Source organism: Lissotriton helveticus, chromosome 1_1 (genome assembly GCF_964261635.1).
Source record: "Lissotriton helveticus chromosome 1_1, aLisHel1.1, whole genome shotgun sequence".
NCBI classification, from domain to species: Eukaryota; Metazoa; Chordata; class Amphibia; order Caudata; family Salamandridae; genus Lissotriton; species Lissotriton helveticus.
This window is the reverse complement of record NC_136057.1, coordinates 132,667,141-132,717,775: the sequence shown is the minus strand read 5'-3', so window position 1 is coordinate 132,717,775 and position 50,635 is coordinate 132,667,141. Positions and strand designations below refer to the sequence as shown.

General features: G+C 45.2%; 1 protein-coding gene across 1 annotated transcript; it reads right to left on the bottom strand.

Annotated features, from left to right (window-relative positions):
• Window positions 1-1,011: 1,011 nt before the first annotated feature.
• Window positions 1,012-39,936, bottom strand: LOC144770158 (N-acyl-aromatic-L-amino acid amidohydrolase (carboxylate-forming)-like). The gene is made up of 7 exons (XM_078654497.1): window positions 39,855-39,936; window positions 32,510-32,762; window positions 27,434-27,629; window positions 19,120-19,210; window positions 18,424-18,531; window positions 8,617-8,726; window positions 1,012-2,506 (listed from the first exon to the last, which is right to left on the bottom strand). The coding sequence occupies exons 2-7, from the start codon at window positions 32,740-32,742 to the stop codon at window positions 2,309-2,311; spliced, it is 936 nt and encodes a 311-aa protein (XP_078510623.1). The 5' UTR covers window positions 32,743-32,762; window positions 39,855-39,936; the 3' UTR covers window positions 1,012-2,308.
• Between the last annotated feature and the right edge of the window lie 10,699 nt (window positions 39,937-50,635).

Below are 50,635 nucleotides of genomic sequence, written 5' to 3'. Positions count from 1 at the left end.
ATTCATTTTCACGGATCATTTCTGTGACGCAAAAACAGAAACACTAGCCTAAAATGAATAAAAATACCATTATTTATTTAAAAGTGTAATACATTGAAACATGATTGTCTGGTTTTCATGACGTCACCTCAGATACGGAAGGTCACTTCTTCATTCATCAAAGCAGTGGAAGGTTAGTGTGTGTCATTGCAAGGCTTGGGTATTGGGACGATGGAGTTGCACAAATCCTCCTACATCGTCTACTGCCTTGAATGCACACTGGTGCCCAGATTTACAAGGGCTGCATTGCCCTTACGCCACGCAAGATGTGCACCCCCTTAAATGGGATTTACTATGCCACGCGGTGCCACCGTGCGTGGCTCTGCATTCATAGTAAATCTGGAGTAACGCAAGGTTCTCCCTTGCGTTGCTCTGCCCTGGGAAGGAGTCATATGGGTGCAGCGAGGGTGTTACCATGCACCCACCTGTGGTTTATGGCACATTCCCTGATCGACTAACAAGAGTAAACCTGGGGCTGAGTCAAAATGCCATGCCTCCCAGGGGAGGGGTACCAAGGATAAACATGTTTATTGCTCCTCGTTGTTCCCTCTTTCTACCTTTGCTGCACAAATAGAAAGAGATAGCCGGCACAGGTGATAGGTTTTGTGCAGGAAGTGTTCCTTCCTGCATAAAACCAATCCTGCCTGCGTTGGTGCTCGGCAGCCACTAGTGCGCCAGCGCAGAGAGAGCAGAAACGGGCCATATCCTAGTAGATATTGCCCATTCCTCTCCATCGCTCATATATATATATATATATATATATATATATATATATATATATATATATATGTGTGTGTGTGTGTGTATGGATGTATTTTACCTGCAGAAGCGATGCAATAAAATCTTTGGTTAACCAGGCATCCTGTTACCTGCAGGGTAATATTTGAAAATGGTTGACGTGACCATTCCGACCTGTAAACTATTTTGGAATGGCTGACCTGCGACCACTCGTCCCTGGAATACATTTTAGAATTGTCTGACCTGTGAACTGTTTATTGCCATGATTATCTCTGAGAACAAGACTGTCCAGTGTCTTTGCATCAACTGGAGAAAAAGCACCTTATAAAGTAATACCAACAAAGATGGCTGATGCCAGCAGAAATAGCTTTTCATCATTGAGGTGCCCATCATGAAGTTCTGAGGAGTCAGAAGAGCCGCATCTCACAAAATATTTGCATAGATAACTGCAGTTTGGTGAGTACCCAATACGAGAACCATCAGAGAAGGGCAGATTTCACTTATTTTTACTTGTTCGTGGGGATTTCTAAGTGGATTTCTGAAAGATGCTCAAACAATACTTCATGGTAGCTCTCCATGTGTTCCTTACCTAGCCTTCTGTTTACTATTGCTCCGTTTCTTTTTTCCATTCCTCTCAACCATGTATGCACTTTGTTAGGACCCCTCAGTTTAGTTCTTGCTCTTCTCATGTTCTGCTTCCTCTTGCTCACAGTAGAGTACTCGTTCTTCCTTTAGTCAGTGGATGTCATCTCATCCATGCGTCTCATATATTCCCCTTACTAAAGTTTGCTTGGTCTCCCTTGTTCTCATCTACTTGATTGCCTTCGTCATCTCTGTTTTCACAGTATTATTTTCTGATCTAGGAGTCTACCTATTCTTCCTTTCACTTCCTACATGGCTTCTCCCCATTACATTTCCTTCTGTTTCAAGCCCTCTCCTGTCTCCATTATTCTCCATGCATCTTTCATTTTGTGTGCACATTCCCTTTCTTGTGTCTCCAAGTCCTTCTTTTCCTGAGGGACATAGCCTCTCCTCTTTTGTCCACCTCTTCTTCCTTTATTGTGACTCCCTTGCTACCTGTTCTCTCTTCTTAGATTATGCTTCTATCTGTGTGCCTACTCATCTGGTGGTTTATTATATTGTGGTTGGGGGTGAGGGAAGCATTCTTCAAGGTCCCTACTGTACATCCTAGGTTGCCCAAGCAGCTCTAGACCTGAATGGACAACTGCCCACCCCAAGAGTATCTTGCGGGACAGTAAGTTTTTAGCTCAGTCTTTCTTTTGCTTGGCCATCCCCTTGTTCTCATTCTGCATTTAGTTTGAATCTTTTGAGAACTCTCTTGTAGATCTCCTGGTATTTCTTGTCTCAGGCTCCCTTCATGTGCATATTAGCAGCGGTTTGTTACTGTGGTTCTGCTCTAGTTCTCTTCATTAGGTTTGTATCTGTGCCCAAAAAAAGTCCATATGTATTGCACCCCCAGCAATGTTTTATGAAGGGCCACAGGCCTCTCCCCTTTGCAGTGTTTCCCAGATTAGTCCAGCTGGGCTTGAAGAGCGGGGACCGAAAACACTTTCTTCTCCATCTTGGCAAAGGCGATGTTCTTCTCATAGTACGCAGCCTCATTGATGAAGGCAGGGTAGATGGTTGAGTCGCCTTCGTAGACCACCTCTGTCCCATCCAAGGTCTGGAAAATGGGGTCACCGGGGTTCAGGGGAAGAAAGTCCTTGTCCTGAAAACCAAACATAAAGAGGAGGTTATTTCTTGACAAATCTTCGGCTTAAGGTCAGCCCAAAGAGATTCATAATTGGTGTGGCCAGGAATGCAGCCACTAGATAAGCAAGTAACAGGAACTGACGTCATGCACCAGTTCTAGTATGATTATGATTTCCTGCTTCTATGAAACCATGCACATTACCTATTCTTACATCACTAATTTATTTAGGGCAGCCAGAGGCTGCTGAGAGACATACTGCATTCAGTTTTTGTGTCTGAAAGCAGCCTGTGCTCTCTGAGCTGTCATTCACTCATGGCACTGCGGGAGACATCCATTACAATGTGGGCTTTACACCGCGATACGTTTACAACGTGGTCATTACAGCACAAGTAGTTACAACGAGTATAGCTGGCGCTATACACTAAGGAATAGTATGATTTACTATTCCAACACCTACCCTGTTTACGTAGGCTGGAGTTGGAATAGTAAATCATACTATTGCTAAGTCCAGCGCCTCTAGCGCAAGTTGTTGTAACGACTTGAGTTGTAATGACGCGTTGTAAGCGTATCGCAGTGTAAATACCAAGTTGTAACGTCACACATTCGGCACTGCACATGGACATTATGGTAAAGACAAGTTCCACTGTGGGTGGAGCCCAATCTCCTAAAGAGACAACATTTCTGAGGAGTAACATATCCCAGAAACTTTGCAGAGCACCTGACTGGACTTGTGAAACAAGTTCTATTTGAAGGAAAAATACCTGGATGTTCAAGTGGTGACTTCAGGAGCTTCCCTGCACAGGGTTGCTGCATTCAAGACTTTCACCCTTACAGTTCAGCTAAGAACTATGAGCTACTGCCTCAAATACAGTCATGTGTTCCAATAAATTATTCTGAAATGTTGGCCATGTGGGTTATGGGCTGCATGGATACTATACAATAGTATTTGGACTAAATATCGAGTTGTTTATATCGGGAGACAGAAATGTCAGGAAAAGCATGTAATACCAACGATAGCAAAGCAGAAATATCGTCAAATATTCCAGGAAAGTAATACCATTTTCAATAAAATAGTGGTCAAAAATATTGTCCTTTAATTATATATTTTTTAGTTCATATCTTAATTTTGTTACAGTTTGTATAACTGTTATTCATTTTTTAATGCAGTTTGTAAGGTTAAGTGATGTCAATTTTTTTTTACATTTAATTCCTAATAGTCATTTATAGTGTTATACCGGGTTGTTGGGTTAGTATGAGGATAGGTTGGGAAGTTAATGAGGTAATTTTTAATTGAGTAATTTTTCAGTAATTACGTGATTGATATTTATAATGTACATTATGTAATACTGATTTATTTAACTTTTATTTTAGTTTGCTGGTTGTTATGTTTGTAGGGGTATGGGGGACGCTAATTAGGAAATTATTAAATAATTATTTTTTAATTGAAAATGTATAATTACATTGTTTATGAATTGTTTTTAAATGGTTAATGTTTTTCTTTTTGTAATAGATATATATATTTTTGTCATGTAATGTTTATATTACCATTTTTTATATATTTTTCTAAATTATCGGGCTATTGTAATATGTAATGTTTTGAAAGTGGAGTAGTTTCCCTACTGTTGCATAGATTGGGGTGGGAATATACAATCTTAACCTGCCGAAGTACAATGTTTTCCCTGCTGTTGCACAGACTGGAGTTGGAATAGAAACTCTTACTCTGCCGAAGTACAATTTTTGCCCTACTGTTGCACAAATTGGAGTAGGAATAGTAAATTTAAGCCCGCTGATGTCCACAGCTTTCCCTACTGTTGCATATACTGCGGTAGGAATAGACAATCATACCCTGCCGAAGTACAATGTTTGTCGTACTGTTGCACAGACTGGACTTGTGAATAGTAAATGTAACCCCTCCAGAGTCTCAACACTTTCCCTACTGTTGCACAGACTGGGATTAGTAAATATTACCTCTCCAAAATTCTAATTTTTTCCTATTATTGTGCTGGTCGGAATGAGAATAGTAAATCTAACCCTGCCAAAGTTCAACCATTTCCTACAGTTGCCCTGGTTGCAGTGGGAACGGTACATCTAATCCCTGAGAAATCCAACAGGTTCACTTCAGTTGAGTTGTTTGAAGCTGGAATAATATATTTAATCCCCTGCGAAGACCCACACTTTCTCTATGGTTGCCTATTGGGAATAGTATACCTATTTTACCTAGCCTCCAATACTTTTCCTAATATTGGTTAAATATGATTTTTATTAATATGTTTGTATAATTCTACTTTTACATCATTTGCTTACATTTGTGTTTACATTTTTATATACATTTTTGTAAATGTCTTGCTTTTTTTTATTTCTTATATTGTATTTGTTTTGCAATTTATGTAATGTTTGGAATTGAATTGGTATTACATTTGTATGTATCATGTGAAAAAAATATATATATACACATATATATATGATGTATTACTCACAGTTGTAAATTTAATGAAAACATGAATGCAATGTAAGATATATATTTTTAATTATTTTGTTACATATATACATATATATATATATATATATATATATATATACACACATATACATACACACATGAAATGTGTGTTTATATAAGTATATATCGATCAAATAGTATTTGTAAAGTGCAGCTGCTTCACAAGTGAGGGTCTCGAGGCGCTGTGGGATCATGTTGCCTTTACTTCTTGGTTGAACATCCAGGTCTTGCGGTCCTTCCTGAACTGCTGGAGCGATGGTGAGGCTCTGAGGTGCTGGGGGAGGGTGTTCATGGTCTTAGCCACCAGGTAGTAGAAAGAGGGGCCTCCGCTGTTCGCTTGGCGGATGCATTGGATGGCTGCCAAAGAAAGGGATCTGGAACAATGCTTCCTGGTGGGTTGGTGAAAGTTCACTCGTTTGTTGGGGTACTTCGGTCCTTCGTTGTATAGTGCTTTGTTAGCATGAGTGAGCAGTTTGAACCGGCGTCTCTATGCGACTGGTCGCCTATTATTACCTGAGGTGAGGGGTGATGTGCCTCTGTCTGGGGAGGTCAAGGAAGAGTCTGGCTGCTGTGTACTGGATGCTCTGGAGTTTCCTCATAACTTGAGCAGTGATTCCAACGTAGAGCTAGGTGCCGTAGGCGAGTCTGGTGGTGATGAAAGCTTGTGTGCTAGTTCGCCTGGTGTTGGGTGGGTCGGAGGGTGAGGAAGCAAGCCTAGGGAGACTGCGGTGACCTGTTTATTCATGAATAGCTGGCTGTTGAGGATGATGCAGAGGTAGCGGGAGTGTTTCGTGGGTTTGAGGGTAGGGTCCAGCTCGGGTGGCCACCATTTGTTGTTCCATAAGGTGTCCTTGCTTTTTCTGCAGATGAGTACTTCTGCCTTGTCTGTGTTGAGTTTGAGACCATTGTTTATCCAGATGGCCTCATACTTCATGCATCTTTGGAAATTGTCTTTGATGGTTGTTTGTTAGAGAGACGATGAGTTTGGTGTCGTTGGTAAGATTATGTTGAGTCTGTGGCCCCTAATGATGTTAGCTAGTGGTGTCATGTATATGTTGAAGAGGGTTGAGCTGAGGGAAGAGCCTTGAGGTACCCCGCAGGTGATGTTCTTAGGGAACATGGAGTAGGGTGGAGGATGATTTTCTGTATTCTTCCTGTGTGGTAGGATGCGACCACTTGAGGGCTGCTCCTTGGATTTTGATGTGGTGGAGTCTTTTGATCAGTGTGGGGTGGAATATGGTGTTGAAGGCTGCTGAAAGGTCGAGAAGGATGAGGGCTGCTGTTTTTCCGTGGTTTAGCAGTATTCTGATGCCATCGTGGCTGGGACTAGAGCTATCTCAGTGTCTGGTTAGCTCGGAAGCTGGCTTGGGAGGGGTCCAGCAGGTGTGGTTCTCCAGATGACTGGTTAGCTGGATATTGATAGCTTTTCGATTACCTTAGCTGGGAAGGAGGGCAGGGAGTTGGGTTGGTAGTTCTTGAGATCTCCTGGGTTGACGAGTGGGTTCTTCAGCAACGGATTCACGTCTGCATGTTTCCATTTCTTGTGGAAGTGGGCCTTGGTAATCGAGGAGTTGAGGACCTTGGTCAGTTTTTTGCTGATGGATTGGTTGCCGAGGTTGAAAATGTGTTGGGGGCAGGGGTCTACTGGGGCTCCGTAGTGGATGGATCTCATGATGGATGCCGTTTTATTCTAGGTAAGAGTATTCCACGAGATGAGCTGGTGATAGTGGACGTTGGTTGATGCGAGGAGGTTGATGTTTTCCTCGTCGGGAGTTGGAGTGAGAAGACTTGGTAGATGGTGCAGATTTTGTTGTGAAAAAAGTCTAATAGGGTGTCGCAGATTGCTTGTGAGTGTATGATGTGGTTTTCGGTTGCCGAGGGGTTATAAAGTATTTGTGTAGTATTGAATATTAATGAGTTTTGTTTAATTAACATATTAATTGTATGTTTTAAAATATTTAAATGTACTACTTTAAACTATCTATATTAAGAAACTCTATTTTTTTATGTTTTTGAACAATATTAGCGTGAAAAGATATTTTTTTCCATATTTGTGTACTTACCATTATAGGAATAGATATACCATTTTTTCGCAAGCAATTTTTTTGACACTATATTTCTGTTCCATGATATTTTTGATTTCAAGATTGGGTCAGCGATCCTATGCAACTAGACTGGATCGCTCTGGGATCTAGTTGGCTCCCTCAAATGTTCTAGTGGTGCACAAGATTCAAATTTCTACGTTGCCGGCTACAAACTGCCACTAAATTTAGATGCAGGTTGTCGCTATGAGACAGAATGTCAATTCACCTTTCCAGTTGGACCTAGCTCGAACCGCCTGGATAAACTGATTGTACTAGAGACAAAACCTTATTGCTACAAGTCAGTCTGCTTTGTGAATCTCAAGAAATGTCAAGGCGTAGCTACTCGCATGCCTCCAGGGTGAGCCAGTACCATTTGCCAATTAAATTGGGAGCATGTTACCTTAGTGTGCTTTTCTTAACGCCTTCCATGCGTCGGACGGGTCCCGACCGTCTGACGTCACGGTGGGCGTGTGCGTCAGAGGGCTGGGGGCCGTCCGACTTCAGCACGCGTAAAATCCGCTAATATGCTGCCTTCCAAACCATCCCAGCCGTGACGACAGTCGTATACATCTGGTGAGTGTACCACCACTTATGTTTTGGACCAGACCAAAGTGTAACCAGTTCCTTACAGGCTGCATGACTGTTCCCTGAATGTGGGAATCGATGCCATTATGGGCTACACCTGTTCTATAAACCTCACAGCTGTGCCTGATGTGCTGGCCACACAACTCTCACCATGATCTGCCTGCGCTGAAGTGTGACTACAAGGAGCATTTCATATCAAATACAATCGGAATAGTCTGCACTGCCAGGCAGCCTCTAGGCTGAATACATAGATCCAGGCACGCTAGTGTCCTCCTGTACCATAGCTTAACCTGTGCCCTGAGGTTTGGTGCACACTGCTTCACTCTATTATTTCATCATCCAAATGAAGATCTTTTGAGACTGACATCCGCTTTGTGGTCCATGAAACCATGTTGAAAAATAATACCAAGGAACTGTATTTATCACAAACTTTAAAATCTATATAAATCAAATAAAAAAAATGGTGAAAGAAATGTGAGATGAAAACCTCTGTCCGGACATTATGCTTCAGGGCAGGCCAATGGCCGAACGCAGCTACCCTCTGACACGCACAAACACTACAGAAGACAACCAGAGAGAGGCTGGTACTTTAAACCCCAGCACAACCATCCACAAACACTTTAGTTAGCCATTCTTTGGTAAGTGAAAAAGAATGAATTATACTTTCATGTCCACTTAGCTCACCTACCCCACTTGCAATAAAAACTATGTGGATCATCTCAGTCTCACCAGAAGTGTCACAGACCTGTGCAGTTTTACCACTGCCACAATGACATTGAAGGCGGCATAGTCTAGTACTGATGCATTCTAGGAGCACCGTCTTGTCTCCCATCATCAGTGAACCCATTGGACAAACAGACCTCAAACAATTATTTGCTGCTAACAGCACCTAGGTGCCCATACTCTATATTAGTTTCCACTGAGCAACAATATAGGTAGAGAAAGTTAGGACTGACCTGCAGCTTGGGGTGGATGAATCCTGACATCTCCCCCTCTGCATTTCGAGGGTAGTCCTCACGGCTGATGAGCGTGTACGCTTCCATGTCAACGGCTGGGAAGGATGTGCCTGGAAAAAAGATCAGAGCAAGATAGACTTATTAAATGAGAGATGGAAAGGTTGGGGGATGAATACCATGCGGGAGAGAGGGAGTGGTAAAGACAGCGCAATAGGGAAAGAGATACAAAAGGGAAGCAAGAACTAGGCGTGTTAAAAGTATAGAGAGAGGACAAGAAATGGGAGAAAGGAAGATGATTGGAGAAAAACAATGGCAGAGTATACAAAATACTTTTTGTACGTGGTCACCCCAGATTTTTCACCTTTTGCTGAACCCTATAGTTCTGCATTTATGCCTACTTTACAACTGTGCATTTCACCCCTGCTAACTAGGAGTAAAGTGCCTGTGTCCCCCCCCCTCTAAACATGGTCAAATAGGTATATTGTTAATTGCCATATTTAACTTGCCTATAGGTCCCTAATTAGTGTAGCTGTGGCCTGCAAGTTAAATGCCACCAGTGTACTGCTTAACCTATTGTACCATCGGCCACAGCTGCAATGCAAACATAGTATCAGGCCAACCCTGTGTAGCACAACTGCAGCGGTATAAAGACTGCAATTCAAACTGTTATATAAACCCTGATAGCCCACAAGACTGATGCATGGTATTTAAAAGTAGGAAATGTAGAAACTTGATGTGAACGCGTCCTTAAAGAAACTAGCACCCAAAACTATTTTTCACAGTGACATGCCTAGATGTCCTATGTAGGAAAGAAGGAATACAAATTAAAATTTGAGAAAATCTACTTGAGCAGCTCCAAATCTACTCGATAAGCAGCCCTCTACCCTTGTCCGCCCGCATTAGAGAATGGTTTTAGGGGATGCCAGATCTTGCTCACATTTCTGGAACCTCGCGGGGAAAGAATTCACCTAGCAGAGATTGGCAATTTGGCAGCACTCCATGTTACAAGAGTAATACGACGTCGCCTGATTCTGCAGGCGGAATGAAACATTCTGCCACCCCCTAGTCAAATCCGAGCATGGCAATTTTTTGATCGAGCCTGGGCAGCGCATGCGCTGCTCTGCGAGCAATAATATACTAAAGGGGTTAACCCAATAAATCCAACCACATCTGGGTAAACAAGCACATGCAAATACAAATAATGCATTGGAACCAATCTATACTAAACAATAAGTAGAAGGAAAGCATAAATTATTCCTTCCAACAAGGTTCACTCTCCAGATTAATCCTATACAAATTAATATCATTGACAAAAGGCAATTTAGGCAAAGTTTTTTATGAGTCTATATGCAAAGAAGTGAAAGACTTTTTATATTTAGCTATATATACATACATACATTAATACACCATTACGTACAATACAAAAACGTTTTAAATCAAAAAAATCAAAGAAATTAGGAATATATCCTCTATTCCCTATTACCCTATTGGTAAATCTGGATGCTCTCACTTTTTTATAAGAGCATTCCATTATCTAAGATAGCCCTAAAATACAGTACTATGAGGAAAAACACTCCGTCCTCTAAACTATTTTTCTAGTATTTTTATCTATTTTTATAAACAATTTTAATTTGGCAAGGGCTTCTTCAATTCATAAGGTCGACTCGTTTCAGCGCAACGTGTTTTGGGCCTCATTTGGGCCTCATAAGGACTAGGGTGTATAAGGATATCTTTCGGTAAGGACACCTTATTGAATGATCCTGCTTATATTATCAGGAATAAATATCCGCCGGCTAAACTGGGGTATCTCAATGGTTTGGCTCACAGAGATCGAAGTGCACCATAAATCAATATATATATATTTTTGTGTCACGTAATTGGACTCGCAGGACTTTACTTCCTTGCTCCTTCATTCGTGCGTTCATTCAGCGCTATACGTGCCCATTCTCCGCCAACTCTCCTATCAATTCCGGGTCTGTGGTACAAGTCACGTGAAGTACTAGAAAAATTGTTTAGAGGTCGTCGTGTTTTTCCTCATAGTGCTGTATTTTAGGGCTATCGTAGATAAAAGAATGCTCTTATAAAAAAGTGAGAGCATCCAGATTTACCAATAGGGAATAGAGGATATATTCCAAATTTTTTTGATTTATTTTCTTTCTTTCTTTAACATTTTTTTGTATTGTATATAATGGTGTATTAATGTATGTATGTTTATATAGCTAAATATAAAAAGTATTTCACTTCTTTGCATATAGACACATAAAAAACTTTGCTAAACTGCCTTTTGTCAATGATATTAATTTGTATATGATCAATCTGGAGAGTGAACCTCGTTGGAAGGAATAATTTGTTTTCCTTCTTCTTATTGTTTAGTATAGATTGGTTCCAACGCCTTATTTGTATTTTTGCATGTGCGCTGCTCTGCGAGACGTGCTGTATTTGAGAATAGACTTGGAGCTCCGCCCATATTTTTCATTGGCATGTGTCATTCCCTTTGCAAATGGTGGCTTCTGATTGGTTAGTAGGTTTGTTAGTCCTGCCTTAGTACTGCCTTGTCTTCATGAAGACTGGCCCTTTTACTTCTGTTATTACATGGTATGGCTTCTTTAGTCTTTAAGCACTATTTTCTTCAATGAGTTTCACCTACTGCGGGCATGACATGATTTCCTGCAAAATTCAGCGCGCCATGCGTGCTTTCCCTTTCCAAACAGCCCAGGGCAATGGCGGCCGCTTCTTTGAAATGAAATAGGTCTCGCATTTATAAGAGTTGGAGCTACTGGCAGTGTAAATGACAATGCCTTATATTTATGTGTTAATTATATTATCAAAATACATACATAAATAAATGGCTTTGTCATTTACAATGCAAATAGCTTAAACTCTCGCAAATGCGAGACCTATTGCATTGCAAATGCATGTTAGTTTTTGCTTTCTGGTTGCTGGAAAACCCTGAGTTTGTTGTACTAGACTTCTGTTTCTGTGTTTGTGGAGTGTGGGGGAAATACAAAGGTTGCTACAAATTGGAGTTACGTGGTAGATGTTGGAGGACACTAGGATTCCTATAGTGCACTTCCCCGGCCCTCAGAACGCAAGTTGAGTCTGGCCGACGACGTTCACCATCTGGGAATGCGCTAAGTGGGTAGCGGTATCTGTAGCAGGCGCAACCTTCACCGCATTGGTTAGGGTGTGTCCAGGAGTCATTCCCTCCCACAAGCACATGCCAAGCATAAATGTGGCATCTGCAGGCACCCACTTCAGAACACTCATGGACCTGAGGAAGAACAGAAGAGGACTGGACCAGGTGTATGTGACATGAGAGGAACCCTAAAGGACCGGACTTGCTGTCTCTTGAACGAAGGACAAAGACGTGGATTCCAAGGGTCATGGGGCTGACCTTCTGATTGTGCTGCAGGGATACAACAAGCCACTAGAGACCTTTCCTGAAACTGACCAGTGGCAACTGGATCTGGACTAGACCCTGTTCTTTTCCTCTGCCTGACACCCTGTGAGCACCTAAGTGCCTCCCTTGAGGGGCTTTAAAAGTGAGCTCCTGTGATATAACTTGGGCTATAAAGAAATAAAGTCAAAATGTAAAATCTATACCTAGAACAGACCTGGGTTGGTGTATCTGATGGTCAGCCTCCAATCACGCCTAGGTCCTGATTTACTCCAGCTAGTAACCACCATTGACCCTTTGTGCTTTTGGTGCTAATTCTACTTAAAACTTTTTTTAAATCATATGTCCTTTTCCTCATTGGACTTTAATAATGTTTATGTTTTACTTATAACATTTAACTCTATTTTACTAATTCGGTTTGGGATTTTTATTGTTTTGAGGTATTGACTTTGTTTTGGTACTGGATCGAGTTGATACTTTACACATTGCCTTAAGTTAAGCCTTTACTCTGTGCTCTAGATACCACGGCGTTGAGCCCAGGTTAATGTGGTAACTTTCAGGGTTTACTGTGATAAGAATTGTGATTGTTCCTTGGGGGGCGGGGGCGGGGGCGGGGGGGTCATGCACCCTAATTAATAATCAAATTTCTTACAAGGAGCCATTAAACAGTAAAAAAAAAAAAAAAAAAAAAGAGTTGGGCAAGTGAAAAAGAATTGAGAAATATTTAGATGGAGATTTTGTCAAAGAAGAGAAATAGAGAGGTGAGGGAAAACTAGAGTGAAATCACCAACAGAGATCGCTGAGAAAAATGGAAAGGTGCATGGAGAGAGGCATTGGAGAGAAGAGCACGGGGAATAGAAAGAGCGTCGCTATCATTGTAAGAATGTATGGGATCCGCATTCTTGCTGTACTCTTTGCTAGGACCTTTTTCTGGGACAAAGGTTGATCATTCGATGTTTACTCCTTCAATGCACTAATGTGGAGTTGTGCTTGCTTCCTCCCGCCATCAGGAAGCACACCATTGGCTATTCGTTACACAGCACTGCCTTCCGTCTGTACCATTAAACTGCATCAGTGATGTGCTTATAAAGGTTGGACCAGGACATGAGTAAAGCACAGCCTCTGTCCAAAGTGGTGCCAGGTGCTCCGGGGATCATTTTAGAATAGATTTTGAACCATTAATAAACCCCCCATTGAATAGCCTGGAAAGTACTTTAAAATGAGGAAGAGGGGAGAAATGCGGTGGAAACCGATTTCTGGGGTTTGTTTTGCAACCATAATGTAAATTTAACTGACTTTTTGTGTGGATTGCACAATTTTTCCCTTGTGAATAGATGGACAGACAGGATGGTAATTAGCATATACACAGACGTCCAGAATGGTATGTGCTATTTATTGCCACTGTTAGGTACAAGGAGGAACCATGATTCATGAGAGGCGAAGCCACCCGTGGGCTACGAGGGCACTCTTTATTCTTAAGAATAGGAATAAAAAGCATCTCACACTCAGTGGAGCTGCATATATGGTTTTTACAATTATGTTTTTTCATGTGCAGCAATTCTAAACAAACATGTTGAACCATATCCATACCACAAGGGGTTAAAGCCGTGCAGTGAGATCAAATAAGAACTACTAGGCCTTTTGAGTTGGCCCAAGTTGTTTACATCTAAGGCAGTGTTCCTCCACCTGTTGTCAATGAACCTTGGGGGTCTGTATCTCTTTAATTAATAAAGTATATATCAATAAAGATATAACATAGACATTTTAAAATATTCTGCAAATGTTTAGGGATTTGAAACTGGAGGCTAAAAATTAAGTTGGTATCCTCAGATTGTTTCGCGGGAGCAGTGCAAGTGCATTAAACAGAATGTAGGATGGACAATGGCTGGCCTCAATTAAATTTAGAAAAGCTCAAATGTACCTATTAAAATTAAAATTGTGATTTTTAAAAAAAATATTTGTGTGAATTAAGTAAAATATTTCATCATTTCTGTATTTGTTTTATAAATGTTTTCTTCCCTGTTTTTGCGTACGGTTTGGCAGTTCAAATTATTAAAATTGCTGAGGCCGGGTCCACAGATTCCATTAATGACTCATTGGTGGTCACCAAATTACAATAATGATGCAGTGGGGGACTCTAAATTCCACTGGTGTGAAGTGATTTAAGAATGGAGTTTGTGACAAATAATCATTCTTTTCTCGTCATTTGTTCTCTACTGTAGTAATATTGGCATTGTTTTATATTGTATTATAATTGCATTTATATAGCCCTTAATACCCCAGGATTAGTGTTGAATTAGTACAGTGAAACATGCAAGTACATTTTAAGTGGTGGATAGGTTAATCAGTTATTTGGATTTGGAATGATAGCAGAAGGATAGAGGAGAAAAAAAAGATTTGTATTTATATAGCGCTTGTTACCCCTGATGGGGTGTTGAAACATGCTATTCAGGAAGTCCATAAAGGATTAGTGGTGAATTTAATATGGTAAAATATTAAAGTAATTTCAGTGGTGGATATTATTTTATGCGTTTTTATATACACCTGAAGGTTATTTGGAGAGAGAAGGATAGCGGAGCGATAAAAGGGGAAGAAAGGTTTGCATTCATATAGCACTTGTTACCCCTGAGGATGTTGAAGCGCTTTTCTGGCGAGTAGCACGCCACTCATGAACTCATAAAGGATTATTGTTGAAAATGAGTGTAGTAAAATATGAAGTAATTTGAGTAGTGGATATGTTATTCAGTTATTTGGGTAGAGAAGGGTAGGTGGCGGGATAGTGAAGGGAAAGAGGTTTGTATTTATATAGCGCTTGCTACCCCTGATGGGGTTTTGAAGCGAAAGTAGCGCGCTACTCTCGAACCCATCAGGATTAGTGTTGTATTAGAATGGTGAAACATGAAAGTAATTTTAGTGGTGGATATGTTAGTCAGTTATTTGGATTCAGAAGGGTTGGGGAGGGGTAGAAAAGAGGGCCTCCTGCCTCAGTGCACCCTCTCTACCTCCTAAGGATAGCCTCCCGTGTCCTGCCTCTGTGATCCTCTGCCCTGCTGCTGGTGTCCTGCCTCTGTGCTCCTCTGCCTCCCTCTGCCCTGCTGCTGGTGTCCTGCCTCTGTGATCCTCTGCCCTGCAACTGGTGTCCTGCCTCTGTGCTCCTCTGCCTCCCTCTGCCCTGCTGCTGGTGTCCTCCCTCTGTGCTCTTCTGCCCTGCAGCTGGTGTCCTGCCTCTGTGCTCCTCTGCCTCCCTCTGCCCTGCTGCTGGTGTCCTGCCTCTGTGCTTCTCTGCCTCCCTCTGCCCTGCTGCTGGTGTCCTGCCTCTGTGATCCTCTGCCTCCCTCTGCCCTGCAGCTGGTGTCCTGCCTCTGTGCTCCTCTGCCTCCCTCTGCCCTGCCTCTGTGCTCCTCTGCCCTGCTGCTGGTGTCCTGCCTCTGTGCTTCTCTGCCTCCCTCTGCCCTGCTGCTGGTGTCCTGCCTCTGTGCTTCTCTGCCTCCCTCTGCCCTGCTACTGGTGTCCTGCCTCTGTGATCCTCTGCCTCCCTCTGCCCTGCTGCTGGTGTCCTGCCTCTGTGCTCCTCTGCCTCCCTCTGCCCTGCAGCTGGTGTCCTGCCTCTGTGATCCTCTGCCCTGCTGCTGGTGTCCTGCCTCTGTGCTCCTCTGCCTCCCTCTGCCCTGCTGCTGCTGTCCTGCCTCTGTGCTCCTCTGCCTCCCTCTGCCCTGCTGCTGCTGTCCTGCCTCTGTGCTCCTCTGCCCTGCAGCTGGTGTCCTGCCTCTGTGATCCGCTGCCCTGCTGCTGGTGTCCTGCCTCTGTGCTCCTCTGCCTCCCTCTGCCCTGCAGCTGGTGTCCTGCCTCTGTGATCCGCTGCCCTGCTGCTGGTGTCCTGCCTCTGTGCTCCTCTGCCTCCCTCTGCCCTGCTGCTGCTGTCCTGCCTCTGTGCTCCTCTGCTGCTGTCCTGCCTCTGTGCTCCTCTGCCTCCCTCTGCTGCTGTCCTGCCTCTGTGCTCCTCTGCCTCCCTCTGCCCTGCTGCTGGTGGCCTGCCTCTGTGCTCCTCTGCCTCCCTCTGCTGGTGTCCTGCCTCTGTGATCCTCTGCCCTGCTGCTGGTGTCCTGCCTCTGTGATCCTCTGCCCTGCAGCTGGTGTCCTGCCTCTGTGATCCTCTGCCCTGCAGCTGGTGTCCTGCCTCTGTGATCCTCTGCCCTGCTGCTGGTGTCCTGCCTCTGTGATCCTCTGCCCTGCAGCTGGTGTCCTGCCTCTGTGCTCCTCTGCCTCCCTCTGCCCTGCTGCTGGTGTCCTGCCTCTGTGATCCTCTGCCCTGCTGCTGGTGTCCTGCCTCTGTGATCCTCTGCCCTGCAGCTGGTGTCCTGCCTCTGTGCTCCTCTGCCTCCCTCTGCCCTGCTGCTGGTGTCCTGCCTCAGTGCTCCTCTGCCCTGCTGCTGGTTTCCTGCCTCTGTGCTCCTCTGCCTCCCTCTGCCCTGCTGCCTCTGAGCTCTTTCCTCGACCCACTGCGCGTGCTCAAAAGGAGCGGAACACTCCACCGAGATAACAGGGGGAGCGGGGGAGACCAACGTACAATAGACTTGAGGAAAGAGGAAAAATCCCGACATAGGAGAGTGTGGGTGAGGAGGGAGGGCTCTTCACATTCATTAATTTTACTTCTTGTATTTTTTTATACCCGTTTTCGCACCCCCTTTCCCCATGTTGTGTTCCTGCACATTGGTATGTCTTCGAACGTTGTGCTCTGAAGGTTCTAAGGCGGCGGTTTAACGGCTCGAGCCGAGCTCCGAGGGTTGAGGTGCTTGAACCTCACCTCGTGTGAGAGAAAGACTGCGGTGACGACGAGGACACGAGGTAACTATTAAACGAACTTTAATCTTCATACGTGTCCCCAGCAGCAGTCATTAATGTATAAATACGTGTATATTAGTACACTTGTTCCAAATAATAGTGTATTAGGCCTCATTTACTTTCAGAGGCAAGGTATACATATATATATACTTCCAACACAACTTTTTCAAATATTGATGGCACTCCACTCAGAGATGATTTTTTCAGTTATTTAATGGTGACAAATGAGATCGCCTACGCGTTTCGAACTTCAGCGTTCTTGATCACGGCATAATTTTAGACTTTGGTCTAGATCAAGAACGCTGAAGTTCGAAACGCGTAGGCGATCTCATTTGTTACCATTAAATAACTGAAAAAATCATCTCTGAGTGGAGTGCCATCAATATTTGAAAAAGTTGTGTTGGATATGATCGGGAGACTGCCTCGATCCCGCTGATGGCACCAGCGCAAACGAGCTCCCCCTGCGACGAGGCATAGTGCGAGGGAATATATATATACTTATATATTTTAATTTTTAAACTGGAATCCTCAACTTCGCTCACTGAGCTAGCGCCTCCATGGTAAATGTGGTCTTCAGACTTCCCAAGAATTGAGAGACCCTGCTTTGCCCTGTCCCCAGCACCCCTTTCCCACTCCATGCGCAGAGCTCATGCACAACTACAAATACAATATTAAAGCCCATACACCCCAGAGGCAGGCAGTACCTTTCTATACTACATATATAGTTAGGATTTCCAGGGTAGTTTGTCGGCCCAATATATCACTAAATTTTAGTCCCATATTACTACAAAACTACTGAATGGATTATCACGAAATACAAAAAAGGATTCTTTCTGGGCCATAATCTATATTCCTGCCAAATTTCATGAAAATCTGTTCAACCGTTGTGCCGCAACATCCGTGCAAATGTCTATGGATAATGCATTGGTGGAAAAACGTGTTTTGAGACCCCCTTTTTTTCTTTACACCCCTGAACTAATCACCACGATTCTTTGCATCATCAGCCAATGTAGAAAAGGGAACAGGTCTGCAAAGTTTCATGGAGATTCCTCAAACAAAGGGAAAAGTTATTCGCAAGCATAAATCTGAGGATTTCCTCTGTCTGGAAAATCTAACTATAATTCACAGTGGCTACCGCCACTCTGTAATATAAAAAAAAAAAAAATTAATTACCAGCTTATTTGCTCAGTTGCGATCTAACTGTCGTCTCGATGTAGTGATTCCCAAAAGAGTGGCCATGATGTAATAACTCCTGATGTAAAGAACGGCGAGGTAATGACTGACGCCGCTTGAGGTATTTAACTTAGTGCTAGAGAGTGGTGCATATGAGCACATTTTTAAGATACTCACTTATTTGTATATTTAGGGGCCTATTTCGATGGTTCTCATCTCCTTGAGTATGTGGTCGTTGGTGGAGGCAATGAGAGGTGAAAGAGTGCTTTGCGCCTCCAGGATCTCGCTTGGTGCTCTCCCAAAGAAACTAGATGAATTCTAAGACCCAAACTCACATAGATAAGTTCTTTATCCAGAAGAAAAGCAACAGTTTATCAGTTTCTATGATTTCAAACCTTGATTGAATTTTTCGATGAAATCCAGCCCATGTCTGATGAGCGCTCTCATTTGTTCGAGACAGTCTGCTCTGACAACACCCTGTGGCTGCGGCCCAACCTCCATCGCTGAGGAGAAAAGATTGGAAAGTTTGAGGTGAATACAAGGACATCCTCAGAGATCTCACTCACACCACAAAATACCTTAAAACCCACTTGGTGTCGCTTCTCGTGCACCATCAGGCATTCCTCAGAGAGACTATCAACTTGTACTGAGTGTAGGTAAACATCTCTCACAGTAAGAGAGACATCTCACAACATATTGATTTGTAATAACACCTCTTACAGTACAAGGGACATCACACACAACCAGTATGAGTTAACGTCTCTTGCAGCATCCGCAAAAAACCTTTTCTGTGTGAAGTGACCTTCTATACATCACCAGACATCTCTCACAGACCTATGTAATCTATACCCTCTGTCCTTACAGTATTGCACATATGACATCCCCACATATACTATCTCATAGCCAGTTTGAGAAGACTTGTTATACCAGCGGACCCCATTCAGTCAGGGATACCTTGTACTCTCTGTGAGGTGGACCTCCTTACTCTCTGAAACATCCCTCTTAACTCACATGACCACACAGCGTCATGCACCCGTACACCACCCATGGAGTCATACACTGCTTCGAGGGCTGCATCGAGCCAGACTCACCCATGCCGTTCTTGCAGATGGAGTCGATGGTGTACGCTTCCTCGCCTGCCAGCTTGTACACGTAGATAGGACAGTTTTGCTTATAGTTGGTCTAATAAAAAAGATAATTCAAGGGATCACTGAGAGAGCAGGAAGCTCAAGATATCCAAGAAGACACCACAGTCCATGTACTCACAGTCTCATACCACATCACGCATACCGTCGGTCTGGCCAAGTTCCTGGCTTTCCAGGAGATCGCGGGCCACATGACGTCCCAGGGACATCATAACCCCATTCCGACAAATTTTTAATCCCTCTCATAACAAGACATGGGTAGACGATGGAGTGATTCCATATTTTGTTTCAAAGGATATTTCTAGATCACATGTAGCACTCAAACTTGAAAAAGGATTCCTAAACTCTATGTGAGTATCATGAGCATCTTTGTCCTCGGGAGAGTTAGCACAGCGAGGTAGCACGGATATTGTACCTGAGAAAAAGCTCAAGGTGGAGGGTGCAAAGTGACACTTAAAGGGAGGTAAAGAAAGGCTTGAAAATGTTTCCAGTTGTGAAAAATACTATGATGGATTTCAAAATTCCGACACATTTTTAATCCCTCTCATAACAAGACATGGGTAGACGATGGAGTGATTCCATATTTTGTTTCAAAGGATATTTCTAGATCACATGTAGCACTCAAACTTGAAAAAGGATTCCTAAACTCTATGTGAGTATCATGAGCATCTTTGTCCTTGGGAGAGTTAGCACAGCGAGGTAGCACGGATATTGTACCTGAGAAAAAGCTCAAGGTGGAGGGTGCAAAGTGACACTAAAAGGGAGGTAAAGAAAGGCTTGAACATTTTTCCAGTTGTGAAAAATACTATGATGGATTTCAAAATTCCTTTCAATTCCTGGCATTTTCAGCAGAAATCACTGATCCCATTGTGGTGGAGCAAATTCAAAAAAAGTTGGAGAAAATATTTTGCAGATTTTCAGTAAGTTGTTTGTCCAGTTTGGATGTGCGATGGTAAGGATGTCGGCGAATGAACTTGGCTGTGTGGTTGTTTGATAGGGTGTGTAGAAGTTTGTTTTTTGTACATATAGTGATGTGATAGTGGGCATAGTAGTTGTGGCAGACATGACCATTTGATGGAGGTATGTTGGTGGATGTATAAATGTGGCTGTCTGAATGACTGATGGGTGTGTTTGGGTGTGTATTGGCGGATTTGCAGGTATGTAATGGTTGGTCTGCTTTAATGTATGATGTTAGGGCAGGGCTGTATGATGGAGGAAGGGTGGGTGAACATAAATATGAAGGTGGGTGTTTTGGCACCTGATGATGTGTAGTGTGTGGCTTTATAATAGTCGATGTGTTCGCGTATGATGTTGGGTGTGTGGATTTATGATGTTGACTATGCTGTGTGCTGATGTGTGATATTGCCTTTTTAGAAGTCTGATTGTGGGTGTTTTGGCACCTGATGATGGGTTTAACAGTGGATGGATGTATAATAGTTGATGTGTTAGCTAGCGTATGATGTTGGGTGTGGGCAGGGCTTTAAGTGAGCCGGGTCCTGCCGGTGCTGAGCACCGGCACTTCTAAAAAGCAGGTACCGAGATGGGTCCCTATCGGGTTCTTCATTTTTGCCCGCATCCTCAGGGTGGAATTGTGTTTTTTAACTCTGCAGCAGTACCACCATTGAGTGCCTTTGATGTAAGGTCAAAAAGACTCGTTATAGTTCTTTCACAGTCTCATAAATTCATAACTGAAGCATTTTCAATATTATGTATAAGGAAGCCATAGCCATAGTTTTTGGTTATTTAGCTTATGCAACTAACAACCACTGACAAAGCCAATAGCCCTGGTTTATTGTAGGTGTAATGTTACTTGCATTATATATCTGTGTGTACGGACAGAAGCAGCAAAATACCAGTTGGGCGGCACACTGTGCCAAGCACAGATTTCTACTTTTCGTGTTTTAAGCCACGCCCTTAATTACATCGGCCAAGCCCCTAAGAGAGACCCCCTCCGTTTTTTCATCCCACTTAAAGCCCTGGATGTGTGGGTTTATGACGTTGATGTGTGATATTGCCTTTGCTGAAGTCTGATGGTGGCTGTATTCGCATATGATGGTGGTTGTGTTGGCACAGAGCACCTTGGCTTTGTGCCACACACCATTGCTCATGCTGCCCCGTGTTTACCCTTGGCCTGCTCCTGTCCCACTGCATCCTTTGTGCTGCCCTGCCCTGCCTGGCACTTTTGCTTCTGTGCCCCTTCTACCAGCCCACTGCCTCCTCTGAAGCTTTTTTTGTTCCCCCTAGGCCCCTGCTGGCCCTCTGTGCCCCCCGACTACCCTGCAGCCAGTGTGTGCCACCCTGGGGGGGGGGGGCTCTTTTGCCACCATCCCTCTGCAGCCCCTCTCTCTGCTCCTCTCACAACAGCCCCTCTGATGGCCCCAAACCTGCCCTGAAGATCCTCTCTATGCCCTCCAGCACTCTCTGCAGCTCCTTTGTGTGCCCTCTTCTCCCCCCCCCCCCTTTGCGGCCACCTTGGCTAGAGGGGGCAGGTTCCCCGCTTTCCCTCTATGTTCATCCAACCCCAGTGCTGACCCCGTGTGCTGCCTTATAGTCTGTGTCCCTTGCATCCAGTCTGTGTGCCTTTTCGTCTCCCTTGCCGCCCCTTTCAATCCCCCCACCCCATCTTTGCCCCCTCCCAATACAGTCGCTCTGTTTGGCCCTGCTTCCCCTCTGTTTGCCTTCTGACCCTCTCAAAGGCTCTGTATAGCCCCCCTGTATTACCCTCTGCCCCCTGCATCTCTTCTGTGTGTTCTCAGCCTTGAATGAATCTGCTCTTTGTGGCCTGGCTCCTGCAGCCATGTGCTGCCGAGCCCTGCTACCCCTTCTCACCTACCTGCACCCCCTGTGGTCCTGCTCCCCTGCAGTTCCTGTGTACCCCCTGTTGCCAAGTCATCCTGTGGCCTGGGCACCCCCCAACAGGTTGCTGACTGGAACTGGTGGTAACTGACTCTGACTGACCCTGGGCTCTGTTTAACCAGGGCCCGTGCCAGTGCCAAGCTAAAAGGAACACACTAGAATACAGTTAAGACACCCAACATACACTAGGGTACACTATGGTATGGTGGGGTACCCCTGTAATTCGCATGATCTACCCCATAAGCCCCTAGTATGTAATAGGGCAGGGGATTGAAACTACCTAGAAGTCTCCAGTATCCTGAGGCATGGCAGTTTAGAGGCCAGCAGATTTTCTGCACTAGCATGTGTGCAGTGCTGAAGCCTGAGGTCAGTTAAAAGCATCCCTGGTGGCCAGGGCAGGGCAGCTTTTAAACCTTAAATTGTGCCCAAACTCGACTTTGGGGGTAGGGGTCCTTAAAAATGAAAAACCTACCATGTTTTAGCATATTAGGGACCCCCAGGGTCACCCCTAGGTATCCCAGGGGTCGGGGTCAGTTATCTATAAGAAGCGCCCTTATAAAATGAGTTTTTATATGCCTGGGTAAAGTAAAATGTTACATTTCACTCCCCACATTGTGTTAAAGAGCTGCTCAAATTCGACTTTGATGCTAGAAGAATTGGGTGAGGATAATCTGCATGATTTCTGCAGATTCAGAACCCCTGAAGTCTCCCCTAGGTGCACAGGGGGTGGGGGTCCTATAGAAATTAGGGAAATACTTATAAAATATGGTTGTATAAGCCCTGGCCCCAGTCATTTTCCCCATTGCAAACCCCATGGCCCATAGCCCATAGGTTAACATGGTAGGAAGTTAAGGATTAATAAATATTGATAGGAGAGGACTAGCCGGACCATTCAAAGACTTCCCAGAATGGTAGTAGTAAATCCAACAATATTATATTGTTGAATTTCTCCTAAAGTGTACATACAAGAAGTTATAAGACTTTTTTGTTTGTAAGTCCAAATTCAGCCTTCCAGTGGTGTGCCCTGATTGGTCAGAGTTAAGTGGATTAGCCAGGCTGCTTGGAAGAGTTGATAAGGAACCCCTAGGGTTAATCACTCTGCTGGGAGGGCAGTGTGCTGGTCTATAGGAATGCCAGGGCAGGGGGTATAGTCATAAACCATCCGCTTCAAAGGTAGAGGGGAGGCCTGGGTTTCAGTCCACTCGGACAGTCTTGACCCAGAGTCAGGGCTAGGCTTAAGGAAGGTATGTGCAGATGGTAGGGGGAGAGTCCATGGAAATAAGCAATCCCAGGGGGTGTGTTTAGCCAGCTCTTACCTCCTTGCTGGGAAATCAGCCATTATGGATTTGGAAGAATGATGCACTCTGGGACAAACTAATGCCACACTACAGGATGTGATACATCAAACAATAGGTTCAGGGAGAGAGTCACACACAAAAAATATATGATCCACCACATAAACTATCAATTGACAAACTGAGAAAAAATCAGTTAATGAATGAGACAGAATAATAGAAGAAGCCCTTAGAACAATATTTCAAATATTACAAAAACGTTATTTATTGAACATAATACAAAGAGATTTGACCTAAAAACAATTACGATCAAGACAAAAGTGCTGGTATACAACAAAACACAAATCATAAACCAGACAAGTGGCACACAAAACCATTACATATTACGGTAAAAGAACAACAAAAACATAGATATTGCGTCCTTGATTCAATCCTGGCCACAGAAAGGCGTCAACGGCGTTTCGACCGCTAGATTGTTATACGGTCATCTTCAGGACTCCTAGTTTACTTGAGCGTTCTATATCTGTATACAATCATAATGACCAATAATTCATTATGGTCATTCACGAGAATTCTTAAAAATTGTGGCAGTGACGTGTGGCAGCACACAACGTCATAGAAACATCATGAAATATTGGCAGTGGATCAATTTCATCCAACCTGAATACCCTTCTAAATGGACGGTTCCACACAAATGCCGGCCACCGATGATGTAGCGTTGAAGTTCTTCGGCTACAGGATGTGGTCATAACAATGAGGAGTTGCCCTGCTCTCATTGGTCAGCAGTGACCTGATGCTTGACCCAGAGAATTTTGAATAAGTATCTGAGAGGGGCAGAGCCCTCCAGATCTGCTGCTTGAAACTTACTGAAGCAAGAAGTGCCCTGCTGAGAAGTTTTGCTGTGCAAAGATTTCTAAGGCCTGACCTCTGAAGACTGCACCAAGTGAAACTGCAGCCCTGTGGATTACCTTGCTGCCAAAGGACTCAAGAGTTGAACTCCCTGCAAGCTACAGGTTAACAGTGCTCACCTGGACAGCCCCACAAAGAATTCAAACCCTGGAGTACCAGTGGATTTGTAAGGGTTTTGTTCAAGAGGATTGTGGAATTGAAGTTTCACACTTTTAGGGACCCTCATGGAGATTCCAGAACCTTGGATTGCGTGTTGGATACTTTGGGACCCGCAAGCAGAACTTCAGGAAGGTGTTCTAACTGGACCCCGGTTGCTGAAGAAGGCGGCCCACTACAGTGGTGAGAATTCTTCAGAACAATTTATAAAGGTGTGTCCCTGACAGAGAAAACAAAATGACTTAAGGGGCACTGTTGGTTTCTAAGCACTAGAAAGTGACTAATCTTTAAAAATTCATATCTCTGGTTCCCCACAGTGGATTATTTTCGTTTTGGTGTCATTTAAAAGATAAAAATATTACCTATTTTTATAAATTGGTGTTGGATTTTTATTTTGTGTTGTGTCTTAATTATTTACTGAAATGGTGTTTTTGAATGCTTTACATACCTGTCTTTGAAGTTAAGCCTGTCTGCTCGCAGCCACGTTACCAAGGGTTGAGCAAAGGAATAATTTTCTAAGTCCTATCTTGTGTTAGTATCCTTATTGCCAGTGGCAAACCTACATTTGCCCCTACCAATAACCCACTTTCCAACAACCCCCCCACGCACACACACACACACACACACACACACACACGCTGTAACATTAGCAGTGGTGCATGAATGCACAGCCACGGGGACCACTAAAATACAATAAACATAAGCCATAGGTCTCAGCTGTGGCCTGTGCTTCAGGCCTCACTCTACACCCAGAGCACTGTTTGCACCTTTCACCTCCACCAACCACTGCCTGCAGCCCTCACCTCCACCAACCACAGCCGGCAGCCCACAGCTACATGGGTGTGTGTGCTGCATACAGTCAGAGTGCGCGCTGTCAATCAAAGCCAAGCGCACTCTGCGCCTGTGGCGCTGCGCCATGTCTGTGCATGGGTATTGTATGCTCGTGCACATCCTGCAGCCGTGCGCCATTCTCATGCACTAAACGTAGAGGGTAGAACCCTGTACTTACTACACCGAGCCCTCATGTGCAACAACCACCGCTAGTCGCAGGTCGCACACACTGCACAACTATCAGCCCTCGGCTGTGTGTCACTCAGCCACACCGCACACTGGACACATCTGACATGGCTTCCAGGACCAGGCGAGGGTGGCATACTCACTCACTGACTCACAAAGATCGTCCCGCGCCTGCCATGCATGGCGTCAGCCTCAAGGGGAAAGAGTATTAACCCGGGTAGCATTAAAGGCTGAGTCAGCTGTTAGCATTTCAACATCCGACCTGTAGGCAAACGCAGATCTCACCAAAGATGCGTTTCCTCTGTGACAGCCTTCAGTGAACCTCGCCTTCCGAAGGCTCCGGTCCTGGCACGTCTTTAGACTCGTGGCATGGCGAGTACCTGCAGCGCAGAGGGTTCGTCACTGGACAGAGCTGATCAGGTGCTCAGCATCCTGAGGGACAGATGTTCTTCACAGCGACATCAGGCAATGCCCCTGGAGGTGACAACACGGCCAGGGAGGTGGGGGGGGCACCAGGCTCTGACCAAAAGAAGCATTATGCTGACAGACAGGGCTTTAAGTGGTTTGAAAGAGGTGTGAGGGATATCATTAGGGCGTGGCTTTAAACGTGCAAGCTAAAACTGTGTGCTTAGCATAGTGTGCCTCCCGACTGGTAATTTGCTGCTTCATTCATTGCATCCAGATATATAATGCAAGTAACATTACGCCTACAACAAGTCAGGCCTGTTGGCTTTGCCAATGGTTGTTAGTCGCATAAGATAAATAAGCAACAGCTATGGCTTCATTATACAGACTATTGAAAATGCTTCAGTTCTGAAATGATGAGACTGTGGAAGAACTATAACAAGTCTCTTATAAGTTACCTCTACAGCAGTACCACCCTTCACTGCCTTTGATGTGAAACATTTTTTAAACGTTTTTATCTTGAGGGCGAGATCTCCATTTTTAGCCTCCGTATTTTTTTACAACTACCAGTGTGAGCACCAGCAGGACCCGGCCCACTTAAAGCCCTGCTGATAGAAGTGTTTTTTTTTTTAAAGGAGAAAAAATGAGCGACAGTAAGCCTCTGCGTCATGAGCCATCACAACATCTTTTGTCATTCATATCCTGTGGGGGAGTATGTGTCAAAAGGGAAGGGAAGGGATTCCAAATAGTCTTCAACCCCCTGCCACCCCCCCATTTTTAATAATCACACTTTGGATACTTTCACACCATATTAAGGCCAGAGTAGTACGCTTAGCAATCGTGTGTTTGATTGCATTTTTAAAACAGTAACAGAACTTACCTGCAATGTTTAGATAAGTCTGGACATTGTCAATTTAATAGACACTGTGAAAGATTCTGAAGAGGACCCCGATTATTATTTCTTTTCCCCACTTGAAGCAGGCGTAAGGATAGAGCAGCATTGTGAGACTAGGGCCACCCAGAGCATTGATGGAGCTGCGTCGTGCTTGCAATGCAACTCCAGCAATGTGCCGCCTTTATGGCACAGATGCATCGCGCATCTGTGCCATTTTTGCCCCATGGTGCGCCGCATTGTAAATGCAGCGCATCCATGGTGGCGGAGGCATGGCGCACAATAACTGGTGCATCCCTGCTGATATGCAGGGATGCGCCAGTTATTGTAAATCTGCACCTCAGAGTTTATCTTTCTTGATTACAGAAGTCACTTACAAAGGAAACCAGCTTAGATAGTTTGCCTGAAAAGATGACAGCATGCAAACTCTGGCACAAAGCTACCTTTTCCGCAATACAAGCAGAACAAAAAGCTTTTCTAATAAATGTAAAGGATGATTAGTGGACATTATCCGGACGCACTCTGGAATGAGGTTCTAGGCTGCCGTCACGTTTGCCGGACCAACCCCACCTTGGAGATACCAACTCCAGGAAACCGTGAGGAGATGAGATGTTTTGTCCTCCACAATTTCCTCCAAAGATTGTGTGCACAATGGAGAAGAAGAGCCACCATGTTGGATTAATGCCCCCGGAAAACCTTCAATGACAGGGTGACCCGTGCCCAACCTTACCTGTATGTAGTTTGCCAGGTGCATGGCAAAGGCGTTCTGGGGGATGTCCACGATGATGCAGGCCCCCATGTTGGAGGTGGTGTTGTGCATGTCAAACATGAAGTCATGAGCGTCCGGAGAGCCCTTCGGACCGTAGATTTTGTTAATTTCCTTCACTCGTTTGACCTCGTAGGGCTCGTCTTCGGAGTCCGGAGCACTGCAAGGGGTAAAGGGAAGATCAGGAGATAGAATGGGGTATGTCTGGACAAATCCTTAACTATGGAGAACCAAGCAACAAAGTTAGCGGAAACCTGTCACGGCACCCTTAGGATGCTTAGAAAAATCCTATATCTCCTCCCCCCCATCTTCCAAAAGAACAGTGACCGAGGCCCTCATTCTATCCCGCCTGGACTACGTAAATTCATTGTACCTGGGAGCACCTATCTGGAAACCGCAGGTTGTGCAGAACTCCGCGGCTTGGGCTCTGCATAACATCCCCCTGCACATCTCTGCTCTTCAAGCATTGATCTCCCTCCATTGACTACTGGTAAATGTAAATGTAAATCCAGTACTTGTATAGCGCACGAATCACCCCAGAAGGGGTATCTCGGCGCTGGGAAGATTAAACGAGCTATTGCCCAGAGTCGCATGGTGCTGGGCAGACCCCTGCCGCTGGAGCCAGGGATCGAAACGTGATCTCCAGCGTCAGTCGCCCTGGCTGCGGTGCCACACCTCTCACCACAGAATCTCATTTAAAACCTTCTGCATGGCTTATACGGCACTCCTGGACAAAGGCCCTGCGATTAACCGTCCCTGGATCACGCCCTACATGCCGAAAAGAACTTTGTGTTCCACCAGTGTATATAAATTACAAACAAAATCTGGTGGTCAAAGAAAAAAAGGCGCACTACTGATGTGTAACACCCCAAAAGAATCTTGCTCATTAGGTGAGAATAACATATGAGAAAGCGACCATTACGAAGTAGTCAGATTTCCATCAACTGCCAAGAGTGGCCAGTGTCATCATTTGGATATCCTTCCGTCCTACCACAGCACCTCTTGATCACAGAGGGAAATCATGTGGTTCGAATTTTGTACAAGTCACTGAAATCTCGACAGGGGAAGATAGAATGAAATAATGACCAACTTGGTCATCTACTTTCAAGATGTAAACATAGGATATCTATTAGATCAGGTGATGGATAGTGTTGGTGCAGTGCAAGTGAGTGAAGGTATAAAAAGGATATGGAAGAAAAAAACTTTTTATTACAATATCTCTCCCAAACCTATTAAAAAACATGCAGAAGCTCCTTGTAACAAATAGGCCACTGATCAAAAAATGGTCGACTAGTTTCAGCCTGATGGGCCACTTGCCCAGGCTTTCTTCAGGCAGGACCTATGCTTTAAATAGCTACTGCATTTTTGAAAAATTGTGCATTATAATTATCCAACAATTACCTCAATACAGGCAGGGTGATCTTCACACCTGTCTCAAAAGATGGTCTGCACCCTTCAACAATCTAGTACATTATTTGAATCTTGCAAGTAAAGATCTTACCAGATGACCACACAGTGACTCCGACGCTAAAATATTGCGCCTTCACATTTCGCCGGAAAATACTAAAAGGGAATACTTTGTTTTTTCTTGAGAACCTCGTCTACAAAAACTTAAAAAAATTGTTTGACAGTTTTCGACATGGAAGGGACCACTACCATGACGTTTATGAAATTTAAACAGCCCTGAAGAAGTCCGGTAACGGACGAAGCGCGTTGGCTATCTGCATTTTAAAGAGAATTGAATAAAGAATTGGATTGAATTGAGGAAGCCTCCGTTTACTGTTTCTTTAGAAAACTGATAGTAATGAAATAGTGTGTATTCAATAAGATCTTTTCCTGCAAGATTCAAATAATGTACTAGATTGTTGAAGGGTGCAGACCATTTTTTGTGAATTCTGTTAAGTGAACCGGGTTTTCCTTGTTCCCCTTTAGGACCGTATAGGGATTGCGTTCCTGGTTACTAGCACCTTCTGTATAAACTTATATGTGTGATATTTAATAGTGGTGCAGGCGTTTTTTGCCTTAATCCCTAAATCTTGTTGCTGATCTTCACACCTGTCCTGCATGAGGTATTAGCCTCACCTCACCTGGTAACCACTCAGGTATACGAGACACCGCCCTCTCCGTCGGTGCCTCGGGCTTCTCCTGAGATCGTGGGAGGTGACCTCCCACAAATGCAGTAGCTATTTAAAGTAGTTACTTGTGGTTTTGCATGCCTTTGATGCACCTTGAGACCCTCACGGGTGAGTAGCGCGCTTTATAAACCCCTGATTGATTGATTGATTGGTGACCAGTGTTTGCGTTCACTTGAGGGAGGCCACTCTAAGGATAATGTAGAGGAAGAAAGTGGTGCTTGTGTGTATGTAGATGTGGTGCGTCCTGGACTGGGTCTTGTCAATGGTGGTGTGTGTGGGTAGGTCCTTGTGGTTCTGCGGCCTTTGGTGGACCAGTGTTTGCGTTCACTCGAGGGAGGCCACTCTAGGGATGATGTAGTGGAAGAAAGTGGAGCTTGTGTGTAGACAGTTGGTGCCTCCTGGACTGGGTCTTGTCAATGGTGTTGTGTGTGGGTAGGTCCTTGTGGTTCTGCGGCCTTTGGTGGACCAGTGTTTGCGTTCACTTGAGGGAGGCCACTCTAGGGATGATGTAGTGGAAGAAAGTGGAGCTTGTGTGTAGACAGTTGGTGCCCCCTGGACTGGGTCTTGTCAATGGTGTTGTGTGTGGGTAGGTCCTTGTGGTTCTGCGGCCTTTGGTGGACCAGTGTTTGTGTTCACTTGAGGGAGGCCACTCTAGGGATGATGTAGTGGAAGAAAGTGGAGCTTGTGTGTAGACAGTTGGTGCCTCCTGGACTGCGTCTTGTCAATGGTGGTGTGTGTGGGTAGGTCCATGTGGTTCTGCGGCCTTTGGTGGACCAGTGTTTGCGTTCACTTGAGGGAGGCCACTCTAGGGATGATGTAGAGGAAGAAAGTGGTGCTTGTGTGTAGAAAGTTGGTGCCTCCTGGACTGCGTCTTGTCAATGGTGGTGCGTGTGGGTAGGTCCTTGTGGTTCTGCATACCTTTGGTGGACCAGTGTTTGCGTTCACTTGAGGGAGGCCACTCTAGGGATGATGTAGAGGAAGAAAGTGGTGCTTGTGTGTATGTAGACCGTTGGTGGCTCCTGGACTGTGTCTTGTCAATGGTGGTGCGTGTGGGTAGGTCCTTGTGGTTGTGCATACCTTTGGTTGACCAGTGTTTGCGTTCACTTGAGGGAGGCCACTCTAGGGATGATGTAGAGGAAGAAAGTGGAGCTTGTGTGTATGTAGACCGTTGGTGGCTCCTGGACTGTGTCTTGTCAATGGTGGTGCGTGTGGGTAGGTCCTTGTGGTTGTGCATACCTTTGGTTGACCAGTGTTTGCGTTCACTTGAGGGAGGCCACTCTAGGGATGATGTAGAGGAAGAAAGTGGTGCTTGTGTGTATGTAGATGTGGTGCGTCCTGGACTGCCTCTTGGCAATGGTGGTGCGTGTGGGTAGGTCCTTGTGGTTGTGCATACCTTTGGTGGACCAGTGTTTGTGTTCACTTGAGGGAGGCCACTCTAGGGATGATGTAGTGGAAGAAAGTGGAGCTTGTGTGTAGACAGTTGGTGCCTCCTGGACTGGGTCTTGTCAATGGTGTTGTGTGTGGGTAGGTCCTTGTGGTTCTGCGGCCTTTGGTGGACCAGTGTTTGTGTTCACTTGAGGGAGGCCACTCTAGGGATGATGTAGTGGAAGAAAGTGGAGCTTGTGTGTAGACAGTTGGTGCCTCCTGGACTGCGTCTTGTCAATGGTGGTGTGTGTGGGTAGGTCCATGTGGTTCTGCGGCCTTTGGTGGACCAGTGTTTGCGTTCACTTGAGGGAGGCCACTCTAGGGATGATGTAGAGGAAGAAAGTGGTGCTTGTGTGTAGAAAGTTGGTGCCTCCTGGACTGCGTCTTGTCAATGGTGGTGCGTGTGGGTAGGTCCTTGTGGTTCTGCATACCTTTGGTGGACCAGTGTTTGCGTTCACTTGAGGGAGGCCACTCTAGGGATGATGTAGAGGAAGAAAGTGGTGCTTGTGTGTATGTAGACCGTTGGTGGCTCCTGGACTGTGTCTTGTCAATGGTGGTGCGTGTGGGTAGGTCCTTGTGGTTGTGCATACCTTTGGTTGACCAGTGTTTGCGTTCACTTGAGGGAGGCCACTCTAGGGATGATGTAGAGGAAGAAAGTGGTGCTTGTGTGTAGAAAGTTGGTGCCTCCTGGACTGCGTCTTGTCAATGGTGGTGCGTGTGGGTAGGTCCTTGTGGTTCTGCATACCTTTGGTGGACCAGTGTTTGCGTTCACTTGAGGGAGGCCACTCTAGGGATGATGTAGAGGAAGAAAGTGGTGCTTGTGTGTATGTAGACCGTTGGTGGCTCCTGGACTGTGTCTTGTCAATGGTGGTGCGTGTGGGTAGGTCCTTGTGGTTGTGCATACCTTTGGTTGACCAGTGTTTGCGTTCACTTGAGGGAGGCCACTCTAGGGATGATGTAGAGGAAGAAAGTGGTGCTTGTGTGTATGTAGACCGGTGGTGGCTCCTGGACTGTGTCTTGTCAATGGTGGTGCGTGTGGGTAGGTCCTTGTGGTTGTGCATACCTTTGGTTGACCAGTGTTTGCGTTCACTTGAGGGAGGCCACTCTAGGGATGATGTAGAGGAAGAAAGTGGTGCTTGTGTGTATGTAGACCGTTGGTGGCTCCTGGACTGTGTCTTGTCAATGGTGGTGCGTGTGGGTAGGTCCTTGTGCATACCTTTGGTTGACCAGTGTTTGCGTTCACTTGAGGGAGGCCACTCTAGGGATGATGTAGAGGAAGAAAGTGGTGCTTGTGTGTATGTAGATGTGGTGTGTCCTGGACTGCCTCTTGGCAATGGTGGTGCGTGTGGGTAGGTCCTTGTGGTTGTGCATACCTTTGGTGGACCAGTGTTTGCGTTCACTTGAGGGAGGCCACTCTAGGGATGATGTAGTGGAAGAAAGTGATAGCAGTGGGGACAGAGAGGGATGGGGTGATACTCACTCTAACACCTGCATTTTGAAGCTGCGGTTCAGGTCCTGATCTATGTACCGTACGCACTTCTCCGTGGCACGTGGGTTGGCGATGAAGGCTGAGGCACTGAAGGTGGAACGCTGCAGCTCAGAAGGGTCTTTAATCCAGTGCTTGGCAAGGAAGACCCCCGACATTTCATTGCCGTGGGTGGCCCCGCTCACGACAACACGAGTCAGTGGCTTCAAGGGTGCTTGGGCTGTCATCGTAACAGCACGATATGACCCTGCAAAGACAAAGGGGCCACAAGACCATTGGTTAGTCGTCATGGATTGACTCTTGAGCTCCTCGACCAACAGTGAACAGAAGGCGCCTGTTAAAACCTGCTGTTGTTGGAATGCATTCTCTCCATGTATTCTCTTCCCCCTGCTCCTCTCCATAGATCCTCTCATTCATTCATTCAGCCATGCTCAGAAAGGCAGGCATGCACACAGGACAACCTATACATGCACAACGACATACAGGCCCACACGCCAACGTGCAACCAGGTATGCACACAGTCCAGAAGACATGTGTACCCTCATCCGTTCATTCATTACTTTAGCCATGCACAGAGAGACGGCACACATGCACGGAGAGACCGCGCACATGCATAGAGAGACAGCACACATACACGGAGAGGCAGCACGCTTACAGAGAGACAGCACACACACACACACAGAGACAGCACACACGCACGGAGAAACAGCACACATGCACAGAGAGACAGCACACACGCACGGAGAGATAGCACACACGCACAGAGAGACAGCACACACGCACAGAGAGACAGCACACACGCACAGAGAGACAGTACACATGCACAGAGATAGCATACATACACAGAGACAGCACACGCACGGAGAGACAGCACACACGCACAGAGAGACAGCACACATGCACAGAGAGACAGCACACATGCACAGAGAGACAGCATACACGCACACAGAGACAGCACGCTTACAGAAAGACAGCACACACGCATGGAGAGACAGCACGCTTACAGAGAGACAGCACACATGCACAGAGAGACAGCACACATGCACGGAGAGACAGCACACATGCACGGAGAGACAGCACGCTTATAGAGAGACAGCACGCTTACAGAGAGACAGCACACATGCACAGAGAGACAGCACATGCACAGAGACAGCACGCACGGAGAGACAGCACGCTTACAGAGAGACAGCACGCTTACAGAGAGACAGCACACATGCACAGAGAGACAGCACACATGCACAGAGACAGCACGCACGGAGAGACAGCACGCTTACAGAGAGACAGCACACTTACAGAGAGACAGCACACACGCACAGAGACAGCACAGACGCACAGAGAGACAGCACACACGCACAGAGAAACAGCACACAGGCACAGAGAGACAGCACACATGCACAGAGAAACAGCACACACACGCACAGAGAGACAGCACACATCACAGAGAGACAGCACACATGCACAGAGACAGCACACATTCACAGAGATAGCACACACGCACAGAGAGGCAGCACGCTTACAGAGACAGCACACACGCACAGAGAGACAGAACACACGCACAGAGAGACAGCACACACGCACAGAGAGACAGCACACACGCACAGCGAGACAGCACACATGCACAGAGACAGCACACATACACAGAGAGACAGCACACATGCACAGAAAGGCACCCATGCACAGAGACAGCACACATGCACGGAGAGACAGTACGCTTACAGAGAGATAGCACACATGCACAGAGAGACAGCACACACGCACAGAGAGCAAAAACAACAATTGATGGACAGAATGCAGAACAATGTCATACATTCACCCCAGTACAGAGATCTGGGCCTAAATCCATCGGTTTTTTGCTCACCCTGCCAGAAACCGGTCCTGGGAAGCTTGATTCCGGTCCAGGGAAGACATGGCTTGGCAGTTCGGGCTGGACTGTTCCCATGAGGCACAGGGTCAGACTGATTTGCATATGGCCATGTCTGAACTGAGGTGGCGGAGTGAGCTAAAGAACGGTGATGGATTAAACCCAGATCAGTTGACTGGGGGTGAGTGTTTGTATTGTCAACGCTCTGTCCATCATTTCCTTTGGTTTTGCTTTGTTCGCCATAAGTTGGCAGGGTATGCTCAGACGTGAGTCCCTTGCTCACTTTGCCACTGGAGTCAAGCAAGCAGGGCTGAAGACGGCTGAAATGCCAGAAACCGGTCCTGGGAAGCTTGATTCCGGTCCAGGGAAGACATGGCTTGGCAGTTCGGGCTGGTCTGTTCCCATGAGGCACAGGGTCAGAATGATTTGCATATGGCCATGTCTGAACTGGGGTGATGGATTAAACCCAGATCAGTTGACTGGGGGTGAGTGTTTGTATTGTCAACGCTCCGTCCATCACCACCTTTGGTTTTTCACATGCACAGAGACAGCACACATGCACAGAAAGGCACCCATGCACAGAGAGACAGCACACATGCACGGAGAGACAGCACACATGCACAGAGAGACAGCACACACACGGTGACAGGCAACACAGCCATACATGGATGAGTTAAAGAGCAACCGGACACAGGGGCTAAGGAGGGGTCTGATGGACAGACGGGTGAAAGACTGAAACGAACGAACGGACGGACAGAGGGTTACAAGCTTGAAACGGACGGACAGATGCATGGATTGACAGACGGATGAAAGCCTGAAGCAGAGGAACGGATGGGTGGACAGATAGATGAAAACCTGAAACGGACAGACAGATGGATGGATGAACAGACGGATGAAAGCCTGACAGAAGGACACATCATTGGTACTGGAGTGATACAGGCTTAATCTATGCTTCATGTTTAGACCATGTATGTAGGTAATATCATTCGAGCCGAAGGATGGTTTGCAGGGTTGACCCCATGCCTGCTGGGTTATGGGAGACTACAGCCTCCATGCCCATCCAATGTCAGGCCTCTCTGGATGGATCAAGTGAAGCATGCCCATTCTATCATTGGCCTCTTCTGTATACATACATATGCGGCATGACATTTGAGTGTCTGCATCTCCCTACTACAACAATGAATCCCCTCCTGTGTGCCACACACCATCTATCCAGCGTGGGCCTTTTTCACAATTCATTGGCATCATGTTTTGTAAACAGACTGCGAGTCTCACAATCACCCTGTTCACTCACTGGAAGTCCAGTGCCAGACGGACAGCCTTCTGCACCCTCGCTACACTGCAGCACGAAAGCGTTCCTTGTGAGGTAGTTCATTAGTCGTGCAAAGCAAACATCAGGTGTGTATGGTGTGACAAGAGCACTTTTCACATGTTCCTCCTTTCACTGAAAGCTTTGGAGCCTGGCATCACAGGACTGAAAACTGTAAACGTTTCTAATGGAAGTTACTGCCCTCTTCTCACCTTTCACCCCACCCCTCCCCCGCCTGGCACCTTACATTTCCCGGCACACTCGAAGTGTGCAGTACAATAAATCACTTTAACAGGGCTTCAGGGACCTTAAGAGCGAGTGACGCTCTTACATTTTGATACATATTTCCGTCGGGCCCTGCATTCACATATACACATGCTATTACAACAGGCTGGTCAAACATTGACTCCTTGAAGACATAACCACTGTTTTTAACAGCGCCACCAACTAAACTAGAAGATGCAACATTAGCATCGTAAAAAAAAAACGGTGTAAGAATTGTGGGCTGTTCATGCAAAATAGCAAAGCCGCTCATATAAAAGCCATTTCATTCGGCCTTTTCCTGTAATGTGAATGCCCCCCCTGCGAGGGACTTTAGAAATGGTTCCAAAGCGCCCGCCACAGTCGGATTCAGCTTACGATGTTTTGCGAATACTGGGGCAGATTTACAAGCCCCTTGAGCCACTTTTGCGTCATTTTTTTAACATCGGAAAAATGACGCAATAGAGGCGCAAGTAGCTTGTAAATTTGTGGGACAGTTTTACAAGCCCCTTGCGCCACTTTTGTGTCATTTTTTAACATGGGAAAAATGACGTAAAAGAGGCGCAAGGAGCTTGTAAATTTGTGGGCCAGATTTACAAGCCCCTTGCGCCACTGTTGTGTCATTTTTTTAACATGGGGAAAATTACGCAAAAGAGGCGCAAGGAGCTTGTAAATTTGTGGGGCAGATTTACAAGCCCCTTGCGCCACTTTTGTGTCATTTTTTTAACATAGGGAAAATTACGCAAAAGAGGCGCAAGGAGCTTGTAAATTTGTGGTGCAGATTTACAAGCCCCTTGCACCACTTTTGTGTCATTTTGGCGCAAGGGGCTTGTAAATCTGCCCCATTGTGTTCTTCTGGTCGGGTGTTACCACCGATGCTGCTGGAGTGAGGCTTGTCTCACAATGAGATTTCAACCCCCCCCCCGCACCCTGGTGCAGAGCACTAGCCTGGGTTTATAGGGAGAGGCAGGGACCAGGAAAGGGATACCACAGCCCCCCCCCCCGCCTCACTCACTTCCGGCGTATTTTAGGTAGGGCCACTGGAATTATGGGATTGTGCGTCTCCGAGGAATTTCGCATAATTAGCGATTTGCCGCATAATCCACCCTCTGCAGCATAATCTGCTAATTTTTAACAAAAACACATTTTAGATCAAACGGAAAAAAAATGATTTAAAAATGCATCGCCACGTGTTGCCGAAGGCCCTTTACAAAACATGACCAGTCACCTTTCTATTGATGATTGTTATATATTTGGGTATTTAACTGGTACAAACGAGCGTCAACCAATGCCCAGACAGCGTTAACAAGTTTAATACAAATGACTAAATATTGAATTAATACTATTACAAAATGTGCCACATTGACTTGTAAGAGCCAACCCAAGACTCCAAACAAAAATTAAGCTATCACTATAACTTGTGCAAGACCCCAAACAAGACTTGTAAGACCCACCCAAGGCCCCAAACAAGACGTCAACTATCACTATAACTTGTGCAAGACCACACCCAAGGCCCAAACAAGACGTTAACTATCACTATAACTTGTGCAAGACCACACCCAAGGCCCAAACAAGACTTAAGCTATCACTATATCTTGTGCAAGACCCCTCCCAAGGCTCCAAACAAAAAGACTTAAGCTCTCACTATAACTCGTGTAAGACTCCACCCAAGGCTATCACTATAACTTATTCAAGACCCCACTGAAGGCTCCAAACAAGACTTAAGCTATCACTATAACTTGTGCAAGACTATACCCAAGGCTCCAAACAAGACTTAGGCTATCACTATAACTTGTGTAAGACTCAAACACAGGCTCCACACAAGACTTGAGCTATTACTATAACTTGTGCAAGACTCCACCCAAGGCTCCAAACAAGGCTTAAGCTATCACTATAACTTATTCAAGACCCCACCCAAGGCTCCAAACAAGACTTAAGCTATCACTATAACTTGTGCAAGACCCCTCCCAAGGCTCCAAACAAGACTTAAGCTATCACTTTAACCTGTGCAAGACTCCACCCAAGGCTCCAAACAAGACTTAGGCTATCACTATAACTTGTGTAAGGCCCCAAACAAGACGTCAACTATCACTATAACGTATGCAAGACCCCACCCAATGCCCCAAACAAGACTTAAGCTATCACTATAACTTGTGCAAGACCCCGCCCAAGGCTCTAAACAAGACTTAAGCTATCACTATAACTTGTGCAAGACCCCACCCAAGGCTCCAAACAAGACTTAAGGTATCACTATGACTTGTGCAAGACCCCACCCAAGGCTCCAAACAAGATGTAAGCTATCACTTTAACTTGTGCAAGACCCCACCCAAGGCTCCAAACAAGACTTAAGCTATCACTATAACTTGTGCAAGACCCCACCCAAGGCTCCAAACAAGACTTAAGCTATCACTATAACGTGTGCAAGACCCCTCCTAAGGCTCCAAACAAGACTTAAGCTATCACTTTAACTTGTGCAAGACTCCACCCAAGGCTCCAAACAAGACTTAGGCTATCACTATAACTTTTGTAAGACTCCAACACAGGCTCCACACAAGACTTGAGCTATCACTATAACTTGTGCAAGACTCCACCCAAGGCTCCAAACAAGGCTTAAGCTATCACTATAACATATTCAAGACCCCACCCAAGGCTCCAAACAAGACTTAAGCTATCACTATAACTTGTGCAAGACCCCTCCCAAGGCTCCAAACAAGACTTAAGCTATCACTATAACTTGTGCAAGACCCCTCCCAAGGCTCCAAACAAGACTTAAGCTATCACTATAACTTGTGTAAGGCCCCAAACAAGACGTCAACTATCACTATAACGTGTGCAAGACCCCACCCAAGGCCCCAAACAAGACTTAAGCTATCACTATAACTTGTGCAAGACTCCACCCAAGGCTCCAAACAAGGCTAAGGCTATCACTATAACTTGTGCAAAACTCCACCCAAGGCTCCAAACAAGGCTTCAACTATTCCAATAATTTATACAAGGCCCCACACAAGGCTTAAGCTATCACTATAACTTGTGCAAGACTCCACCCAAGGCTCCAAACAAGACAGAGGCTATCCCTATAACTTGTGCAAGGCTCCAAACAAGACTAAGCTAACACTACCACTCTTGCAAGACCCCAAACCAGGCACCTAACAACACTTAAGCTATCACTACAGCTTGTGCAGTGAGCACAGTGGTCATGCATTCACGCTCTCTGCAAAGCTGGGATACCAGCAATTCTTTTTTTATCACCTTATAGCACAAATAACTACACAACAGAATTTTAAAGAGTGTGATGTAGAAGTTTAGAAAGCACGGAGTAAAGTAACAAGGAAACCATTGCAGCTCGATGAGGTGAGAAGAGGGGAGACAGGGAGGAAGAGGAACAGCGAATGGGGGCGGGAGATATACGTACACACAGGAGAGTTCATGGGTATTGACAGAAAGATAGACAGAGAAACAGATAGACGGACATCAGCCAGACAGGCAGATTTTGGTGTGCCTTCAAGAACACTGAAAAGGGTTGTTAGTGATTCATAGGGTAATTGTTGAGTGGAAATAGAAATAAAGGCAGACACGAGAGACAGAGACGTGTATGAAATAAAACAACAGATCCAAAGACAGGAACTCAGATGTAAAACTGAGGCATAGTGACAGAGATGATACAATGACAGAGGGGGATAGAAGGAAAGAAAGCCAGACAGCACAGATGTCGAGATAAAAAAATAGAGACAGATAAATAAAATGGATGCAAGACAAAGAGGTAAAGACATACAGTGATCAACAGATCTAGACAGACAGAGAGGCAGATAGAGGTAAAGAAAAGATAAGGATACATGAAAGCAAAGGTGGAAAGAAGATAGAGGGTGAGAAGATCAAGGGAGAGTTTATTCAGAAAAGACAATACTCACTGATCAGAAGACTGGAGTCGAAATACAGAAGACGTTCAACTCTCAAACAAAGAAGACACCACGAAATAAGCAATGAGCTTACTTATAGTACAGACCAAAGGGAAGTGAAAACCGAAGGAGGAAGACACGTTGCGATTGTTTCAGCAAATAAGAGTTTACTTCCACAAAGAGAAGCGGGGAGCCCCGAGACCGCGAGTCAGAAATGGAGGAGGAGGAAGGACCCAAAATAGATGGACAGACCCTTCGAGAGCTAAGGCCCAGATGGCCGTGTTGCATCACTCCATTGCCCAAGAAGAGGATAAAATCAACAAAGCACGAATCAATTAATGGACTCACCACTCTCTCACGAGAGGATGAAATCAACAACGCACGAATCAATTAATGCACTCACCACTGTCTCACCAGAGGATGGAATCAACAAAGCACGATCAATTAATGCACTCACCACTGTCTCACCAGAGGATGAAATCAACAAAGCACGAATCAATTAATACACTCACCAGTGTCTCATGAGAGGATGAAATCAACAAAGCACAAATCAACTAATGCACTCACCAGTGTCTCACGAGAGGATGGAATCAACAAAGCACGAATTAACTAATGCACTAACCAGTGTCTCACAAGAGGATGGAACCAACAACGCATGAATCGATTAATACACTCAACACTGTCTCACAAGAGGATGGAACCAACAAAGCACAAATCAATTAATACACTCACCACTCTCTCACGAGAGGATGAAATCAACAAAGCATGAATCAATTAATGCACTCACCAGTGTCTCACCAGAGGATGGAACCAACAAAGCACAAATCAATTAATACACTCACCACTCTCTCACGAGAGGATGAAATCAACAAAGCATGAATCAATTAATGCACTCACCAGTGTCTCACAAGAGGATGGAACCAACAAAGCATGAATCGATTAATACACTCAACACTGTCTCACAAGAGGATGGAACCAACAAAGCACACATCAATTAATACACTCACCACTCTCTCACGAGAGGATGAAATCAACAAAGCATGAATCAATTAATGCACTCACCAGTGTCTCACCAGAGGATGGAACCAACAAAGCACAAATTAATTAATGCACTCACCACTATCTCACTAGAGGATGAAATCAACAAAGCACGAATCAATTAATGTACTCACCAGTGTTTCACGAGAGGATGAAATCAACAAAGCACAAATCCATTAATGCACTCACCACTCTCTCACGAGAGGATGAAATCAACAAAGCACGAATCAATTAATGCACCCACCAGTATTTCACGAGAGGATGAAATCAACAAAGCACGAATCAATTAATGCACCCACCACTGTCTCACGAGAGGATGAAATCAACAAAGAATAGACTCCATTGTCCTACGAGAACATGAAATCACCAAAGAAGACATGGACCCATCGACTCTCCGTTGTTGGCAAGATCATGAAATGTACAACACACACATTGACCAAGATTCATTTATTTAATGGCTTTCGATAGCACGGACCAGACCGCTGGGGCGTCAGAGCGCTTAACAAAAGAAATTAGGAAGTAACAAACATAATGCAAATGTAGACAAGGGGAAGCAATATAGCACGTGGCAAGCACACGTGCAAAGAACATCTGGAAAACGAGTTGATAATGGGAGAGAAACATTGTAGGATAAATTAGATGGAATGAATGAAAAAGGAGGACCCAGGTTGTAGACAAAACAGAGACTACGGGGGTTGCAGATCTTTGTTTTAGGGGTGCCCCATTGGTACTCAGATGAGCAATGCCGAAAGGAGAAGGTGTTGTTCAAATAGTAGATTTTTGTAAAATTTAAATAATCAAAGGAGGTAATTGTCTTGATCGCTTCAAGAATGGGGTTACTGGTCTGGGGGCTTTGAAAAGTCGATTTGGAGGTTTCTTTCCAGCATTTTAATTTCCAGGACAAATTAAAATAGGTTCTTCATTGGACTCAATAAGGAATAAATAAGGAATCCACAGACCCATATTCAATTCTCTAACGAGATCATGAAATCAATATCGATCCATGGGCCTCAATTTCTGATGAGACCATGAAATTAACAAAGAACAAATTGTAATTGTAATTACATTTGTATGGCACTTACTGCCCCTGACGAGGTGTTCAAGCGTTTTTTCGGCGAGTAGCATGCTACTCCGGAACCCAAAAAGGATTAGTGTTCAATTAGTATGGAGAAAAAATTAAATTAGTTTGAGTGGTGGCCATGTTAGTCTGTTATCTGGATTGAAAAGGATAGTGGAGGGATAGAAGAGGGAAGGGTTTGCATTTCTATAGTGCATGCTACCCCTGATGGGTTGTTGAAGTGCTTTTCGGCAAGTAGCACTCCACTCCTGAACTCAAGCAGGATTAGTGGGGAAATTAGTATAGGGGAATATGAAATTAATTTGAACTGTGGACGTGCAAGATTGTTATTTGTATTGAAAAAGGATAGTGGAGGGATAGAAGAGGGAAGGATTTGCATTACATTGCGCTTGCTACCCCTGATGAGGCGTTGAAGTACTTTTTGGCTGGTAGCATGGATGCCTCAACTCATCATTGTCTGATGAGACCATGACATCGATAACTCATATCTATCAATCGGCTCTGCTTTGTCACACAAGATAATGGAACCAACAAAGAACCCATAGATTCCAATGTCTAATGAGGCCAGGAAATCAACAAACCCTTGGAGGTGTCAACTCTCCAGTCTCGGATGAGACCACAGAATCCACAATGAACCCACGGAACCGTAGACTCGCCATTGTTTCATAAGACCATCAATTCGACAGAGCTCATATCGAACAAAAGACTCTCCATTGTCCACAAGAGCATGAGGTCAACAACGCATGGACCAACAGACGCCAATGTTTCACAAAACAATGAAATCAACAGGCCAAGTGGATCCGTAGACTTCATTGTCATGAGACAAATAACCCTAAATTGGGTGTCCTCCTACGAGATCCTGAAGTAATTGTAGAAAGGAGAATGTATAGATTCACAGCCCATTATAGGGCTCATTAATATAATGGAGGGATCTGTAGACTATTGGACCTGTATGCAATCTTTTTCGGATGCAGGGTTTTGTATATGACCACAGCATCAGCAGAACGCAATCCAGAGTACCAAAGCACAGAAGCATCACCATCTCAAGCCTTCTGTGACAGAATCTCATGGAATTGACCCCAAAACTAAGAAGATAGCAAATTGCCTTAGGGGAACAATAGATGACACCCCCACTACACATGATCCAACCACCATACAAAGAGACAAAATCAATCTTTAACACTAAATACTTTCTACTGCCTCTCAGAGCAAGATTTTCTCAACATTATCACTACAAGCAGACCCTCAGTATCACATTTACTTCCAACAGCTCCCAAAAATTCTAAAACATTCTTCACACAACACAACCTGTGCAGGGGAAACACTAGAAGCTTACATCACAAGTCGGTTCATTCCTACTCAAGCTGAAAACCTCCTACCCACGTGCCTCAGAAAACTGCACACTAAATAGTCCATTCATAGAAAAATATCTGGAAGAGCAGTTTAATCAACTTTCAAAATTTACGAAAGAAAATTGCTCCATGTCAGACCAACAATCAAGCTTTAGATGAGGCAGAGTCTCAGCATCAGCCATCATTGCAAGATGAACTGACCTAAAACTCACTGTGCACAAGAACGAACTGGCCATCCTATTGCGTCTGGGATGATAAGCAGCATTTGAAGCTGTCCATCACCACGCACTAATACAGAGACTCCATCATATCGGAACCAGTGAAAATGCTCTAAAATGGATTGCTACTTTCCTTGAAGAAAGACACAACATGGTATACCTATCGCCTTAACTTCAGGTTCTCACACCCAACTTTGTAGCGTTGTGTAGGGGGGGTCTGTCATATCTTCCATACCCCCTTAACAGACCTGATTAAATCTTTCAATCTCACCATTTACAGCTGTGCAGATGACATGCAAATCCTTCAAAAATGGGATGGCCAGAAAGACCTCTACAACGGAAAATGTGGTGCTTGCCTCCGCACCATATATACATGGATAATGAGTAACCACCTAAAGCTCAACACTGCAAAGACAGAGATCTTCAACTGGGGACAATTGCAAAAATAATAGCCTATCACAATGTGGCCCAAGGAACCTGAGGTCTTCCCAACAACATCAATAGCAGTTAGAAACCTTGGGGTAACCATGGATTCAGATCAATCCTTGATACTACATGTCAACAAGGTAACAAAGTGTACCTTCTACACAGTAAAAACACTGCAACACATATTCTCATACCTCAGGAACCAACAAAAGCTACAAGCTATCCTCACTCCTCATCTCCAAGCTTGACTATGCAAACAGCCTATATTTTGGTGCATCCAGTTTCATCATATACATAATGCAATTAATCCACCTTGACTAAAGAGAACGCATGACTCCAGTCCTGCAATCACTCCACTAGCTGCCAATAGCTAGAAGAGTAATGCTCAAGACACTCTGCACTGTCCACAGAGTGTCCCAAGGAAAAGGGCCAATATGTCAACAAGTTAAATTCAAGCAATACAAACCAACAGGACACTGTGCTCCAGGCTTGCACCAGAGATCATTATCCAGCCTCACTATAAAAAAAACTATAGTTGGCACTGCTTTCTCAGCAAAAACTACCAGGCCCTGGAACTTTCTGCCAGCCTCTCTCCAACCTATGCCTGCTCAGGATCATCATAAACGTGAAATAAAATATAATTTGGATTTCCCAGTTCAGCAGCCTATGAAGTACAGTATGATCATAAGAAGTACCATAAAGGAGCTTGCAGCTCCACTGGAAGCGGGCAGATTACGGTAAACCATAACAATCTCTCGCAGCGCTTCATCTTTCGCATTTTAAGCACTACATCCCATAAAATGATAGCCGTACCTCATGGTTAACAAGCATGACATGGGAACACTTCCCACACAAGATTAAAAACAAACAAAGACAACACCTTTCCAATCACACACCCTAGACGGCCTGGCTTGCTGCCCATGTAAGCATCACCTCAGTGTGCCATGTGTGGATAGAAAACCCTCTTTCAATGTGGTAAAAGAATACACTACAATGCATTACTTTGTTAAATCGAGCTGAATGTCTTTTTTTGTCCCTATATTCTTTTCCCGTATCATCACACTGGTTCTGTCAACCTTCAGAAAAAACTCTAGCAGGGCTGTACAACATTCTTCCATAGTTTTGTTTGGGGTAAAAATAAAATAACCAAGGAGTCACTGACAAAAATAATTTCTGGGTAGCAGTTTGGCCAAAATTGCTAACACCATAGAGTGTTAGGAAGTATACTCAATTACTGGTCCCTTGGGTGTCTGAAGCAGTTTGAGTCAAGAAAAATCATTTACATGTGTGAAAAATGACATTAGAATACTGAATGGTGAGAGGATATCCTCAGGTAATTATGTGCTTTATAAAAAAAATCTGAGAAATGGGGTTGTTGGTTGGCTGAGGTGTGAGCTCTTCTCAAGCAAAAGCTACAATCCTTGTCAGGGTGATCCACAGTCACTAAATTAACCTGTGCTTAATTCCTTGGTATGTGGCCCATCCTGCCAACACCCTGGCTCTCTATTGTGTAGTTGTATGAGAGGAATTCACTTAGGCAAACTGCACCTATCATGTGACCCAGGAAATAGGCTGCAGACATCAAGTTGCTAGGATACTAAAAAGCCAATTTCTAAAAGTGTCTTTTTCAGAATTGTGGCCTAAAATACAACTTTACCGTTAAAGAGGGTTTTAAATTACAGTTCTTCAGACACCAAGCATGACATTCCTCCTGCACCCAAACAAAAGTTAGCACTCACTAAACATAATAAGGTAAACCAATGTTATCCAATGGGAGAGGTAGGCCTTGCAATAGTAAAAAACGATGTTGAGAGTTTGTTTTACTACCAGGACTTGCATAACTATAATTTACACATCCATACTTTGAAATACAACACACACTGCTCTATTTTCTGTTTAGGGCTCACCCTAAGAGTGACTTGCATGTATTAAACAGGAAGGTTTAGGCCTGGCAAAAGGTTTGTTTTGACAGGTCGAAATGGCAATTTAACACTTCACACACAAGCTGCAATGGCAGACGTGAGACATGTTTAAAATGGCTACTTAAGTGGGTGGCACAATAAGTGTTGTAGGCCCACTAGTAACATTTAATTTACACTTGGTACATGGAGTACCACTTTACTAGGGGCTTACAAGTAAATTAAATGTGCCAATTGGAGGTACGCCAATGTAACCATATTTAAAGGACAGAGCACAAACTCTTTAGCACTGGTTAACAGTGGTAAGTTGCACAGAGTACCTAGGCCCACAAAAACAAATTTAGCAAAAAAGGAGAGTTGAAGGCAAAACGTTTGGGGGTGACCCTGCCGAGAGGGGCAAGTCCAACAGAACCATTCTATCAGAGCTTACCTTTTGACTCTACCCAATGTGCTACTCCCAAAAGGTTTATGGCTGCCATGTGCAAGGTCTTCACACCTCATTGTGCTCTTGTTTTGGGGCTACACTTGCAAATGCCGCTCTTGACTTCCTGCTGTGGGACCATCACCTGGGAACAAAGACTGTCTGCTCTGGAGAGGAGGGATACACTATCTAAATGGACCGCCTCAAACCCGTTCCAGAACAGTAACAGTGGAATCAGCATTTCCTGTATAGAGAACTGACTATTTAAAAGGGACTGAAACCCTCAAAAGAGGTTTCAGAAATGTTCACTGACCTAAGAGGTGACACTGCAGAGTGTCAGGGAATTCTTGCAATCCAGGGCTGGTGATGCTGAGAGTCAGTTTCCCTTAGAGGAGGGGACAGCTCCTGGAAGTCTGCATAAGCTACAATCAATCAATCAATCAGGGGTTTGTAAAGCAGCTGTACTCACCCTTGAGGGTCTTAAGGCTCTGGGGGGGGGAGGAATTGGGGAGAGGGTGCAGCTCCGAATCATTTGAAGAGCCAGGTCTTGAGGCTCCTCCTGAAGGCCTGCAGGGTGGGTGAGCGCCTGATGTTGACTGGGAAGACAAGAAGAGAGCCGGGGGTCTACCTTGCTATGGAGACTGTTTGACCTGCAGGGAGAGGGGCAGAGGGTTTCTCTGCAGAAGGACGACTGCCTACAGCAGAATCCCAGCTGCAGGGCCTTGGAGGAGTGAACTACCCAAGATTGTGGACTTAGCTTTGGAACATTGCAGAAGCCAACCCGAGTGCTGGAGTGGGTCTCCCTGCATCTCTGTTATCTCATTTGACATGCTGCATTGAAGTGAAGCAAGAGAGTGTGACAGCTGCGATTGGTCACCCTTGATTGGTGGAATGCCAAAGGAATCATCCTGAGTGCTGGAGTGGGTCTCACTGTGCCCCTTCAGGGGACTGGCACAAAGTTCACCTTAACTGCAGCCTGTGATGCCCTGTGCTGTGTCTGAGAATAAGCAACTGGTGCTGACACTGCCTATGACCTCCGACCGCATGGAACCAACCACTTCACACAGAACCTGAGGGCGGGCTTTTCCCCATTTGGGAGGGTGGTGTGCACAGGGTGGGTTTGAGCTTCCATACCTCGCTGGTGTATCCACAGACCGGTCACAGCAGCTAGAGCAGGCCTGGCACCATTGGAAGGAAGCTGAGGGCCACAGGATGTGCATCATGGTGAGGATCTTGCACCTGGTCCCACTGTCATGAGAGCAGGTGAACCTGTAGTGATCTGGGTCTGAGCTGGCACCTGGGCCTAGAGAAGTTAAACCTGAAGTGATCTGGTTCTAAGCTGGCATATGACCCTAGAGAATTTAAACCTGAAGTGATCTGGTTCTAAGCTGGCACATGACCCTAGAGAAGTTAAACCTGAAGTGATCTGGGTCTAAGCTGGTACCTGGGCCTAGAGAAGTTCAACCTGAAGTGATCTGGTTCTAAGCTGGCACATGACCCTAGAGAATTTAAACCTGAAGTGATCTGGTTCTAAGCTGGCACATCACCCTAGAGAAGTTAAACCTGAAGTGATCTGGGTCTGAGCTGGCACCTGGGCCTAGAGAAGTTAAACCTGAAGTGATCTGGTTCTAAGCTGGCACATGGCCCTAAAGAAGTTAAACCTGAAGTGATCTGGGTCTAAGCTGGCACCTGGGCCTAGAGAAGTTAAACCTGAAGTGATCTGGGTCTAAGCTGGCACCTGGGCCTAGAGAAGATAAACCTGAAGTGATCTGGGTCTGAGCTGGCACCTGGGCCTAGAGAAGTTAAACCTGCACTCATCTGGGTCTAAACTGGCACCTGGGCCTAGAGCAGTCTAACCTGAAGTGATCTGGGTCGAAGCTGGCACCTGGGTCTAGAAAAGTTCAACCTGAAGTGATCTGGGTCTAAGCTGGCACCTGGGCCTAGAGAAGTTAAACCTGAAGTGATCTGGTTCTAAGCTGGCTCCTGGGCTTAAAGAAGTTAAACCTGAAGTGATCTGGGTCTAAGCTGGCACCTGGGCCTAGAGAAGATAAACCTGAAGTGATCTGGGTCTGAGCTGGCACCTGGGCCTAGAGAAGTTAAACCTGCACTCATCTGGGTCTAAACTGGCACCTGGGCCTAGAGCAGTCTAACCTGAAGTGATCTGGGTCGAAGCTGGCACCTGGGTCTAGAAAAGTTCAACCTGAAGTGATCTGGGTCTAAGCTGGCACCTGGGCCTGGAGAAGTTAAACCTGAAGTGATCTGGGTCTAAGCTGGCACATTGGCCTAGATAAGTTAAACCTGAAGTGATATGGGTCTAAGCTGGCACCTGGGCCTAGAGAAGTTAAACCTGAAGTGATCTGGGTCTAAGCAGGCCCCTGGGCCTAGAGAAGTTAAACCTGAAGTGATCTGGGTCGAAGCTGGCACCTGGGCCTAGAGAAGTTCAACCTGAAGTGATCTGGGTCTAAGCTGGCACCTGGGCCTAGAGAAGTTAAACCTGAAGTGATCTGGATCTAAGTTGACACCTGGGCCTAGAGAAGTTAAACCTGAAGTGATCTGGGTCTAAGCTGGCACATTGGCCTAGAGAAGTTCAACCTGAAGTGATCTGGGTCTCAGCTGACACATGGGCCTATAGCTGAGACTGGGGCCTAACTGCAAAGTGAACTTAGATCAAGTGCCCCCAGACACTGACCTAAAGGTCATAGATCTTGCATTATATATTCTATTTGTGTAGTATTGCGTTGTGGATAATAATAATAATAATAATTGTTTCTCTTTCGGATCATCATAAGCCCTGGACTGGACAGCTGGCCTTTTGCTCTATTTCCTGATTGTTGATTTCAGACACAAACTCTTCGAGAAGCCTTGGACTGCTCATTCCGCTACCGTGAGAGTCAATCGCTGAAAAGGATACTTGTTACTCAGTTCTAAGTGCTATAGTAGGTTTGATCATGGAATAGCAGTTGTAAAATGCCACAACCACATTGGTTGTGGCATAGTGGCCCCTGATTGCCCGAGGGCCCCACACAGAAGGCCCCTGACATACAATAGCACTTTCTGACTTAACATAACAACATGGATTATCCAGTATTAGGGGTATTTTTCATAGATTCACATGCCTGAATCATTCCCCATTGTCGGCGTAGGAGTCCCTGGTATATAAAAAGAGTAATGTCATATAGACATATACATAGTAATAGGCCAGAGGCCTCTCATTAGTAACATATCCATGTCCTTTTGTAAAAAGGACCAAACGTTGGCTAAGAGCCAATCAGCTATCACCACCCTCTAGAACCTTCCTGGAAGGAGCCCTAGTCCCTCAGATTTTCTACCGCACGTCGTGCTAAGGGAGTCTCCACTGTGCTCTGCTCAGCTTTCCTGTATTTCTGGATTTTTCCACAAATTTTCTCCCAGAATTCATTCTCTGTGAGGGGTTTTTCAGTTCACCATGGCTGATACTCCAAAGAAGGGGCTTTTTAGATCTTGTGCCTCTTGTGGTAAAAAGAGGCTTCACGTAGATGACAGGCATGAGGACTGCCTTTATTGTCTCTAGCCAGACCACTCCACTAAGGATTGTAAAGTCTGCCGCACTTTTGCTGCTATAACTCTCAAAGACAGAGAGGGACGCCTGTTGATATGGCTTCAGATACTGAAAGATAAGGACCAAGCAGTCTCTTCAGGTGAGAGTGAGTGTTCCATCAGGAGTGCACATTCCTCTCCTCAAAGGCCTAGAATGACATCCCCAGGACCATCTTTGGAGCCACCTCAGAAGAAGACGCCCGAGTCTTCAGAGGTTCATTCAAAGGCTTTGGCTGTGAAGGTTTCTCTTCAGGATTCTACTCCTACCTTCAAGAGACCTTTCACAACGTCTTCTGCTCTGCCTGTGACAACGTCGACAGCAACTATCTCCACGTCGGTGGCGTCATCCTCGTCATCCACGTCGACATCCACTACATCCTCGTCGTCGACGGGTAGGTCTGTTTCTTCTATCATTATGATCAAGAAATCGTCGACGACGCCACCGTCGATGAGCTCTTCAACGTCGACGAAGTCAAAATCGTCGTCGTCGACGAAAGCTCCATCGTCATCGACGAAATCATCATCGTCGTCGACGAAAACCTCCTCGACGACGACAAAGGCTCCATCGACATCAACAACTGTATCGTCGACGAAGTCGTCGACAACACCATCGACGAAGCCGTCGACGAAGAAATCACCGTCGACAACATCGGCATCAACGACGGCATCTGGATTGACTGTCGACATTCCTCCGTCGACGACCACCCCGTCGACGAGCTCGACGACGATAGATTCTCCGACCTTGAAGTATACATACAGGCACTT

What these genes read in the sequence shown, in the direction of transcription:
- LOC144770158 (XM_078654497.1), bottom strand. Translation starts at nt 32,742, where the DNA reads ATGACAGCCCAAGCACCCTTGAAGCCACTGACTCGTGTTGTCGTGAGC. An exon ending in CATCGAAAAATTCAATCAAG is followed by an intron (nt 8,727 to 18,423) that starts GTTTGAAATCAT and finishes TCTTTTTTCCAG; the next exon opens with GCACATCCTTCCCAGCCGTT. An exon ending in TCATCCACCCCAAGCTGCAG is followed by an intron (nt 2,507 to 8,616) that starts GTCAGTCCTAAC and finishes TTTGGTTTTCAG; the next exon opens with GACAAGGACTTTCTTCCCCT.